The sequence below is a fragment of the Esox lucius genome, chromosome 8 (assembly GCF_011004845.1).
Source record: "Esox lucius isolate fEsoLuc1 chromosome 8, fEsoLuc1.pri, whole genome shotgun sequence".
Lineage (NCBI taxonomy): Eukaryota > Metazoa > Chordata > Actinopteri > Esociformes > Esocidae > Esox > Esox lucius.
This window is the reverse complement of record NC_047576.1, coordinates 32,496,479-32,559,788: the sequence shown is the minus strand read 5'-3', so window position 1 is coordinate 32,559,788 and position 63,310 is coordinate 32,496,479. Positions and strand designations below refer to the sequence as shown.

At 40.1% G+C, this 63,310-nt stretch overlaps 2 protein-coding genes across 3 annotated transcripts; one reads left to right on the top strand and one right to left on the bottom strand.

Moving 5' to 3' along the window:
- Positions 1-11,459: 11,459 nt before the first annotated feature.
- abhd8b (abhydrolase domain containing 8b) lies at positions 11,460-23,870 on the top strand. 2 transcript variants are annotated; one of them, XM_010872574.3, is made up of 5 exons: positions 11,460-11,883; positions 19,779-20,589; positions 20,670-20,840; positions 21,061-21,277; positions 21,357-23,870. In XM_010872574.3, exons 2-5 carry the CDS (start codon positions 19,787-19,789, stop codon positions 21,585-21,587), a joined length of 1,422 nt encoding a protein of 473 aa, XP_010870876.2. In that variant the 5' UTR covers positions 11,460-11,883; positions 19,779-19,786; the 3' UTR covers positions 21,588-23,870. The 2 variants fall into 2 exon arrangements, with proteins under 2 accessions (XP_010870876.2, XP_019904388.2); XM_020048829.2 differs by lacking the exon at positions 11,460-11,883 and having other exon boundaries at positions 18,786-20,589.
- A 5,580-nt stretch (positions 23,871-29,450) lies between these two features.
- ptprc (protein tyrosine phosphatase receptor type C) lies at positions 29,451-58,688 on the bottom strand. Its single transcript, XM_034293869.1, has 22 exons — positions 58,425-58,688; positions 53,607-53,678; positions 51,625-51,651; positions 51,444-51,531; positions 43,815-43,925; positions 43,636-43,670; positions 42,698-42,807; positions 40,415-40,505; positions 40,210-40,286; positions 39,111-39,147; positions 38,910-39,007; positions 38,570-38,695; positions 36,333-36,490; positions 36,029-36,164; positions 35,754-35,903; positions 34,666-34,756; positions 34,358-34,506; positions 34,093-34,227; positions 33,866-33,988; positions 31,618-31,784; positions 30,657-30,792; positions 29,451-30,381 (listed from the first exon to the last, which is right to left on the bottom strand). The coding sequence occupies exons 1-22, from the start codon at positions 58,486-58,488 to the stop codon at positions 30,043-30,045; spliced, it is 2,520 nt and encodes an 839-aa protein (XP_034149760.1). The 5' UTR covers positions 58,489-58,688; the 3' UTR covers positions 29,451-30,042.
- Positions 58,689-63,310: the final 4,622 nt, after the last annotated feature.

Sequence of the window (63,310 nt, the reverse complement as noted above, 5' to 3'; positions counted from 1 at the left end):
GACCGAAACTATACAATGATGCCGAATGAATAATTTAATTAATATTAAAATGTAGGGAACACTTAAATCACACATTCAATGAACGTAATAGATTAAAGATCAAAATCTTTATTGTACATTGTTGTAATTCGTTGAGCACAAAATGACGTAACAACGGTCAGTGGAAACCAAAGTCACCAACCGATTGAGGGCTGGTTTCAAACTCACACCAAAAATCAGTAAACAAGTAAACAATTGAAATCACAGGCTGTTCCAACTAGTGTGAATTTCATCACAGCAACTCATAATGTGACTCGGTGGTGTGTATGGCCTCCACGTGCCTGTATGCACTCCTGACAACGTCTGGGCATGCTCTTGATGAGACTGTCGATGGTGTCCTTGGTGATCTCCTCCCAGACCTGGATCAGGGCATCAGTGACCTCCTGGACAGTCTGCATCCGACGCCCTACTTGGTCTCATTGCATGCACCGATACATAACGTTAAAGAGGTTCTCAATTGGATTCAGGTCTGGGGAACGTGAGGGCCAGTCAATGGCATCCATGCTTTTGTCATCCAGGAACTTCTGGATATACAGATCCATGTAATGCTCATCAGTTTATTAATTTAATTAATATCCTTAAACAGAACATTTATAAAATGGGTTGAAAATTTAAATTTTCAATAATCTTTCTGTCAAAACAATTGAAAATTTGAATTTTGTACTAGTTTTTAAAAGATTTCTAATATTGGTTTATCAACTGAAAGATTTGAGAATGGATTATTGGCCTCAGAGTCAATACTGGATCATGTTCCAGCAACTCCCCCCTTTGTCATATGGTTTAGTCCGACACCTCAGCCCATCTGAGCCTGAAATAAGAACATGATCCAGTTTTGCCTCCGGAGCCAATAATCCAATTAAAAACATCTAAGTTGATAAACCAAAAATCTGAAAATGGAAAACACAAACCCAAAAACCCAATTTTCAATTGATTTGACAGAAAAATTATTGTTTTATTCATGGATATTAATTTGATTAATAAATTGATAAGCGTTACACGGACCATCCAGGACACCAGGGCTTGCACATCCATTGATTCAGGTAAGAGCTTTAGGTTAAGTTGCTTTGTAAAGTGACCATCATTACTTTTGTATTGTATGTACACTCACCTAAAGGATTATTAGGAAAACATACTAATACTGTGTTTGACCCCCTTTCGCCTTCAGAACTGCCTTAATTCTACGTGGCATTGATTCAACAAGGTGCTGAAAACATTATTTAGAAATGTTGGCCCATATTGATAGGATAACATCTTGCAGTTGATGGAGATTTGTGGGATGCACATCCAGGGCACAAAGCTCCCGTTCCACCAAAGATGCTCTATTGGGTTGAGATCTGGTGACTGTGGGGGCCATTTCAGTACAGTGAACTCATTGGCATGTTCAAGAAACCAATTTGAAATGATTCGAGCTTTGTGACATGGTGCATTATCCTGCTGGAAGTAGCCATCAGAGGATGGGTACATGGTGGTCATAAAGGGATGGACATGGTCAGAAACAATGCTCAGGTAGGCCGTGGCATTTAAACGATGCCCAATTGGCACTAAGGGGCCTAAAGTGTGCCAAGAAAACATCCCCCACACCAGTACACCACCACCAGCAGCCTGCACAGTGGTAACAAGGCATGATGGATCCATGTTCTCATTCTGTTTACGCCAAATTCTGACTCTACCATCTGAATGTCTCAACAGAAATCGAGACTCATCAGACCAGGCAACATTCTTCCAGTCTTCAACTGTCCAACTTTGGTGAGCTCGTGCAAATTGTAGCATCTTTTTCCTTTTTGTAGTGGAGATGAGGGGTACCCGGTGGGGTCTTCTGCTGTTGTAGCCCATCCCCCTCAAGGCTGTGCGTGTTGTGGCTTCACAAATGCTTTGCTGCATTCCTCTGTTGTAACAAGTGGTTATTTCAGTCAAAGTTGCTCTTCTATCAGCTTGAATCAGTCGGCCAATTCTCCTCTGACCTCTAGCATCAACAAGGCATTTTCGCCCACAGGACTGCCGCATACTGGATGTTTTTCCCTTTTCACACCATGTTTGCTTATAGCTCCCCAGCTCTGCCGCCATGTGTTGGAGTTTATCCCGGTGAACAAGAGGGTCGTTTCCCTGCGCCTACGGGTCGAGGATAGGTCTCTCACTGTTGTTTGTGCCTACGGGCCGAACGGCAGTGCAGAGTACCCGACCTTCTTGGTGTCTCTGGGAGGGTTGCTGGAATGTGCTCTGACTGGGGACTCTATCGTTCTACTGGGGGACTTCCAACGCCCACGTGGGCAACGACAGTGACACCTGGAGGGGCTTGATTGGGAGGAACGGCCCCCCTGATCTGAACCCGAGTGGTGTTCAGTTATTGGACTTCTGTGCTAGTCACAGTTTGTCCATAACGAACACCATGTTCATGCATAAGGGTGTCCATCAGTGCACGTGGCACCAGGACACCCTAGGCCGCAGGTCGATGATCGACTTTGTTGTCGTCTCATCTGACCTGCGGCCATATGTCTTGGACACTCGGGTGAAGAGAGGGGCGGAACTGTCAACTGATCACCACCTGGTGGTGAGTTGGATCCGATGGCGGGGGAGGAAGCTGGACAGACTCGGCAGGCCCAAGCGTACTGTAAGGGTCTGCTGGGAACGTCTGGCCGAGTCTCCTGTCAGAGAGATCTTTAACTCCCACCTCCGGCAGAGCTTTGACTGGATCCCGAGGGAGGCTGGAGATATTGAGTCCGAGTGGACCATGTTCTCCACCGCCATTGTCGAAGCGGCCGCTCGGAGCTGTGGCCGTAAGGTCTCCGGTGCCTGTCGAGGCGGCAATCCCCGAACCCGGTGGTGGACACCGGAAGTAAGGGATGCCGTCAAGCTGAAGAAGGAGTCCTATCAGGCCTGGTTGGCTTGTGGGACCCCTGAGGCAGCTGACGGGTACCGACAGGCCAAGCGGGCTGCAGCCCGGGTGGTTGTGGCGGCAAAAACTCGGGCCTGGGAGGAGTTCGGTGAGTCCATGGAGAAGGACTATCGGCTGGCCTCGAAGAGATTCTGGCAAACCATCCGGCGCCTCAGGAGAGGGAAACAGTGCCCTACCAACGCTGTTTACAGTAGAGGTGGGCAGCTGTTGACCTCAATTGAGGATGTCGTCGGGCGGTGGAAGGAGTACTTCGAGGATCTCCTCAATCCCGCTGTCACGTCTTCCATTGAGGAAGCAGAGGATGAGGGCTCAGAGGTGGACTTGGATTTGGAGAAGGCATTCGACTGTGTCCCTCGCGGCATCTTGTGGAGGGTGCTTCGGGAATATGGGGTCCTGGGTCCTTTGCTAAGGGCTGTCAGGTCCCTGTACAACCGAAGCAGGAGCTTGGTCCGTATTGCCAGCAGTAAGTCAGACTTGTTCCCAGTGCATTGGACTGGGTTGGACTCCGGCAGGGCTGCCCTTTGTCGCCGGTTCTGTTCGTAATTTTTATGGACAGAATTTCTAGGCGCAGCCAGGGGCCGGAGGGTGTCAGGTTTGGGGACCACACAATTTCATCTCTGCTCTTTGCAGATGATGTTGTTGTGTTGGCCCCTTCTAACCAGGACCTTCAGCATGCACTGGGACGGTTTGCAGCCGAGTGTGAAGTGGTGGGGATGAGAATCAGCACCTCCAAATCCGAGGCCATGGTCCTCAGTCGGAAAAGGGTGGCTTGCCCACTTCAGGTTGGTGGAGAGTGCCTGCCTCAAGTGGAGGAGTTTAAGTATCTAGGGGTCTTGTTCACGAGTGAGGGAAGGATGGAACGAGAGATTGACAGACGGATCGGTGCAGCTTCTGCAGTAATGCAGTCGATGTATCGGTCTGTCGTGGTGAAGAAAGAGCTGAGCCGCAAGGCGAAGCTCTCGATTTACCAGTCAATCTACGTTCCTACTCTCACCTATGGTCATGAGCTTTGGGTCATGACCGAAAGGACAAGATCCCGGATACAGGCGGCCGAAATGAGCTTTCTCCGCAGGGTGGCTGGGCGATCCCTTAGAGATAGGGTGAGAAGCTTGGTCACCCGGGAGGAGCTCAGAGTAGAGCCGCTGCTCCTCCACATCGAGAGGGGTCAGCTGAGGTGGCTTGGGCATCTGTTTCGGATGCCTCCGGAACGCCTTCCTGGGAAGGTGTTCCAGTCCCGTCCCACTGGGAGGAGACCCCGGGGAAGACCTAGGACACGTTGGAGGGACTATGTCTCCCGGCTGGCCTGGGAACGCCTCGGTGTCCCCCCGGAAGAGCTAGAGGAAGTGTCCGGGGAGAGGGAAGTCTGGGCATCCCTGCTTAGACTGCTGCCCCCGCGACCCGGCCCTGGATAAGCGGAAGAAGATGGATGGATGGACACCATTCTTTGTAAACCCCAGAAATGGTTGTGCGTGAAAATCCCAGTAACTGAGCAGATTGTGAAATACTCAGACCGGCCCGCCTGGCACCAACAACCATGCCACGCTCAAAATTGCTTAAATCACCTTTCTTTCCCATTCTGACATTCAGTTTGGAGTTCAGGAGATTTTATTGACCAGGACCACACCCCTAAATGCATTGAAGCAACTGCCATGTGATTGGTTGATTAGATAATTGCATTAATGAGAAATTGAACAGGTGTTCCTAATAATCCTTTAGGTGAGTGTATGTTAGCTATCTAAATGTTTGTTGTATGTAAAACAAATAAACATGCCAACACTGTGTGGACACTAGTGATGGCAAAATGTTACAGTCCTAATGTAGCTACTACTTGTGATTGTAGTTAGCAATTGTTTTTGCTAAATAACAGTACAGTAATCTCATGCCTAATCATTAGTAATAACAAATGCTACCAGTAACGTGCATCTTGTTAATCAAGGTAAACGGGTCCGTAGCTACCAATAAATCATATATTCACTAAATGCAGTCAATAGAGTAGTTGCTTGCAATACTGATATTGCCTAAATAGACTGATTTGCCTTGATTCTTGGTTAGCCAATTGCTTGAATACTGACTAGTTTACAGATTACTCTGTTTTTAAATGCTCACCCCTAGGATATAGATTTACCAGCATAAGTGAAGAAAAAGCTGGATTCTCATTTACCTATAACTGTAGAATATATGATTAGCTGAATATTAGTGAGAATAACAAGCATGGCAAACTGAAGGAGTACTGTCTATATGTCTATGGAAGTTCTCTGCATCTGCTTTTGACTCTGAAGCTAAGCAAGGTCAGGCCTGGTCGGTCCTGGGATGGGAGACAACATGTTGGTTAAATGTCCTGCACAGGGTGCTGTGATTTGGATTGGATGTTAAATGGGTGTCCAGACTGTTTGTGGTCACCACAGGTCCCATGTCACTGTAAGAGAAGGGGTGTTTACCAGTGTGATAGCAAAATGTAATCTCAAAACAGCATGGCCGACTAACCATCCCCAGCTTCCACTTGGTTGATTTTCTCTCCTTTTCCTGTAACCATTTCCCAGGTTGATTCTCTAAATTATTATTTGTTCACAGGCAACTTATGTGGTAAAATAACAGGCTATATAAAATAAAAATCTCACATACTTACCAAAATTTTTTTAATTAATCTGTCTTAATTGCTGTATTTCTCTTTACTGTTTCAGTCCATCCCATCAGTCACCACAATGGTCTTATCTCCGACTACCAAATGACAGGCAAGGACCATTGCAACGGAACTGGGACTGAAAGATCTCTGCTCACATCACCCAGTATTTGGAGGAAACGGGAGAGAGCAGGCTGGGTTTTCTAATTGTTTGCTAGTTAATATTCCCCTGGGTATCATAGTATACATGTCACTGCCTTTAATAAAGTACCTTATCCTAAATACTACTGTAAATTGCTCTGTATAATAGTGTCTGTTAAATTACTCAAATTTAAATACATCTACAGATTAACAATGGGTGGGATGATGAATGCCAAATAAAAGGGCCTTGCTGCTTAAAGAAATTTGGTAATAACCAGACAAACTGTACAGTATCAGTTTTGTTGTCACTCACCTGTCTCATTGTTTGCCCTTCCTCATCTCAACTTCTTTCCAGATTGGCCTGGAGCCCCACCCTCTGTCCTCAATTCTGGCTATCATTGTTCTGGATCATGATGTTTCACTGTAGGCCCTGACTGATGAGAACACTACTGGGCTAAACATCCGCAAAGAAGCATGCCACTTATCCTTCTACTAATACCAAACATGCATCTGTGTATTTAAATATTCCATAACACTACTTGAATACTGCATACCACATAGTCTCCAACCCCCCCCCCCCCCCCGTCTCAGTCCTTAGTTTTTAAGCTGCAATAGTTTGTTCCGGGGGACAAGGGTCAGTTGGAATTCTGAGGTATCCTTTTGGATCTAAGGAATGCTCCTGCTAATAACTGTGGTGTCCTGTTGAATCTTTTTATTTTTTATTATTTTATTTATAGCTTTTCTGTTTAACATACAAGAAAAAGCACAGGAGAACATAACAAATGAACCCATCCATAGACAAGCAAAAACCAGACAACAATAATAGACTAACGATTAGGTAGCTAAATGAAAAAGAAAATATTGTAACAAAGTATGCATCAGACGTGCACAAACCCAGAATCAGATAAAAGAGATAAAGTAAAAAAGGGATAAAAAAAAAAAAGCATTTTAAGACATTCTTGATAGATAAGATAAAAACGGATGCCAGGTTTTGTCAAAGGCTACCGAGTTGAGGGAGACATTATATGGTAATTTCTCCATATGTAGCAAATTGGACATCTCTGCGAGGCAGATCTTAAAAGAGGGGGCATCCTCGCTTTTCCACAATGTCAAAATATTACGTTTGGCAATAATCATGCTGTATTGAATAGTCTTGCGATGTAGGTGGTGCAACATTTTTAGATGACTTGTCATGCCGAAAACCGCAGTGTACGGATCTAGTACAATGTCACAGTCATAAACAATGGAGAGGCAGGCAGAGATATCTGACCAGTACCTGTTAAGCTTAGGTCAAGACCAAAAGAGGTGACCCAGGGTGCCCTCAGCAGACTTACATTTTGGACAGTATGGGGAGACGGAAGGATAGAAAGAATGTAGTTTAGTGGAGGAGTAGTGAATTCTATGGAGCACTTTAAATTGAATTAGCTGGTGTCTAGAATTTATAGAGCATTTGTGAATGTCTTTAAGATAAGAAGACCAGTCTTCATCAGTAATTATCACACCCAGGTCCCTTTCCCATGCTTCCTTCAAATTCTGTGTGAGAGTTGGGTTAAGTGCTGTAAACAGGTCAACAAATTGAGACACACATTTTTTGGAGTCAGGGGGCTGATTCAATAAGGTATAAAGTTCAATGGGGGCTGGCATTAATTCAAAACGTGGTAAATTCGTCCGGATGTAATTTCTAATCTGGAGGTAGCGAAAAAAGTGTGTAGGTGGGAGAGTGAACTTCTCCTTTAGCTGGGTGAAAGTGGCAAAAGCATTGCTGACATATAAGTCTGCTACAGTGACTATGCCTTTATTTTTCCAGATCTTAAAAGCAGCATCAGTGAGCGAAGGGGGGAAGGCATGATTATAGAGAACGGGCGTGGCAGTGGAGGTTTCAGGTGAATTAAATGATTTCCTTATTTGATACCAGATTCTTAAAGAGCTTTTTATCATGAAGTTATTACCCGATATGGTTGAGATAGGTTTGGTTGATGAGAAGAGAAGAGCAGGTAGAGAACTGTTAGAAACATCCTGCTCAATGGCAAGCCATGGCGGGGTAGAGGCAGTAATGTTACCTGGATATGCGTCTTGCCAGTACATTAGTGCTCTAGCGTTTGCAGCCCAGTAGTAATGCCTTAAAACAGGTAAGCTGAGGCCCCTGGCGGATTTGGCCTTAGTCAAATGCTTTTTAAAATACGGTGAGCCTTGAATCCCCAGACAAATGGTAAAATAATTGAATCTTGTTGCTTGAAGAATACTTTAGGTAAAAATATAGGCAAGTTTTTTAAGTTTTTCTAACAGGTTCAAATAGTTCGATTTATAAAGAAGAATAGGATTTTTGGGAATCACAACCCCTAGATATTTAATCTTGTCTTCAGTGATGTGAAAGGGCAGGTTGTTAAGAAAATCAGGGTCTATATCCCCAACAAGAGGCATGAGTTCACTTTTCTCCCAGTTTATGGTGTAGCCAGAAAATCCGCCAAATGTTTCAATAAGTTCTAGCAGTGGGGGTAGGGATTTTTCGGGATGGGACAGGAACAGAACCACGTCGTCCGCGTATAGTGAGATGCGGTGATCGACTTTACCTAAGATTAATGGGGTGATAGAGAGATGACTTCTTATGCTGATGGCAAGGGGTTCCAACGCAATTGCAAACAATAATGGGCTCTAAGGGCAGCCTTGACGACAGGAACGCTGTAGTGGGAAGATGGGGGACCTGTTATAGTTAGTGATGACAGCTGTTGGAGCAGCGTATAACATTTCAACCCAGGAAGCAAAGCCATCACCTAGACCAAACCCCTTTATTACTGCTAGGCTGTATCGCCATTCTATCTGGTCAAAGGCTTTCTGGGTGTCCAGCGCTAAAATAGCAATTTTAGAATCCTTGTCGTGTCTGGAGTACATAATATTCATGAGCTGTCTGACATTAAAAAAAGAAAATCTTCCTGGAATAAAGCCCGTTTGGTCATGGTGGATTATGTTTGCGACACATTTATTAAGTCTGTTTGCGAGTATTTTAGTGAACACCTTAAGATCACAGCCTAATAAGGCGATGGGGCGATATGAGGCAGGATCAGTCTTTTTTCAATATCAGGGAAATGTTAGCAGAATACAAAGATTCAGGTAGATGATGAGTTACAATAGAGTGATTAAACATCCTTAACATAATTGGAGCAACCTTGTCTGAGTATGCTTTATAGAACTCAATGCCAAACCCATCTGGGCCAGGGGTTTTACCATTGGGGAAGGACTGTATTGCTTCTTTGACGTCCTCTAAGGTTATATTAGCATTCAGCTCTCTCTGTGCAGAAGGGGTTATTTTAGGTAGGTGAAGGGCTTGAAGGAAGTCGAAAATTTGGGCAGCGTCAGCTGAGATTTTGGAGGTGTTAAGGTCCTCATAAAACTTACGAAAGGTTTCATTTATTTATTTCGGGCACGTGGAGATGGATCCCGTTTTAGTTTTTATTTTGTGAATCATCCTCCTGGCCTGTAGGCCTTTGAGCTGGCGAGCCAGTAGTTTATCTGGTTTATCAGTGATCTGAAAGTGTTTTTTTTTATCTTTAAAAGCATCAAGCTTACCTGGTTGGAAAGAATAAAATTGTATTTAAATTTTAGTTTCATAATATCATTTAGTTTGGTTGGCGAAGGAGTGATTCTATAATCCTGTTCAAGCTGTGAAAGTTGTGTGGTAATTTCAGATAACATCTTCTTTTTGTCTTTATTCAGTTTGGCCTCATAGGCTATAATATTTCCGTGCATAACAGCCTTGAAGGCTTCCCATATTGTCGAGTCAGTCACTTCCGGGGTGTTGTTGTGAGAAAGATAATCCGTAATTAAGCTGGATGTGTTTTGGAGAAATTGTGTGTCATTTAGGAGTAGTGGATTGAATCGCCAAGTGAATGTGGGCTTCGCATTACCAAACGCGATTTTTAGTTTGACAGGACTGTGATCAGAAATGATGATGTTATGGTATTTAGTAAAGGTTATGTCCGGAGTCAGTCTAGCGTGTCCTGTTGAATCTTAAGAGAACCTGCTCAAAGTCCATCTGGTTGGATTGCAGTGATCACCCCTGTCTTTGTCCACCTGGTTGTGCAGCTGACCTGGATTCTGCCTAAAGACTCAGGGTCATGTTTTCTTATAAACATCACCCCTCAAAGTCTGGCTCCTCTCTAAATTTCTCCCTAGGTCTCATTCCTACTAGTGTTTTCTTCAGTCACTGTGCACCAATAATTTTGTGTATATGCACTTAGTGATAACTGCCAAAGCAAAAAGGGTTTTATAAAATTAATCTGATGAACAGATATCACCAGTGGGTGAGTAGAACAACTTATAACCCACCAAACATGTGGTCTTTATTCCAGTAATAAATCCTCTTGCTCTTATTTGTATTGAATACTGATACAAACTTTTTGAGACTAACTTCGCAAACATGAGGTTACTGTACTGTTATTTAGTAAAAACAATCGCTAAATCAACACACACAAGTAGCTACATTAGGACTGTAGATAGCTACTGTATCTAAAATTTTGTCATCACTAGTGTCCACACAGTGTAGTCATGTTAATCTTGTTTACATACAACCAACATAGCTAGCAAACATAAAATACAGAAATAATTATGTTCACTTTACAAAGCAAATTTACCTAAATCTCTTCCCTGAATCAAATGGAGCCAGGCTGTCCTGGATGAGTCCATCGAGGCGGTTGGCAGCCTCTCTCAATAATTCTGAGAAGCTTTTTTGGGATATCACACGCATCTGAACAACGTGCAACAAAGTTTTTTTTGTAGCCTACTGTCCTTTCACCCGCCAGAAATGTGCGCACCCTTCTAGTATAGTCAAATTCAGTGATTCATTTGCTGCTGTTGCTTTGGTCTGAAACTTGAGATAACCACGCCCCATTCATTTGAATATGTCAAATGGAAATGTATCATTGTGAAATACAAGTCCCTTTAAATCAGGGGTGTCCAAACTATTCCACGGAGCGCCATGTGTCTGCAGGTTTTCGCTCTCTCCTTGTACATGATTGACTAATTAGGTTACTAATTGGTTAGTTTCTACCCTCACCTGGTTGTTTAGGTGTGAACTGGGAACCGATTTATAGGAAAAACCAAAAACCTGCAGACACTAGGCCCTCCGTGGAATGGTTTGGACACCCCTGCTTTAAATAAATAACTGTGGCATTATGAAATTAAAGTTCTTTGAAATATATAAAAGTAGTTATTTGAAAAACATACTTTCTTTTCATTTATATATTTATATCCTCATTTCAGGATTTATTTCATAGCCATATTTATTCATTTAATATTGACTTAAATGGCATCCCATATATGTGAACCTTCCATAGAACCCTTCGTTCGTTGTTCCGTTTTCTTAACGTTAATAACGAGTTTCTTCTTTCGAGATGACTGTTACTTTCGCTATCTTAGTTTTTTAGCCTTGATCCCCGAATCATCCAACTCACAGCTAGCCAATTCGGTACTTCTGCGACTTGCTTCTTTCTTTACGTGTCTCCTCTTTCAGTCGACCGCTTCCTAACACCATGTTGGGTAGTTGTCATATCACTGGTTATATCATTACAGTGAGATCTGTTGACTGTGTTGGCACTGGACAAAATGTGTGCTATATTACAAGGAAATAGACTTAAATATGATGTGTCCCTTAATTTCCGTTTCTTTCCCCATGGTGTCCGCTATAAAAAGATTTCTGACGGAGGGTCATGTGACCAGAGTGCGTCTTTATTGGTCTACCTTGGTTTAGTGGCAGGTCTCAATGGCGTGTTGTTGGTAGGCTAGGCTGGTGGTGGCACTGTTACCTCTCGCGCCTCAGTCAAGCTGCGTCGGAGTAGCTCCATGATGACGATGAGACTGTACAACGAGGCCGGTTTAAAGCGTAAACCGTGCGCTTAATGAATAAAACCCTAGCTGAAGTAGGCATGTATATCTGGTGCGCGTGTACACAGTATGTGCTCACCTGTATATCCAAAATGCAGTTGAATCGATAACGAAAGTTCATTTTAATTAGGTTTATAACATTAAAACTACGGGTGAGAATGTTGAGGCTGAGAACAGTGCTGCTGATTCCAATTAGATCAGATTATTGGATTGGTTACAACAGATTATAGCGCGTCTGTTTCCAAGACGCTATATACAGAGAAAGCAGAGTTTATCTGACAAATTTACTCCTGTGGACGTCGCCATTATTAAGGTAAGGTTATGCTTGATAAAGTATCTGATTTATACGCTTTAACTAAAGCTTTAGATATTATTATAATGTTATTGTAGGCCATTGGATGTCAACGGACAACAAAAAGAGCACACTGGACACATGCAATTGCGGAACACATTCTCAAATAGCTTTGATCACATTTGTTTTTTAAACTGATGAACAAAAGGCGAAAAACTTTCTGGCATTTTCAGCGTATTTGCTGCGTCTGACATTCGTTCACGCATTGTTGTTTTCCATTCTGTGGAATAGGGACCAATAGCGAGCTGCCTGATATGCAAAAAACGATATTATTGTATCCAGCTAATAATTCATTGCATTAATTTGTAAAATTATTGACATGTGATTGTGAGAACACAGGCAAAATGGCCCTTTGCAACGACCACTGAGCATATTTCCTTCGATGATACTCATAGTACGTTTAAGTTTTCGAAATGAGCTTGGAGTATAGCGGATCATCAAAAAAAAGAAATAGACTAAATTATCAATTACTTGACGATAATGTTCCAGACCTCAGGTTATCTATAATGTAAAAACATCGATTTTGTGATTAGATTCTCTCCCATAAGAAGCTCCTGTATGGTTTGTTTGCAAGATGTTTACCAGTGACAGGTCATGTGATGCTTTGTATAAGCGTGCCTCTCGAAAGGAGAGGGATTATTGTTCGTGTTTGTTGACTCTTAGGCCTTAGACTGTTATCACTTTCAGGCCATAGTGTGTTCTAATCCATCAGATGCTGTCTGCTCTTTTCTGGGCACCAATCCCTACGAAGGGATGAATACAATTTAGTCTGGGTTTATGTAACACTGTCTTAACTACGCCAGTGGCAGGCACTATGTATGTGTTGAGACTGCTAGCCTTACAGATATTTGGATTGTTGACTTCTGAAGAAAGTTTTCACATTTGTTCCTGAGGTAGTGACAAGGTTAATAATGGAATCTGGATGTGTGTGAGGTTTGAGTGGGATTTCTGCTTTGTGGCCAGTCTTGTCATGATGCTTATCACCAAGGCTTTATTTGATAGTGGGTTGCAGATTCTTTGATTATTTTTATTTTTTTAAAGGTTTATTATTTAGGTAAAACCTAACATTTGCTAATTTATATAAATTTAGAACATATTCAATATTGGATTATGAATGGTTTATAACCCTTTTGTACCACACCACAAATTAGTCTGCAGTTGTAGTAGTTGAAGTCCCAGTCAGGGATCTTTGGGTGTTTTCTTTATAATGGATGTCACCCTTGAATACAGATTCATAAATTTGATGTCTCACAGAATGGATGTATGCAATTTAAATTAAATGTTTGTGTGTGTTAATAGTGCCTCTGGGGGTGGGGGTACACCCCAAAAAGTGAATATTGACTGTTAGAGAATGCATTATAGGTGTTACATGAAATACACAAAGTTTATGGGATGACAAAATTTGAGCAAATTTCTGTGGGTTTGTAGGTATTAGGTCAAAACACAGATTGCCCCTTTAAAGATTTTCTTTTTGCATAACACACGTATATATTAGAAGATAATTTACCTTTGCGGATGTTACACATGCCATTATGGATGTTGTAGTCTGATAGATGTTAAGATGTACTGTGCTAAACTATGCTTGATCAGAAGGCATAGTACATCAATCTGAGTACCAGTCATGTTAGCTCAAAGCTCCTAAATTCCCAGAGTACTGCTAGTTGTCTGTTCTAGTTGTCTCAGGGAAGCTCATCTGTATGCTCGTCATTCTCATCGGGGTCTCGACCTGACTGCAGTTCGTCATCGTAAATAACTTGAGTAGGTAAATGCTCACATTGGATGGCATCTGGCACTTTGGAGAGGTGTTCTCCTCATGGATGAATCCCGGTTTTCACTGTACAGGGCAGATGGCAGACAGTGTGTATGGTGTTGTGTGGGTGAACAGTGCGCTGATGTCAACGTTGTGGATCAAGTGGCCCATGGTGGCGGTGGGGTTATGGTATGGTCAGGAAGGTTTTATGGACAACGAACACAGGTGCATTTTATTGATGGCATTTTTAATGCACAGCGATACCGTGACGGGATCCTGAGGCCCATTGTTGTGCCATTCATCCACAACCATCACCTCATGTTGCAGCATGATAATGCACGGCCCCATGTTGCAAGGATCTGTACACAATTCCTGGAAGCTGAAAACATCCCAATTCTTGCATGGCCAGCATACTCACCGGACATGTCACCCATTGAGCATGTTTGGGATGCTCTGGATCGGCGTATACGACAGCGTGTTCCAGATCCTGCCAATATCCAGCAACTTCGCACAGCCATTGAAGAGGAGTGGACCAACATTCCACAGGCCACAATCAACAACCTGATCAACCCTATGCGAAGGAGATGTGTTGCATTGCTTGAGGCAAATGGTGGTCACACCAGATACTGACTGGTTTTTGGACCCCCCCAATACAGTGAAACTGCACATTTTAGAGTGGCCTTTTATTGTGGCCAGTTTAAGGTAAACCTGTGCAATAAACATGGTGTCTAATCAGCATTTTAATATGCCACACCTGTGAAGTGGATGGATTATCTAGGCAAAGGAGAAGAGCTCACTAACACAGATTTAGACAGACTTGTGAACAATATTTGAGAAAAATAGGCCTTTTATGTACATTGAGAAAGTCTAAGATCTTTGAGTTCAGCTCATGATAAATGGGGGCAAAAACAAGTGTTGCATTTATAATTTTGTTCAGTGTAATTACTCATTCATTATGTACCTGACATAAAACCCTAATACAGTGCATTATTGAAGCTTATCAAACAAAACCACATGTTACTGGAAACCAGTAAATATACCCATGGTTACACTCTAGCCTGCTCTAACTCACCCTTTCTGTTAAAACTTGTAAGGCCTTGCAAGTGGAAGATGGCTCACTGAAAAGCCTATTTAGAATCAGTGTTTGAAGATTTTGTGACAGACTGCATCTTGGTAAGTTTTGCCCAATTGCACATTTAATTTTACTATTGTAATACTATTACTGTTACATTATTACCTAGCAACCTGTTCTGAAATGTAACAATTTTCATAAGTTTCATGATTTTTAATTGTAGAGGATGGGGCTGGGGAAGAATGAAGGATACAGACTGTCAGGTTGATTCAAAGCTCAAGGTTCAAAGCTTTTTCTGAAGACATCCTCTGTTTTTTCATATCGCAATATTTATCGCAGAAAAACAAAATATTGCAATGTAAGTTCCAATATCGTGCAACCCTAATATAGTCGTGGCCAAAGGTATTAGCATGGTTGCTCTTCTACTGACTCACATCTCAAAAATTATGTTGAAATTGACCAAAATATTTGGTCTCAACAATTCCTTTCTTTGCAGTTAATATTATAGTAACTTTTGTTTTTGATTCAGAACCTAATGTATCCTTATGCAGTTGTGCTCATAAGGTTGCGTACTGTGGCAGAAATGTTGAAATTTTGGCATTTAATTTGAAAATACGACTGATCATGCAAAAAAAAGTATTTTATTTAAGGATAGTGATCATATAAAGCTATTTATTATCGCATAGTTGTTTGGTTCCTTTGGTTCCCAAAGGTTCCCAAAGGTTTACATACCCTTGAATGTTTGGCCTTGTTACAGACACACAAGGTGACACACACAGGTAGTGATGGCCAAATGAGGCTTCATTACCGTTCTTCTAGCCGCATGATATTATACTAGCAGCTCTAACTCAAATAGTATTTTTCTAAATAAAAGCCATCCTTGAAATTTACAAGGAAATATAGTTAATCTAGTCTGTACATTTTAATGTTTAATGTCTGTTCCAATATTGTTCTTGTCTGTTCTAGTTTATAGACTGGATTGTTAACTATATTGCCTCATAAATTTCAATTGTGTTTTATTTGGCAAAGAAAATCTGAGTTCTGCCAGCATAATATCCTGCTGCTAAAATAACGCTAATGAAGCCTTGTTTGGCCATCATTACACACAGGTGAAAAAGGCAATTAAAGGTGAATTTTCCACACCTGTGGCTTTTTAAATTGCAGTGACTGTCTGTGTATAAATAGTCAATGAGTTTGTTAGCTCTCATGTGGATGCACTGAGCAGGCTAGGTACTGAGCTATGGGAAGCAGAAAAGAACTGTCAAAACACCTGCACAACAAGGTAATGGAATTTCATAAAAATGTTAAAGGATATAAAAAGATATCCAGAGCCTTGCAAATGCCAGTCATCATTGTTTATTCCCTTATTGAAGTGGAAAATTCAGGGATCTCTTGATACCAAGCCAAGGTCAGGTAGACCAAGAAAGATTTCAACCAAAACTGCCAAAAGAATTGTTTGGGATACAAAGAAAAACCCACAGGTAACCTCAGGAGAAATACAGGCTGCTCCGGAAAAATACGGTGTGGTTGTTTCAAGGAGCACAATACAAAGATACTTGAATGATACAAAAATTAGCTGCATGGTCGAGTTGCCAGAAAGAAGCCTTTATTGCACCAATGCCACAAAAAAGCCCGGTTACAATAACCGAAAACAACTTGACATGCTTTTGAGCTTCTGGCACGCTGTAATTTGGAGTGATGAGACCAAAATAGAGCTTAATGGTCACAACCATAAGCGTTGTGTTTCGAGAGGGGTCAACAAGGCCTATAGTGAACAGAATACCATCCCCACTGTGAAGCATGGTGGTGGCTCACTGATGTTTTGGGGGGCTGTGAGCTCTGAAGGCACAGGGAATCTTGTGAAAATTGATGGCAAGATGAATGCTACATGTTATCAGAAAATACTGGTAGACAATTTGCATTCTTCTGTATGAAATCTGCACATGGGATGCTCTTAGACTTTCCAGCACGACAATGACCCTAAGCACAAGGCCAAGCTGACCATCCTGTGGTTACAGCAGAAAAAGGTGAAGGTTCTGGAGTACCCATCACAGTCTCCTGACCTTAATATCATCAAGTCACTCTGGGATCTCAAATGTGTGGTTCATGTAAGACGACCAAAGACGTTGCATGACCTGGAGGCATTTTGCTAAGACAAATGGGCAGCTATACCACCTGCAAGAATTTGGGGCCTCATAGACAACTATTACAAAATGCACCCTGTCATTGATGCTAAAGGGGGCAATACATAGTATTAAGAACTAAGGGTATGCAGACTTTTGAACCAGTGTCAGTTCATATTTTTCTTTGTTGCTATGTTTTGTTTTATGATTGTGCCATTCTGTTATGACCTACAGTTGAATGTGAATCCCATAAGACAGGGCTAATCAAATCCGGTCCTAGACGGCCAAAACACTTATGGTTTTGGGTTCTACCTGCTAGTTGATTGCCTTCACCTGGCATCTCAGGTCTGAATCAGTCCCATATTATTAGTAGAGGATAAAGCCAGAAATGTTTTGGCTCCCCAGGACCAGAATTGAATAGCCCTACCATAAGTAATAAAAGAAACGTTTTGCCTGTTCACTACTGTTTTCTTTACAAATGGTACATATAGAGGTGCTGGTTTCATTCAAGAAGTGAAACTTCTTATTATATTCATTCATTACACACAGACTGATATATTTCAAATGTTTATTTCTTTTAATTGTGATGATAACAATTGTGATATAACTGCCAACTAATGAAAATCCCAAATTCAGTATCTCAGAAAATTTGAATATTACTTAAGACCAATACAAAAAAAATATTTTTAGAAATGTTGGCCAACTGAAAAGAATGAACATGAAATGTATGAGCATGTACAGCACTCAATACTTAGTTGGGGCTCCTTTTGCCTGAATTACTGCAGCAAAGCGGCGTGGCATGGAGTCGATCAGTCTGTGGCACTGCTCAGGTGTTATGAGAGGCCAGGTTGCTCTGATAGTGGCCTTCAGCTTTTCTGTATTGTTGGGTCTGGCGTATCGCATCTTCCTCTTCACAATACCCCATAGATTTTCTAAGGTCAGGCGAGTTTGCTGGATAATTAAGAACATGGATACCATGGTCCTTAAACCAGGTACTGGTAGCTTTGGCACTGTGTGCAGGTGCCAAGTCCTGTTGGAAAATGAAATCTGCATCTCCATAAAGTTGGTCAGCAGCAGGAAGCATGAAGTGCTCTAAAACTTCCTGGAAGATGGCTGCGTTGACCTTGGACCTCAGAAAACACAGTGGACCAACACCAGCAGATGACATGGCACCCCAAACCATCACTGACTGTGGAAACTTTACACTGGACTTCAAGCAACGTAGATTCTGTGCCTCACCTCTCTTCCTACAGACTCTGGGACCTTGATTTCAAAAGGAAATGCAAAATGTACTTTCATCAAAGAACTCGGCAGCGGTCCAGTCCTTTTTGTCTTTAGCCCAGGCGAGACGCTTCTGACGCTGTGTCTTGTTCAAGAGTGGCTTGACACAAGGAATGCGACAGCTGAAACCCATGTCTTGCATACGTCTGTGCGTGGTGGTTCTTGAAGCACTGACTCCAGCTGTAGTCCACACTTTGTGAATCTACCCCACATTGTTTAATGGGTTTTGTTTCACAATCCTCTCCAGGGTGCGGTTATCCCTATTGCTTGTACACTTTTTTTTCCTACCACATATTTCCCTTCCCTTCGCCTCTCTATTAATGTGCTTGGACACAGAGCTCTGTGAACAGCCAGCCTCTTTAGCAATGACCTTTAATGTCTTGCCCTCCTTGTGCAAGGTGTCAATGGTCGTCTTTTGGACAGCTGTCAAGTCAGCAGTCTTCCCCATGATTGTGTAGCCTACAGAACTACACTGAGAGACCATTTAAAGGCCTTTGCAGGTGTTTTGAGTTAATTAGCTGATTAGCGTGTGGCACTAGGTGTATTCAATATTGAACCTTTTCACAATATTCTGATTTTCTGAGATACAGAATTTGGGGTTTTCATTAGTTGTCAGCTATAATTTTTTTTGATGATATTCTAATTTATGACCAGCACCTGTATTACCAATTCTCCAAGGGTATTCTCATTTTTGAGTACAACTGCATTACCATGGACGAGCTTCCTTAAACCATTCTTGTAAGCTTTTTGAAATGTGTTTGGGTAATTGTTCTTAAAGACTCAAGACCTTTGACGGAGATCCAGTCTTTTGACACTGGGTTCAACATTGCACAAAAATGCCTTGGTGTTTTCCTGATTTCATGATGCAGTCAGCGTGTTCAAGGCATCCAGTACCAGAGACTGCAAGGCAATCCCAAAACATAACTGAGCATCCTACATGTTTGACTCTGGGGAAGGGCGTTCTTTTCAATTGAGGCTTTATCAATATTCTCTTACTGGTTGAACCGGTTGATTGATTTTTATATTGAGGCAACTGAAACTAAGGTACCAATAATATTGCATGGATTTTTGTATTTCTTTAGAAATACCAACATGTTTCCTACCCTCTGCTCCAAGAAATGTTAGTGTGAAAAAAGTGAGATGAAGGAAATCTGCTTGTTTCGAAAAAAGAAATCACTGCTTGGTCCCCAATGGTTGAACGACTAAGTTCTTTGCATTCCAGGAATGGGAAGCTGTGGTTGTTGACCATGGCGGAGAATTCTTGATGTAGCGCAGGCAACAGAAGCAGCTTTTTTGTAAAGGTTGAGTTTCAGGTGTTAGGCAGATAACCAAGGAATTAACATTGGAAAAGCGTATTCGGGGTGAAATTGTATTTATTAAGATCCCTGTTAGCCCCTACCTTGGCAGCTGCTACTCTTCCTGCGGTCCTACTGCAGCACAATACAGGTCAATATGAATATTAATACATATACCATGTATTGAGTTCTGCCCTCTTAGCTTCACTAATATATTCAGAAAACAATGGGCGGTAGCTTAACTTCTTTGGTTAGTTGGGTTTATCTTGAGTAAGTTAGTTGAATGAGTCCTAGTTAATCAATTACTTCATGTTTTATTGTCTGTGTGTCTCCAGAGGCAGCCATGCTGACCACCTTAATAGATGGCTTTCTCTGTTGCCTGTCTGGGAAGTCAGGGAATGCTGTGGTTCCCATAGAAACATCGGAACCCGCCGACGGCTACGAGTTTGTGGAGGTCAAACCAGGTCGCGTCCTGAGGGTCCGACACATCATCCCGGAGCGAGCGGTAGTGGAAGAGCCGAGCGGGCCGGGTGGGAGTGTCCACTGCAAGAGGAAGATCACTGTGTATCGTAATGGACAGCTACTGATAGAGAACCTGGGGAACGCGGCGAGACCGGACCGGTTACAAGCTCAGAACGGAGAAACGGAAGCCAACTGTACGGTAGAGGTGGAGCTAGCAGACCCACCTTCCAATCCGAGTCCCACTCCCGACACCAATGTGGAGAGGACCGGGTCACTGGTTGGTGCAGGGGGGACTAGGTCTGGGGGAGTGTCGACAGCTCCGGCACTGTCCCTGGGATCGACCCCGGATCCGAGCCAGCAGCCCCGGAAGCGGCGGCGGAAGCCCAAACGCACGGTGGTGATCGACAGTGAGAGGAAGATCACGTCATGTAAGGGGACACATGCGGACGTGGCTCTGTTTTTCATTCACGGTGTAGGGGGCTCACTGGACATCTGGGGAAGCCAGTTGGACTTCTTCTCCCATCTGGGATACGAGGTCATCGCGCCTGACCTTGTGGGTCACGGGGCAAGCTCGGCGCCCCAGATTGCAGCAGCGTACACGTTCTATGCTCTGGCTGAGGACATGAGGGCCATCTTTAAGAGATACACACGGAAAAGGAACATCCTCATCGGACACTCTTACGGGTAAGTTCTTCGATGTTGCGATTGCTTCCTCGCTCACTATCACTCTGTCACTCTTTAACTATATCTCACTCTCGCTGCAGTGTGTCATTCTGTACATTCCTGGCCCATGAGTACCCGGACCAGGTCCACAAGGTGGTGATGATTAATGGGGGAGGACCCACAGCGCTGGAGCCTAGCCTCTGTTCGATTTTCAACCTGCCAACCTGTGTCCTGCACTGTCTCTCCCCCTGCCTTTCCTGGAGCTTCCTCAAGTAAGAGAGGTGTGTGTGTGTTGGTGTGTGTGTGTCTGTGTGTGCTTTGTTCATGAGGTCCACATATTCTCACAATTATACAAACCCATGGCAAGACTAATAAAGACAAGGTTTGGAATTGGGAATTTTAATGGAAATCTATTGTGTGTTTATTTGAAAGACAGAGCGCGTGGAGTGTGTGTGAGAACATAGTAACTCTGTCTTTTTTGCCCTTGGTCAGGGCTGGGTTTGCCCATCAGGGTGCAAAGGAAAAGCAGCTGTTGAAAGACAGAAACGCGTTCAATGTGTCATCTTTCGTTCTACGTGCCATGATGAGTGGCCAGTACTGGCCAGAGGGCGACGAGGTGTACCACGCGGAGATTACAGTGCCCATCCTGCTGGTGCACGGAATGCACGACAAATTTGTGCCTGTGGAGGAAGACCAACGCATGGCAGAGGTGAGAACACCCTAACACTGACTAACTCTTATTCTAATTTTATACCTGAACCTAATCAAACCTCTCCGTCGCCTCTCAGATCCTCCTGCTGGCTTTCCTGAAGATCATCAATGAGGGAAGTCACATGGTGATGATGGAGTGTCCTGAGAGTGTCAACACCCTCCTGCATGAGTTTTTCCTCTGGGAGCCGGACTCTCCTCCCAAATCCAAGCAACGCACTGAAATCACAGCCAAGAGACCCGAAACCGCCAAGGACCCCACCACATCCAATGGGGAAGCAACGTCTGAAAGCAACACCAAGAGCAAGTAACCAGAAGATGGATGGACGTGTGTTATGGACTTCAATCAGATGACACATTTAGTGGTGTGTATCGTCTACCATGGCTGAGTGTACTAGGAGTGTCTCCTCAGGTGCATGTAGCTGGATTGAGCCTGTTTGAACTAGATTGGGCTGGCTGAAACTGGTTTGGGATCTAGTTTAAGTCCCAAGACACTTCACCGAATGGGAAGGAGGTGTTAGAGGGACAAGACCGATGGACATGAATGAGGATGACCTTCAGGGTCAGTTGTCTTGTTCCTGGTCAGCTGTTCTGGTTAAGTGACTGGTCCGTCAGTGTGATGACGACATGTGGTAGAGAAAAAACATTTGTGAAGAGGAGCACTTTTCTGGTTATTGTGGACCTGGTTATGTTATTGGTTTGGTGTGTGGTACAAAGACCATTATATTCACTAAGTTTGTATTCACTGGTCCTGATTGCCAGTTCCACTACAAGATGTTAGAGAATGTAGTGATGAAGTCACAGAGGAAAACAACTAGCCAGAACTCAAGCCATGGGTTATCAAATGGTTGTGAAAAGCAGGAAAGAAACCCCAGAATGTTTTATTCTTGATGGATACAATGGGATATTTGGGAAAAAAAGGTTTTTAGGCAATGTTCATAATATACCTGCAGGAATGATGGTGTCACACTATTACCACCCAGTATTGTGATTAGCAGCGAGATTCACTTATTTCCTCCCTAGCAATGTTGACAAAATGGCAATGCTGCTTTGACTTTGCGGCTGGATCCAGTAGAAATCACTGTTGCTCCATTTGTGTTGATGTAAAACAAGTTTACTATATACTGCAGGGAATCATTTTACAATCTACACAAAATAACAAAATATATAGTGTTATATATATATATAGTGTTTACAGATTTTTTAAAAACTTTTGGATAAAAGTGCTAATTCAAGCAGAACCCTACTAGTGTATGGGATAATTAATCTGAATGGAGCATAATGTTCTTAGAATTCACCTGTCTTCCACATGAGTAATATGCCATGTGTAGCACTTCAATATTTGAAACTTTTCACCATTGTGGGTGAAGTTCAATAAGAAATGTGAAATGTTTGACAATCAATGCTGCTTATTTTAAAGAATATAACTAAGTTCCTCAGGATAAGAGTGTCTGTTAAATTAATGTAATACAGACTTAAATCACACACGTCAAAATCAATGCAACGGACAAAGTATTGATGTTGATAAAGATTTGCTTTATCTAAAGATATAGTGAAAATTATTTGCTAAAGAATATAATCTGACTGGTCAAAAGAGCTGCTTGTATAACTGCTGCACTCATATATTTTATTTTTGGTAAAAACTTAAAAGTACACAAACACTACAGCCCCGAATCATGGTTCGAAGACATTATTTTTATATCGTAGGTGGTCTTTCCTTGCATCTGTCAATTAATTTCAGAGTGGATACATTTCTCTTACAACATCCTCACTGTTTTACAGAAACAGATTTGTTGGGGTTTTAACTTGATTCCAGCTTTAACTGGGTAGCACACTGATCATGTGTTTTCTGCCTTTTTAAGAAAGAGCTTTATAATAGACACCTGTTCATATTACCTGCTCCAACTATGCTGAACAAATGATTGTTTGGCTGGTTTTCAGGGATAAAAAGATGTAAGCAATGAACGTTTGAATATAACCACGTAAGCTTTCTGGTATGTGACTATGGTTACTTGGGGGATGAACATGTAATTTGAAGATATCCTGTTTTGTCTAAGTGTCCTCATGCAAAGATAGCATTGAATAACATCAATGTATTACATAATGTATGCTTTAGTCTCTGGCTAGGTATTCACTCAGAATTACGTCCTGTGTACCACAGGACAGGGAGTGTCAGGATAATCTCCTGTTCATTACTATTGTTATTCTGAAACCTTATGGTTAAACTCTGGTGTTAGCACTGCAGTAGTCGAGTTATTTGAAAAGATCACTATGCCATTTAAATTTTTCAAACACTATTTTAATCGTGGAAGGTGCTGTATAACTATTTGTTTTTGAACAGTATGGTCAACCACAAAATGAGAAATGTATTTTGAAAACCTCTGCTCTTGCAGAATAAATGAACAGTCGTCATGGCGATAAAGATCTCATTAGCGGTTTCATACTATGAACAGTATTCAAATGTGTTTGACTGTTAGTACGAATTCATACTTTTTATACAATATGAAACATTTATTTGCAAATGGTGATGATTAAATAGGTCCTGGTGCCGAATGCACGATTGAATTAATACCTTTTAGAATTGGGTTCTTGTGTATGAAATGTGTATCATCACAAAGTCGTGAATAGCTCTGAATTTGCGTAAACAGTTGGCCTATCACATTTGTGCACTTGTATGTCTTATGTTTGTTCATGTGTTTGCCTTTATTGATTTCAGAAATAGACTTTGAAAGAAATGTTAGTTCACCTAATTAAATCTGATAAAGATTACATTGTGTACCCTGTAATCTTTAAAAATGTGTTGGCCATTGTCATGGAAGTCACTAAATGTGAAAGGCACAGACACTGTAGATTATTTTCACAGGTAAAGCTCTATTCAAGATTTAGCCCATGGTGTCCCCCTCCCATGCATGTTGTTGCAAAATTTGGCAGCAACATAGGATGTCTACAGCCCTTTAGAGGGCTGTAACCAAAGCTATCTTGAGAGGTTAGCCTTACTAAATTACTGGATTGTACTTAGCAATATGATTTCATTGTACTATGGAATAACAAAGTTTCTACCATGTACTCTGTGCCAACTCTAGCCTTTTGGGGGCACTAAGTACGATTTGTTTTGGGGCCCCCTCTCCCCTAGTGTTCGGGGCCCTAAGCAACCACGTACCAAGTTGAACCAGCCCTGCATGTACTGTACAGTACATACAACTCTTGAAAAGATTTAGACCACTGCACCTTTTTCTTTCCTTTCCAAAAAAGTAGAAAGGGATGGTTTTTGAGTGAGGAATAGAAGGGTAAAATTAAGAGACCACTGCAAACTGAACGCATCTTTTCCTCACTCAAAACTTTCCTTTTCAACTTTTTTGAAAGGAAAGAAAAGAGTGCCGTGGTCTTAACATTTTTTCCGGAGCTGTACATGAGGCACATGCAATGTCATGCTGCAAGTTCTGGATATTTGATAAGCTCCAAGTAATGTGCATTTGCATTATATACTCTGCCATTGCACACTGAAATGCATGTAGAGATTATCTGAACTTGTCACGGAACATACAGTAGGGCGAACAAGTATTTGATACACTGCCGATTTTGCAGGTTTTCCCACTTATACCCACTTACAAAGCATGTAGAGGTCTGTAATTTTTATTATAGGTACTCTTCAACTGTGAGTGACGGAATCTAAAACAAAAATCCAGAAAATCACATTGTATAATTTTTAAGTAATTAATTTGCTTTTTATTGCATGACATAAGTATTTGATACATCAGAAAAGCAGAACTTAATGTTTGGTACAGAAACCTTTGTTTGCAATTACAGAGATCATACGTTTCCTGTAGTTCTTGACCAGGTTCGTCCACTCCTCCATACAGACCTCCAGATCCTTCAGGAGGTGGAAACATCATCCCCAAAGAATTATGTTTCCACCTCCATGCTTCACGGTTGGGATGGTGTTCTTGGGGTTGTACTCATCCTTCTTCTTCCTCCAAACACGACGAGTGGGGAGACCACATGAGCTTCTCCCATTCGTCCTCTGGATATAAAGGTATAAATCTGTAAACAGTCTTTTGGACATACATCTCTAAAGGTGGTACAACAGGCTAATGAACAGTTAATATAAGCAATTGACAACTACATTAGATCGTTGGCTGAATTGTTAAGTAATCACCAAGTGGTGATTATCACCTCCATTAACAAAAGGAATAACGGATCTAAATTGAAGGCTATTCAGCAATTAGGAATGTGGCCAATGGTATGGGTGGAGTAAAAATCATATTGTATTGTAGCGTTGGCTATCCAAAATATTGCGAACAGTGTGAATGTATATTCGCGTAATTTCGGATAGCCAACGCTAGCATCACCCAGATCAGCTCAAAGATGCTTTGTGCAACTGTCAACAACCTTGACGATATTCAGAAATTTTATAGGCTCTGTGCACAAGCGTATGGACAAACTTCCACTTTAGCCAGATGTCGGCATATAATTTTCCGGTTTACTTAAGTCGATCACCCGCGTCGCCCCAAAATGTCAGTTTTTAGTAGATGTCTCCAAGACCTGCCTACAATAAGCATTAGTGATGTCCTTCGAATTGTTGATGCCTGGTCTCCTGCTCCAACAAGCAAGCAGAACAAGGGAGTCAAACTCTACGTATTGAGTTATCTGCACAACTACAAGGGTAAGTATGCCGGCCGGCAGATAGTTAGCGACGTGTTTTTTGTGTAGTATTAGGCAGGACAATAGAACGCATTAAAATTCACCCTAGTCTCATAAATGACAAAAGAACGCTGGCTGAGCTGGAACGCTAGCGCGTCCCCATAGCTAGTGAATTGAAACAAACCTTTGTTCAGCCTCTTCTAACTTAAATGAAGCTTAAAATAACATACCCTCAAAAAAGCACCAAAACAGGTCTCCTCTTTTATTTTAATACTGTAACCTCTTTTCACAACGAAACTGAAAAATAACAACTGGCAAGTAAACATCTGGTCCTATATGGTATTAATTGCGCTTAAACCTGCGTTACGTGGAAGTATATAAAAAAGCGCCTTTTCTGACTATTTCTAGTCTAGCGTTTGAAGTCATTGAATGGCGCAAGCCATATTTTATTAAAAAGAGGACATTTCTATCTGTGCAAGGCAGCGGGCGCGCCGGAATAATGGACGGATCGGTGCAGCTTCTGCAGTAATGCGGTCGATGTATCGGTCTGTCGTGGTGAAGAAGGAGCTGAGCCGCAAGGCGAAGCTCTCGATTTACTGGTCAATCTACGTTCCTACTCTCACCTATGGTCATGAGCTTTGGGTCATGACCGAAAGGACAAGATCCCGGATACAGGCGGCCGAAATGAGCTTTCTCCGCAGGGGAAACAGTCGGTGTCCCCCCGGAAGAGCTGGAGGAAGTTTCTGGGGAGAGGGAAGTCTGGGCATCTCTGCTTAGACTGCTGCCCCCGCGACCCGGCTCCGGATAAGTGGAATATGATGGATGGATGGAGTTGTTGATTTATATGGCAGCAGCATAGAAATTTGTTTCCTGCTAGCATAGTGCTCATTATAATGTATGTTTTTATTTTGCCCATGAGTGAGAAAAATATTTTGGTTGGCTTCATGTTAACTTAAAAGTTCACCAAGGGATGTCAACACCAAACCCCCCACGCCCCCCCCCCCACCCGAAAAAACAATCACCCATATAGTGGATGCGCCCATAAGCAGCCACCTGGGGCAAAGCACTGTGTTTGTAGGCTAATTCACGCAGGAACAGGGGACATGCACCGTAAGAGATGGCTGTAGTGTGGCTCCTACGTTATTATGCTCATTAGATTAGATTTTACTTTGTCATTGAACAAAGTGCAGTACAACGAAATGCAGTTTGCATCTAACCAGAAGGACAAATAGAGGAGTGCAGAAAAATGTACAAGTACAAGAATATGTATATACGCAACCTGGTCTCAGGAACCTACGGCAACTATTGGACGAGAAGGCAGTTGACTTACCCCCTGCCCCACAATAGACATGGGGAGTTAGGATGAGTAACAGCAATAGCAAGGTCGCTAGAATATGTTATAAAAGCATTTTATCGTTAACGTTATGTTAACGTTAGGCATCACAGCACTGCGGTTGGGGTTAAGGTTAGATCTCACAGCACCGGGGTTAAGGTTAGGGTTAAGGTTTGCGCTACGGTTAGGAAACAAAAAAGGTTAGGTTAAGGTTTGGTTAGGGTTACGTCTCACAGCTCTGGGGTTCAGGTTAGGGTTTGGGTTAAAGTTAGGTACCACAGCACTGGGGTTAAAGTTAGGGTTATGGTTTGGGTTAGGATTACAAAGAAAATCTCTTCAAACATATTTATGTTGTGACAACACCACTCGCCAAGACTGGTTACAGGTTCCTCCCTAGAGGAGTGGGTAGCGCGCCTGTCTAGGATCCGCACTAAATGTGCATTGAGGGCAGGGTTAAGGTGCAAGTTTAAGATGCAAGTCGGCATGCGTAAAATACAGGAATAGCAGCAATGTGAACATGTGAACTAAAACAAAAAAATCTTTTACACTAGTCCGGTAGTGAAGAGGGTGGGCATAGTTAGTGATGGGAAGTCACAGCGTTCAGCAGGGTTACAGCAGATGGAAAGAAACTGTTCCTGAGCCTGCTGGTTCGAGGCACTTGACCTCCTCTTTGTAGGCTGACTCGTCATTGTCACTGGCCTATCACTGTGATGTTGTCTGCAAACTTGATGATGGTGTTTGAACTGTGTAAATAAGCGCAGTCGTGGGTGAAGAGGATGTACAGGAGAAGGCTCAGCGTGGCCTTGTGGAACACCAGTATTCAGGATCAGGATGGAGAAGGTAAAGTTGTCTGAACTGACAGACTGGGATCTGTTGGTTAGGAAGTCCAGAGTCCAGTTCCAGAGAGAAGGGCTGATCCCCAGGTCATGGAGTTTGACCAGCCTAGAGGGGATGACCATGTTGAATGCTGAGCTAAAGTCTATGAACAGCATTCTAAAATAGGTGTTGGTTTTGTCCAGGTGGGTCAGGGAAGAGTGTAAAGCTATGGAGATGGCGTCCTCTGTAGACCTGTTCAAATGGGAGGCAGACAGGTAGGGATCCAGTGTTGGGGAGAGGCAAGACTTGAGGTGGGCCAGAATTAGTCTTTTGAAGCACTTTATGATCATGGGGGTGAGTGCGACAGGTCGAAAGTCATTCAGGCTAGATGCAGAAGACTGCTTCAGCACTGGCACAATGGTTGCAGTCTTGAAGCATGTGTGGACCGCTGCCTGGGCCAGTGAAAATGCCAGTGAAGACCTCAGCAAGCCGACCAGCACATGTTCTGAGCAAACGCCGAGGACTCCATCAGGACCAGCAGCCTTGCATGCATTCACCCTGCTCAGTGTAGACCACACCTCTGCAGTGGATAGTCTGGGGGGTGCATCCAGGGGGTGTTCAGCTTCGATGGCTGGCTCTTTATTGACCTGTCAATTTGAGCGTAAAACCTGTTTAACTTGTTGGTGATGGAGACGTCGCTGGTTGTGGGGGTAGGGTTATTTGGCCGGTAGTCATCTGGGCACCTTTGCACGCACATGCACTTATACAAACCCATGCACACACAGACATATGTGTAAATATGTAAACACTCTACTTTTACTAGTGCTGGCATTCAGTTGTGTTCTGTTGTTACATTTCTCATTCTTAATATTATTGTTTTCTGACTTCGTTATCATTTACCTTAATATTTTTGTATTGTGGAGCAGAAACAGGCAGAAACCAGCAAAGAAGAAATTGGTTGTGTTGTTGGCCTAGCGTAGCTTTCATATGCATTTGACCATGCGTAGTGGATGTAGTAGGCTTATCCAAAGAAGTGTCCTGTTCTTGGACGACACCATGTGTTCACTTGGAGTACAACAGTTTAAAATTATTATTAACTGTAATACTGAAAAGTGTAGTGAAATATTTAGAATGATTTGGTATATATCTATCTATATACACCTCTCTCTCTCTCATATATAATATATCTCATTCAGGCTAGTTACTTAGACCTTGTCTAGAATTAATTACTGTCAGGTCTCTGCAATCTTCGCAGTTTCAAAACATTGGAGGCCAACTTCATTTTGTGTTTCTCAGTAAGAGGAAGGAAGTGGTAAGTAACAAGCACGATAAAATAGAGGGGCAGTAGCTTCATCTATCTGTAGAAGATATTTCATTCTCTGTGAAAATGTTTTGCACTCCTTTATTTAAAAACACAAGTGTTGCTTAATCTAAATTAATATACAGGCTTGAGTTGCGCTTATGATGTTACATACAATGACGTAATACATTTGCAGCACTAATAACCATTTTTCATACATCATAAAAGATTTTAAATTATGAATCTGTATTGTAGTTTGAAAACAGCAGTGTAGTGCAAAGTTAACCACGTACTTTGCTTGCCAAAATAACATTTGCAATTTCCAACCTTATGTAGTTTGTAAGAAAAACAATATAACTTCATAATTTTACAGAAATAAGGCTACAAAAACTTTTAGGAAATGTTTAAAAATCCATTTAAAAAAGCATGTTGACTTAAAGCTTTACATGTATAATACATTCAATATGTAAATAAAACAATATTAAATGTTTTTGAGATTCTCTATTTTTATTCTATATTAGCATGTTCCAAACTCCTGAGCAAAATAATTTGAAAGTTGTCTTTTTAATGTATTTTCAGCATCCTTTGCTCGGTGGGAATGGTCTATTGATCACAGGCACTGTAAAAGGCACCGAGCTACCTATATATCATTTGATTGTCTTTAGAAAGTATTCTGTCACACGTCCACAGTGATGACAGGGCCGTTACTACCTTCCCCCAGAGGGGTCTTCTCTGTGGGACTTCCTGGATCTTTAAGATCATCCTCCTTTCCCTCAGCAACAGCACCAGTGTCTTTCCCTGCCTCAGCCACTAGTGGTGTGCTCTCTTCTGCCTCCTCTACCACCAGTGCCTGTTGCTCGGTGCCTATGGTAGCGCTGGCAGGCTGCTCTGGCTTGTTCTCGTTGATGACCTGGACAGAGTCAGCTCCAGAAGGTGTGGTGGCTGCATGCTTCACTTCCCCGTTCTGAACAGGAAACGCCCCCTCCACTGCGTCGTACAGGAACTGGTACTGCTCCTGATAGGGTGACACAAAGAGACAGACAAAAGTGAGATTGGTCTATTCATGCAAACTGACAAAAGTGAGATAGGTCTTTTCATGCAAACATCTTTTGATTGATGTCCAAAATTAGGATAATCCCAAGTGGCAGATAAAACTCCCAGAGAAAGCCTAATTCTGGACGCACTTATCAGGCAAAGGTAGTTAACCTAATTCAGGTTTGTGCAACTCATCCCTAATTATTGAAGATACAGGTTTTTTTAGGGGTCTTCTGTCTTTATGTCAATACATACCAGACTATTGATCATGCCCTGCCTCTCCTTGCGCAGGGCTTTTGCCACTTGAAACACGTCCACCAGTTTCTCCGTCTCAGCACTGTCCATGAGGTTCCACAAGGCACAGAAGATGCCCGAGCGAGACGAGCCGTCACTGACAGAGAATAATAGAAGGGAGGAAATAGGGTTGCAAAGGGAGGGTATATTACTGGAAATGTTCTAATCTGTTAAACATTCTACTAAATATAAATCATCAACTTTTAATTAATTGAGGGGTCTCAGCATGAAATATGTTATATATTTTTATACATTTGACTACAACAAGGTGTCAATTGTTGAAAGTGTTGCAGTGTTAAATTAACGCAATTGTTTATTAGATGCTTTTTTCCCTATAATCTTGCTATTATTTTCTTTAACTAAATGATTTCTACTAGAAACACATGGACAAATAGGACAGGTATTAATGTAATACAACTGTATGTATGAATAGATTTGTTAAAACTATTAGAATAAAATTACCTTGATTCCTTACTGGTAAATAACATGTAGCTATGCCACCCTATGAGACCCTCAGAGAAAAATAAGATGATGACTATAATAAACCAGTCACATCCTCATCCACTGTGTGCAGTAGTATAGGGAGGAAGATATACTCTCTAAAAACATGTTCCTGGAAGATCTTTTAGGGGTTCTTCAACTTAAAGCTGCGGGAGAACCCATAAAAAGAATCTGTTCATAATGGTTCCTCAAAGAACCTTTTCATGAACCCTTTGGGGTTAACTGTTGAGGGTAGTCCCTTATTCAAAACGTTTTTTGAGGAACATTCAAAGGAGAAATATCTGTTCATGTTTTCCACTTGAAAAACATATCCATGCATATTTCAAAAAGTCCTTTTCTTATTACAGTGCACAACCAAACAATACAAATTCAGTTTTTTCCTCTTTTACTTTGAGTTAAAACATTTGTCCCTGTGACTCACTTGCAGTGGACCACTGCAGGCAGGATCTTCTCTGGCCTGCCGTTGCCATAGCCACAGGTCTGCTTGATGTTTTTGATCATATCCATGAAATCCTGGGGCTTCTCTGGAAGTTCCCGTCCCGCCCACTTCAGGAAATGGTACTGTTTCATCTGACGTGACTCTTTCCTCTGTAGGTCAATGCCAGGTTAACTTTCTTTTAATTAAAATGTGTATTTTACTGCATACAGTACCATTCAGAAGTTTGGGGTCACTTAGAAATGTCCTTGTTTTCGAAAGAAAAGCAAATTTCTTGTCCATTAAAACAACATCAAATTTATCAGAAATACAGTGTAGACATTGTTAATGATGTAAAAGACTTGTAGCTGGAACCAGTTGATTTTTAACGGAATATCTACTTAGGCATACTGAGGTACATTACCAGCAACCAGGAGTCCTGTGTTCCAGTGGCACATTGTGTTTGCTAATACAAGTTATTCATTTTAAAAGGCTAATTGGTCATTAGAAACCCTTTTGCAATTATGTTTGCACCGCTGAAAACCATTAACTAAAGAGGAAATAAACCTGGCCTCCTTTAGACTAGTTCAGTACCTTCAGCCTTAGCATTTTGTTGTTTTGATAGGTTCGATTACAGGCTCAAAATGGCCAGAAACAAATAACTTTCTTCTGAAACTCATCAGTTGATTCTTGTTCTGAGAAATGAAGACTGCCAAGATACTGTGAGATACTGCCAAGAAACTGAAGATCTAAGTTTTGTACTACTCCCTTCACAGAACAGCAGATCAGCACGAACTGACTCTAACCAGAATAGAAAGAGGTGTGGGAGGCCGCAGTGCACAACTGAGCAAGAGGACAAAAACTTTAGTGTCTAGTTTAAGAAACAGACGCCTCACAGGTCGTCAACGTTCAGCTTCATTAAATAGGACCCACCAAACACCAGTCTCAACGTCAACAGTGAAGAGGCGACTCCGGGATGCTGGGGTTCTAGGCAGAGTTACAAAGATGAAGCTATTATCTCAGACTGGCCAATAAAAAGAAAGGATTAAGATGGGCAAAAGAACACAGATACTGGGCAGAGAATAAAAAAAGTCCAGGATCCTCTTCACTGTTGATGTTGAGACTGGTGTTTTGTGGGTACTATTTAATGAAGCTGAAAGTTTAGGACCTGTGAGGCGTCTGTTCTTTAAACTAGCCACTCACATTTATTTGTCGTCTTGCTCAGTTGCGCACTGGGTCCTCCCACACCTCTATTGTGGTTAAAGCCAGTTTGCGCTGTTTGTGAAGAGAGATCTTCAGAGGCAAATAAAAAACTGGAAATGCTAAAATACTGAACCTGGTGGAATATCACTCAACTAATTAGGTCAATTGGGAACAGGTCAGTAATATGATTGGATATTAAAAGATCATTCCAGAGAGAATGGGTCTGTCAGAAGGATTGGGAGGGGTTCACCACTCTGAAAGACTGCCCTGACAAATAGCGTAACAATTCAAGAATTACGTTTCTCAACGTAAATCTCATCATTTAATATAGGGATAAATGATTTTTACATCATTGCATTCTGTTTTTTAGTTGCATTTTACGCAGTGTCTCAACTTTTTGGGAAACAGAGTTGTACTATTTTCAATAAAAATACAGCGATAAATGATTTGTACATTGCATTCTGTTTTTATTTTCATTTTATGCACCATCCCAACTGTATTTTTTATTCAGCCCTGTTTCATCCCAACAACCCCCAGCTGTTTTAGGTGACTTGATTTATGGGGCAGTTCTTCCTAATAGGAATCCAAGTGACCCCCCCACAGTTCTCTTCCAACCAGGAAGTCACGTCAGCATGCACATGGGCATGCTCACTCCCTTGATGACATCGACCCATCCCTGGCAATGCTGGCCAATTTGCATCACCAACTTTGACTGCTGTGTCACATGGAAACCCAGTGTCTTTATTTGAAGGTAACCTCAAGTTCCAGTTCCAGAAGCCCTCGGAAATAAAACTAACCCTAAAGTTAAATGTCGGCTGACATTATTTCTGGACACGTGTAGACATGCTGTCTTTTCTTGTAGGAAATGCAACGACTTCCACTGACTTTTTAATGTGTAAGTTTGATTAGTGATACATTGAAATGGCCACATGAATAACGAGCTTAATGGAATGTATACAGCAACAGCCAGATGTCAGCTCTGAAAACAGAGGAGGGGAAACCCATTTCTCAGTAAGAATCAGACATTCTGTACTCGTGAGTAATCAGTTACCTTGGCGTGACGGATTTGAATACTGCGAGTGGTGTAAGCTGGGAGAGTTTCTGTGGCTGTCACTTCCACCTCGATGTCCCCAAAGGTTCTCTTCTCGTCACCCCAGTAGGCTGAACAGAACTCCTACACAAACACAGAAAAAACACTTGAACAATGCAATTCACACAATGCATTATAGAAATATTGTGTAGTAGATATTTAGTCCCTCCCCTGGTTGTGAAACCCACCTGTTCTCCTTCTTGGCACTCTGTGAGCATCACTATGGTCTTGATCTTTTTCTGGAAGACCATCTGCCAGAAGTCCCCAATGGTGTCGGGTAGAGGACCCTGGGTTGCTATCAGACTCTTCTGACACCAGTAACCCTAAGAAGGCAAACAGGCTTCATTATGTTTAAACTGTCATTTTAATGTATATCAAATACATAATGACATTAAAAAGCGTTCTTTCAAATCATTAATTTAATATTCATCAAACGTAAATGATGGTATGTACGTCTATGTGGGTGGCGTTGATGTATTTGGTGGACTCTTCCTCTTCATCCGAAGACTCATCGTTGTCATAGTCGTTATCATAGTCGTTATCATCATCCTGGTCACGGCTGCACTCATCCTCTAGCTTCACCAGAACTCTGTTGTAGTCATCTGATTGGAAACGATTCGCAAAGCAGTCCGTCAGAAATGTAAGTGAGGACTTCTTCAACTAGTAGATCTTAAACAGAATGGAACGGTTGTACATTTTCTTTTTTATTCCCAATACTATGATGCTTTGCTTAGTTCTGTTTGGGTGGATACAGTGCTCACATGGAATAACAGAAGAATAACGATTCTTCTTCTTGTTGTCCTCATTGACCCCAGTGTTAAATGTCCGCCAGTTCTTGTACCATGGAAGTCTCTGATAGAAACAAGGTCAGACAGATGGTTTAATTAGGTGTCAGGCAAGCTAGTAAGATGAACTAACACATTTGGTGTGTATTGTATTTATCGGGTTTGGGAGTTGCTAGGGTAAAAGCATTCATATTTAATTTCATTATCACCACAGCTTTAATCAGAGTTTAAAAATAATTTAATGAGAGGAGACGCTGTATTTTCAAGTCTGTTGTATTCCAGGTAGATGGAGCATAGTACTTGAACAGGGAAAATGTGAGCTGGCTAAGTAGAATTATGAATGAAAACAATTGCTCCATTCAAAACAAGTGTTTCATGGATAATTCTTCATGGAGCCAAGGAAGATCAATTCACTCGCAAACGCAGTATAATGTGCAATGATATGGTAATGCTTTGGAGTTTGTTGCTAACCTCAGCCATAAGAAATTGAATGGTCACTTGTTCTAATCCATGTTATGAAATAAAAAAAAATAAAAAATGTTGCCCAGTGGTGAAACACTGTACAGTTGCTCCTGTACAGTAAGTCATTATGGACAAGAATGTATGCTAAATGACAAAAATGTATGTAAAATACACTTTCCAAGAGTTTTTTGACACCCAATTTGGAGTTTTAAAGTGAGCCACTCAGAAAAACAAAACAGGTGAAAAACCTCTTGTCTTGCATGGTGACAATACATGCACCTGTACATGGAATATTCTGCATTACACAGCAACACATGTTTTACCACATTTATTAAACAGGAAGACATTTCAAAACAGCTACTACAAAGATGGGAATGGGAATCAGTGGAAAGGCAGTAACAAAGTTTTATAACTGTAATTCCGTTTTATATTAATTTTAGGATTAGGATAATAACTTGAAGTTAGGATTAATATTGATATGTTTAATAATTAATAAAGAATGGAAGTGGGACAGAATGGAGGGAAGTACGATCAGCAATAAATTGTTTGTCCTACAGTAAGAAAGGAGTGGCAAAATGAATGACTGAACCAAGCAGACTGACCTGGAACTCCACCTCCAGTAGAGTGGGTTCGCTGGCCTGTTCTTTCTGTTTGAGCGTGCTCAGTGTGGAATGGAACTCAGCCAGGGGAATCTCAGTCTCTCCAAACTGGTTATGTTCTATCAGGGCCTGGTGGATCAGGATGTACTGGGCCTGAACAAACACAAAATAATAAATGTTATACCCACAAATGTTATGTTTGCAGTTATCACTGTATACACACATATATGTAAGCAATAGACACCTATATCTTAAAGTCTAACATAAGGATGAGTTACCTCCACTTGAACCATGAGACATCTCTGGCGCCGGAGCCTGACCACATATCCATAGATGTCCACTCTGCCCTCAGCCTCCAGACCTTCCATCATGGCATCAATGCCCATATAAGTGCCTGTTCTGCCAACACCAGCACTGCACAAAATAGTATGGTACATGTTTGTTTACAGTCACTTTAAAGCAAATATTACATTCTCTGGACACAAAACTACCTGAAGTGTAGCAAAACGGCATAAAAAAATATTACATTTGCTTTAGATTAAGTACAACAAACTCAAAGTACAGTTGCTGTCTGGTTTCTACCTGCAATGGATGACTATGGGTCCACTGAAGAAGTTCTTGAAGGAGTTGACACGTCGCCTCAGCTTCAGGAGGAGGTGTGGTTCTCCTGGCACACCATGGTCTGGCCAGCTGGTGAACTGGATATGGGTCACCTCCCTCTCTGCGCACCTTTCCCTCTTCTATAATGGCCCCCACACACAAAACATACACACAGTCACATAAACACACACATATAGATGAGCAGACATCTTAATAGAATCCTAATCAAACATTGGTGTATCAGTTTAGTTTAGGCCAATGTGATTGTTACGCATGCCGGTACCCTGTATGTGTATTTTTGTTTTTCCCCTCCTTCTGCCCTAAACACAGGTGTCCTTTATGTTCCTGATTGTTGTCGTTGGTGTGTCCCATCTGGCAGTCATCAGTGCATTTTCTGACTGCTGAAGTGTGGACACTCCTCCTGATTGCACCACCTGTTCCTTTTATCCATTACCCAATCATGTCACACATCCCCTGGTTTAAAAACCCAGTCAGTTGTTTCTCCCAGTTACTTTTTTTTGCTTTATCGCACATGAGGATATATACAGGTGCTAAAATTAGAATATCATCAAAAAGTTGATTTATTTCAGTAATTCCATTCAAAAAGTGAAACTTGTATGTTATATGCATTCATTCCACACATACTGATATATTTCAAGTGTTTATTTCTTTTAATTTTGATGATTATAACTGACAACTAATGAAAAACCCAAATTCAGTATCTCAGAAAATTTGAATATTGTGAAAAGGTTCAATATTGAAGACACCTGGTGCCACACTCTAATCAGCTAATTAACCCAAAACACCTGCAAAGGCCTTTAAATGGTCTCTCAGTCTAGTTCTGTAGGCAACACAATCATGGGGAAGACTGCTTACTTGACCGCTGTCCAAAAGACGACCATTGACACCTTGCACAAGGAGGGCAAGACACAAAAGGTCATAGCAAAAGAGGCTGGCTGTTCACAGAGCTCTGTGTCCAAGCACATTAATAGAGAGGCAAAGGGAAGGAAAAGATGTGGTAGAAAAAAGTGTACAAGCAATAGGGATAACCGCACCCTGGAGAGGATTGTGAAACAAAACCCATTCAAAAATGTGGGGGAGATTCACAAAGAGTGGCCTGCAGCTGGAGTCAGTGCTTCAAGAACCACCACGCACAGACGTATGCAAGACATGGGTTTCAGCTGTCGCATTCCTTGTGTCAAGCCACTCTTGAACAAGACACAGCGTCAGAAGCGTCTCTTCTGGGCTAAAGACAAAAAGGACTGGACTGCTGCTGAGTTATGTTCTCTAATGAAAGTAAATTTTGCATTTCCTTTGGAAATCAAGGTCCCAGAGTCTGGAGGAAGAGAGGAGAGGCACAGAATCCACATTGCTTGAAGTCCAGTGTAAAGTTTCCACAGTCAGTGATGTTTTAGGGTGCCATGTCATCTGCTGGTGTTGGTCCACTGTGTTTTCTGAGGTCCAAGGTCATTAGTTGTCAGTTATAATCATCAAAATTAAAAGAAATATATCAGTCTGTGTGGAATGAATGTATACATTATACAAGTTTCACTTTTTGAATGGAATTACTGAAATAAATCAACTTTTTGATGATATTCTAATTTTATGACCAGCACCTGTATAGACAAACTCTTTATACAGACCTTTTTAACAGACAGACACTTTTGTTCATTCATACACCACAGTCTGAGTGCATACATCTCACTTTGTCCTGTTTCATGTATGTATTGTTATGTTGTCTTGTTTGCTGTCGTCTAGTCACTTGTTTGCTGTTTAGTTCCTGTTTAACCTGTGCTGTTTGTTTGTACCTGGGAAAAGTGTACAAACAATCAACCCTTGGGCATACACAACTCGTAGGAAAACTTTGTTTAAAAACACTAGTTAGATCAGAGTGGACCACACACTGTATTTATGTATAGTTTAGTAGTGAGCGAAGTGGTTCTTGAGGCAGGCAAGATCAGTTTAGGGGTGTTTGACTCAGTTCAGCCCCTTTCCCCAAACCATTTACTGTGTGTTTATAATGAACGTTTTGTTTGATGGTAGCTTTGGTTGTGTTTTTTGTTTTCACTGTTCCTTTACACTATTACACTTTGCATGAGATTTGGGACAGGCCTCTTTCCCATCCACCCTAGACTGCTAGAGCCATGTGGTTCGTAACAGTGACCAAAAACGTTTGTGTTTGTTGATATACAAATGTATTGACACTAAGATCAACTCACGTTTGCCAAGCTGAGGTGGCGGATGGTGTAATCCGGGCAGTGATTTTCTCCATTCAGCTTCACAATAAACTCCTCAAAGATCTCTGCCTCTCTTTCTGGGGATGGCCAATACTGGGCACACTTGACCTACAGGAGAAAAACACCAGACATTCACAGTAGAATGTCATTAATCAGTCGCAAAACCATAGACAAACTCTGAGTGTGAAAAATGTAATCTGAGGATGCGTTGTCAGTTGGTCTTTTCCTGTGTTGTGGTTTGAGCTGTGGGTGTAATTAAAGGAAGCTCTGCTTTGCAAAAGTAACATGCACTTATGTGGACAAACAAGTGTTATCAGCTTACTCGGTTTCCCTCCTCACAACGTGTCACCATGACAATGATGGAGGACTGTTGTTCCCAGACCATCCTCCAGAAATCAGCCACAGTCTCATCCTTGGGACCTAAGACGCACATCATTAAATAAAAACCGAATACCAAGTTGGCTCATTGACACAAATATTGTTGAAATAATATCATCCTCAACAATCAGAAAGGGAAAATCACCTTGAGCAGCAATGTACTTCTTGGACTCCTTAAAACCCTGAAATGAAAGAGACATACTTTGGCCGCACATACAATCTAACTCATTATTCTCACAATGTAAGGTCTAGAGTTATTATTGTGTGACTACAATGTAGTGTCAACACTTATGATGTAACTAATATGTAGGGTCTACCGTTGTCATTATGTAAATACAATGTAGTGTCTACACTTATGATGTAACTAATATGTAGGGTCTACCATTGTCATTATGTAAATACAATGTAGTGTCTACACTTATGATGTAACTAATATGTAGGGTCAACCGTTGTCATTGTGTAAATACAATGTAGTGTCTACACTTATGATGTAACTAATATGTGGGGTCTACAGTTGTCATTGTGTAAATACAATGTAGTGTCTACACTTATGATGTAACTAATATGTAGGGTCTACCGTTGTCATTATGTAAATACAATGTAGTGTCTACACTTATGATGTAACTAATATGTAGGGTCTACCATTGTCATTGTGTAAATACAATGTAGCGTCTACACTTATGATGTAACTAATATGTAGGGTCTACAGTTGTCATTGTGTAAATACAATGTAGTGTCTACACTTATGATGTAACTAATATGTAGGGTCTACCGTTGTCATTGTGTAAATACAATGTAGTGTCTACACTTATGATGTAACTAATATGTAGGGTCTACCGTTGTCATTGTGTAAATACAATGTAGTGTCTACACTTATGATGTAACTAATATGTAGGGTCTACCGTTGTCATTGTGTAAATACAATGTAGTGTCTACACTTATGATGTAACTAATATGTAGGGTCTACTGTTTCATTGTGTAAATACAATGTTGTATCTACACTTAAGATGTAACTGCTATGTAGTGTCCACACTTATGTAACTACTATGTAGGGTCTATATTATTGCTTAGTAAGTACTTATGTGGCGCCAACAGTTATTACTTTGTAGTTACTATATAGGTCCACACTAATTAGTGTATAGTTACTATGATGTAGGGACTACAATTTCTACTGTTTAGCTAAAAAATTTACCATGTAAATCAATTATGAGATTACTAGAAAAAAATATCCAAGCATGTCTTACATCAATGAAGCTGGCATTGATGTAGTCACAGCCAGCCTCTCCATTTCCAGTGGTCAGTTGGACACGGTTGTAATCATCTGATTGGAAAGAAATAAACAGGATCAAGTACAAGAAAATGTGGACAACACATAAGATCATGACGATGCAGCAGCACAGATGTTCTTCCTTGGGACAGCAGGCTTCATTAGGATAAAGATCCCCTTACATGGGAGGATGTCCACATAGCGGTTCTTGGGCTGGTTGCAGGACTTCTTGGCCTCTCTGATAGGGTTGCGACTAAAGATCCTAGGGATGCTCTGTAAAAAGAGAGGGGTTTGTGAGCTGAAGGGAGGAAGCACTGTTGTTGGGAGCTACACATCAACAACCCATAGCTTAAACATATGAAAAGACAACAGCAACAAATCCCTGGGTCATTACTATGTGGTGCCTCAAAATAAATTTTAATAAATATTTTAAATGGGTTCTTATCAGAAAAACAACATGTTTCACTGTCAGAAAAACATATTGGTCAAACCCAAGCACTTAAATCCTAATAAATGAAGACAGACTGAAATGTATTAGAGACATTTCCTCCATGTTAGGGATATAGTTGTGTAAAATGTTTTAGTTTCAGAACAAGCACTTTATTTGAACAATATATTTCCTAAAAAGGGAATAACAATAGAATTTGGTCAACATTTGTATATGTTCAACCATTCAGTCTGTAAAAGTTAACACAAAAAATGCATATCATAATGTGTTTGATGGTATTCTTATATTACGATTTGAAAAGACCTGCCTAAAAGGGTAGAAAGAAGCATAGCAGAGTGGAAAGTTGAATGTAAATGTGTCTAAACATAAATAAAACATCAGTATTATGTAATTACAATACAAACTGACACTAGTCATTTACAGGTCATATGTTTTCATACCATGGCAGAAATTGTGAAATCTTGGCATTGATTTAAAAAATATGACGGATCATGAAAAATATAAAAATATATATTTAAAGATAGTGATCATATGAAGCCATTTATTATCACATAGTTGTTTGGTTCCTTTTTAAATCATAATGATAACAGAAAAATGGCCCTGATCAAAAGTTTACATACCCCTGAATGTTTGGCCTTGTTTCAGACACACAAGGTGACACACACAGGTGAAAATGGCAATTAAAGGTGAATTTCCCACACCTGTGGCTTTTTAAATTGCAATTAGTGTCTGTGTATAAATAGTCAATGAGTTTGTTAGCTCTCACGTGGATGCACTGAGCAGGCTAGATACTGAGACATGGGGAGCAGAAAAGATCTGTCAAAAGACCTGCTAAACAAGGTAATGGAACTTTATAAAGATGGAAAAGGATATCAAAAGATATCCAAAGCCTTGCAAATGCAAGTCAGTAACGTTCAATCACTTATTAAGAAATTGAAAATTTGGGTATCTCTTGATACCAAGCCAAGGTCAGGTAGACCAAGAAAGATTTCAGACAAAACAGGCTGCTCTGGAAAAAGACGGGGTGGTTGTTTCAAGGACTACAATAGGACGATACAAAAATGAGCTGCATGGTGGAGTTGCCAGAAAGAAGCCTTTAATGCACCAATGTCACAAAACAGCTATACCACCTGCAAGAATCCAGAGCCTCATAGACTGCACGCTGTCATTGATGCTAAAGGGGGCAATACACAGTATTAGGAACTAAGGGTATGCAGACTTTTGAACAGGGGTCAGTTAATTTTTGTCTTTGTTGCCATGTTTTGTTTTATGATTGTGCAATTCTGTTAGGACCTTCAGTTGAATGTGAATCCCATAAGAAATAAACTACGTGTTTTGCCTGGTCACTCATGTTTTCTTTACAAATGGTACATATATTACCAATTCTCCAAGGGTATGCAACATTTTGAGCACAACTGTATGTAAGGTAAGAGAAATACAGACTAACATCATGAAACATTGAAAAACAGATTGAACCAGGATATATTTACATAGCTTGAAGCTGTTATTTTCCCAGCATAAAATTTTATAAACTCTCCAAATGTGATGTCATTGTGGCCACGGACTGAAATTAAACGTGGTCAACAGAGTCAAAAATGATTCTAGTGACACACATAACATTGTCATATATAATAAGTGTATTCATGGGAAAATTGTTCTTCATTTAGAAAGATTTTAACTAGGACCTCAACCTTTTGTATTTTATGTAAATCCTTATAAACTTGTGTTTTAAAGGTTAAGGACACTTGCCCTCATAATTATAATTTTTTTTATCATTTTAAACAAGAGTAATAATTTTAAACTAGAGGTGATATTTTCTTGGTGAAAGATTTCTCTGCATAGCAGTTTATTTCATTTGTTTTAGTTCTAATGTTCCTATGTTTGTGTCATCTTCTTAGTGAATAAACATTGTTGATTGGACTTCAGTGGTAGAACTTAAGAGGCAGAAATAAAAATGTAGAATTGAAGGGGCAGAACTGAAGGGGGTAAAACAGAAGGGGAAGAGGGATTGTAACACCTGGAACTCCTGAAGAAAAAGGCGTCCCTCATCAGCAATCTTTCTCTTGTAGGCATCCAAGAGCACCTCAGATCCAATTGGCTCCACATTCAGCAGGCTATTCTCATCATCTAAATGAAACCACAACAAGGTTAAGGGTATGACAATGTTTAATTTCAGAATAGATCATTACATTTGAGTGCCTCAGTGTGATCAATGGAATATACTGTGCCTTCAGACAGTGTTAAGACCATTTAACTTTCTTCACCTTTTGTAATAGACTTATAGATGAAATATGTGATTCTTAGCCTTTGGTTGTGAAAGTGGTGCTAACAAGCCAAAAAGGATCCCCAAAGTTATGTACTGTGTCATTTTATACCAATTTGTGCCCAATGTCAGATTAGTTGTATTTTTGTTGTGGTTCCAAACTTTTTCCATTTCACAATGATGAAGCCCACTGTGCTTTAAGTATTCTTTAATAACCTTCCCCAGATCTATGCCTTGCTAAAAATCTCAGAGGTCTTTGAAAAGGTCCTTGGACTTCGTGGCTTGGTTTCTGCTCTGACATGCGCTCTGAAGTGTGGGATTTTATATAAATAGGTGTGCTTTTCTCAATCATGTCCAATCAAATACAATTTGCAACAGGGGGACTCCAATCAAGTTCTAAAGACTCATGTCCTTTGATGGATTATCAATGATCAAAGGACACAGTATGATGGATGATCAAAGGACACAGTATGCATCTGAGCTCAATTTGGAGTGCCATGGCAAAGGCTTTGGTAAAGTTTTCACTTTGTCATTATGGGGTATTGTATGCAAATTGATGACAAAAATATGAATATGTACATTTGTTATACACTAAAATTTTGAATATTGCATATAACCCAAAATCTAAAATGACGTAAAGGGGTCAGATGACCTTTCAAAGGCACCATACATTGAAATAGATATTCCCTTACTTAGCTGATCCATCGGCATCGGCCCACCATTGTTTCTGTGGAGTAAAAAATAACAAGAACATCTATTAATAATCTTTCCTTGTTTCACAAGTGTATAAACATTTTAGTGATCCAAGCTACTACTATAAATACAATCTAAACACAATCCACACGCAGGACAGGACCAACTTAATACTAACGTGGACTTCCTGCGCAGAATGTAGATCTTATAGAGAACGAAAAGGAGAGCCAGAGATGTCAAGATGATGAGGAAGACGAGGAACCCAATCAAAGCATTATCGTTGTCTGAAAACAAGAACAATTTGGTATAGACCATTTACTCAAACATTTTCTGTCAATACGGAATGCTGTATACTTTACCAATTATGTAAAAAGGAATTTCTAAGTTATTTGGTCGTATACTGCTTGAAATTATGTGAACCGTAAAGGGGTTGTCATTATTTATGTATAAGATAAATGTATTATATTCTTATCTAAACCAAAATTTGTCATGAAGACATTTTACATAAAGGATACAAAGAAAAATATAACATTTGTGGCACCTCCATTATTGGCAATAACTTGAAGTCTCCTATAACCTCTATCTGTCTCTGACATCTTTCGAGGGATTTTTGTCCAGTCATCCAGACAGAAGTCTGCCTATTGAGTGAGGTTTGAGAGGGTTCTGGCATGCACTTGCCCAATTCAAAACACAAATCTTCCTGGGCCATTCATTGGTAGATTATCTTGAATAGTTTGGGTGTTTGTCTTGTCATTCCGGTTTTAGCTTCTGACTGGATGGCCTGACATTCTGTTCAAGAAGCTCAGGGTATACCTCAGAATTCATGGTTCCCCTTGATGATGTGCAGTTGACCAGGTCTTGAAAAGCAGCACCAGGTCTTGACATTCCCAGCATCATCCTTGACTGTTGGGACAAGGTCTTTTTGTGGTTTGCAGTGTTAGATTTACACCAAACATAGCGGTTTTGATTCTTACCTAAAAGGTAAATTTAGAAACCTTCAGGTTTGTCCACATGGTCTCTGACAAAGTTAAGATGAGCGGTTCTTTTTTTGACAGCAAGGCTTCTTCCTAGCAACCCTCCTGTGACTGCCATATCGTGATCTTATTGTTATTGAACAGTAACCTGAGGTGCAGCAAGGGAGGTCTGTAAATCTCTGGATTTGGGATATTTTGGAAGGGCGCCCACTTCTAGGCTGAGTTGATGTAATGTTAAATGCTCTCCATTTGTACATGATTTGCCTTACAGTGGACCAACTGATATCAAATATTTTTATGGTGGCTGCATAGCCTTCAGCAGACTGATGCGATTTCACTTTCATGTTCCTGATGTCTTCTGAGATAACCTTTCTTCTTGGCATGGTGTGTTTTGCATTCACCTGTATCGGTAACACCAGTCCAGCTCAAACTCGTTCCTACAGATATGTCTTTTGATTGGAGTGGTCTCATAAATTTTTCCGGCGCTGTATGTGTTATGTACGGAGCCCTCGAGGTGACATATGTTAAATATAAAACGTGCTGTCGTTTTCTGAAAACGTGCTCTTGTTTTTCTGGAAACGTGCTCTCGTTTTTCTGGAAACGTGCATTTCTAAAAGAACGAGAATATGTTTTATAAAAAAAATAATAATAATAATTGTCACCTCCAGGGCTCCATAGTTATATCATGAAAATATGAATTATAAATAAAGATTTCATAGTGAACACAAAAAATCTGTAATTGCAGAAGGGGTTCACATACTTTCAAGCAGCATAGTAGGTGCTAGATTCTATATCTTAAATGCTATAATCAAATTGTTGCAACAAATTGCAAATGCATGAAATGCAAACGTAGTGTATTCAATGTTTAAAAAAGGCTTTTAATAATTATAATTTTCATGTGATGTTCAGACTTTATTTGTTGAAAACATACTATATGTATGAACAAACAATACTACTGCAGTATTATTTTCATACTGATTTGAAACTTGCTCAAATATAGATAAAGAGTCTCAACATTTTCAATGCCAAATTATTTTCTTAATAGCAGTCAGGGAAGCCAGCTTTCAACAAAAGCACGTCATTTTATTCAGACTGGCTTCTCCATATGATTCTGGAAATGTAGAACAACTTACATTTAGTAGAAAATGTTTCTTCTCTTGGAGCACTTGCGTATTCTTCATTCTTAGCAAAGACCTAAAAAATATGACAGTCATCTATTATTCAATCACTGCATTTACCCAATCTCAAAACCACTAAGTTTACTACAAAACTAAATACAAAATGAAATGGTTTCCTTCATCTCTAAGGTATAGATTTTCTTGTAATATTTTCATAAATACTTTCATAGCATTTTGGCCAAGATCTCATTAGGGTCTCAATAACCCATTTTTGTGCTTCAAACTCCGATGATCTATATTAAATGGTTTGCTACATTATCCATTTGGAATACTTTTGGGTGATTTGGTAGCAGAAGAAAAATAAATCTGGCAAGGCCTTTCAAAAACTAAAAAACATTTCTGGATTTATATTTCTATAAATACCAAATGGCCCCTGGTCATTTCTATGAATTTAAGATCTGGACTTCCTATAGATAATATTTGAATATGCTATGATCTATGTATATATATATATATATATATATATATATATATATATATATATATATATATATAGATGTGTTTACTGTCTAGCAGTTAAAATAATAGATATCTCTAAATCCCTGAAACATGTCATGGCAAATCAACATCGGTTTTCAATGAAGCATTTGACAAATAAAAAGTGATTAGATGTCATCATAATCATCATCAGCCAGACAATCCAATTTGCTCTTGTAGTTTCTAGAATTTACACAAATGATTTACAGTAATATGGCTTAGTGCGGGAATCAATAGGTTCAGTTTTGAGTATGGTTTTGGATTTTTTTATGTTTAAAATTCTAAAAACTTACCTCAACTCTGTAGGTTGTTAAATAGTTGAGGTCATTAAATTTAAAATGGCAGCTTTTTGGGTTTTCTTTGGGCTTGTGGTGGGGCGGAATGATCCTTGCATGGTATGTAAGTTTACTTCCCCTCCAATCATTTTCTTTTAATGTACCACAGGTAATGCTAATAGCATTATTCTCAAATAAATGTATTTGTATTGGTTCCACCAGAGCAGGCACTGTGTGAGACACAAATATAAGCATATAAAATTAGAAAAATATTTGGACATTGTAGAATCTGAGCATTAACAATTACAATATGAATGTACGTTTCATTGGAAGTGAATGTGCCTAGATAATGAGAACAACAGAAACCTCTCTGTTTAGATTCTCTCAGTAGGTAGCGCTCTAATGACAGGAATGTTTACGATGGCCATATGGCATGGGGGTTGACTCCTAAAAAGTTAGAAACGCCCTTAATGTATAAGCTAGCTGGTAACCAACATTACAGTGAGAAGAGATTGACTGAGATGAGATTGAGGTTGTGTAAGGAAGACCAGGTCCGTAACCTCATGAACAAGACTTTCTAATGCTGCAATAAATATACTTTCTCTCTCCCTTGACAAACGGGTATGCTAATTATTACAACCACTATACGAAACGGCCGATTTCTAACAACATGGACAATCTTTAGTTAAAGTGCAGGCTTCATCATTATTTTAAGTATGTTCTACCTTTTAGCGATAATATCATATTCAATAAGTCAAAATCTTGTGAGTACAAACTTGATGTATGCATATTCAGTTTGTTTTGAATATTTCGTCTACATGAATTTGGAAGCTACTACGACTGTGGATAATCCTGAATGTTTGAGGATGACAGAGTTACAAAGGACACCCCCAAGACACTAGGTTAGAGGCACAAAGTTCTCCCCCCAAGACATGCTAACCTCTCACCAGTTTAGAGGCACAAAGAACACCCCCATAGACATGCTAACCTCTCACCAGGTTAGAAGCACATAGGACACCCCCCATCATTCTTCACAATTCAAAAATGATTTTTTACAATCATGTTAACATTCACATTGATGTAAAAGTGTTCAACAAGAAACATTAACTTTATTAGAACAACATGTACTCCAAACCATAACCTGATAGTGTCTTTTTGAAATCAAAGAGCTCTTGTACAATGCCGAAACAACTAGAAATAATTCACTGTCCAAATACTTTTGAACACAACTGTAGTTGATCATCTGTCTACGTCAGAGTATGATGTTTGTATGATGTACCTACCTCCGATAGCAGTTTTTACTGTTATCTGTTTTCCATTGTTGTTGATAGGTTTGTCCTTGTACTTTACTGGCTTTACAAAGCAGTTATAGTCTGTGAATGCTTCCAGGTTATGGATGTTACATTGCTTTTTCACAATGTTGTTGCATTTATTCCAACCTGAAAAGGAGATGTGAGCCACAATAAAGACCTTAAGTAGTTCTACTTCTTAAAAGGATGACACAAGTACACAGCACATTTCTGACTCCTACACTGACAGTATGATCTTGGCAAGAGCTCTCAATCTGTAAATAACACTCTCTCTATATTACTTTATATAGGCCATTTTGTTGCTTAGGGCTTAAGATGTACAGGTTATGTACTGTGCTTATAGTTTGACTAAAATGTTGTCTTTATTTCTTTCATATATTGTACAGAATTAGATTTTCTGTATTTGTTTTGCATACGCACCCATTTTATTTGTACAACAACATTCATATGCGATGTTCGAAAGCACTGTGTTTGGACATTTCTTGACTTCAGGGGACCAATTCAGGCTGATAGATTCATTTGACCATGAGATGTTCTGAAGGTCAAGAACATTCAAATCTGTGGTAGACAACAGCAGGTATAACAAAGCATTAATGAACCAATAGAAAACTTTTTTATTTTAAATTGCTTATTAAAAAACATCCTACGTTTCGGTACACTAAGTACTGAAACATAGTGTTCCCTGCTGAACTTACCACAGTCAATTTTTAAATTAGCGGTCTTTTCAAAGCTTTTATTGCTGCCATAAATACGGCTGGTACAATTGTATGCTGTAAAGGGTTCCATCTCAGGCAAAACAGTATCGTTGTCTTTTATCATTGCAGAGAAAAACTCATTTTTGTTGTCCCCTGACAGAGGGAAATAAGAAATGTGATATTTTGTTGAAGGTAACAGTCAGGTAACAGTCAATCTTTCTTTGTCCATAGTCTGTCTATTATACAGATACGTAAAATGTGATTTCTATTTATATAAAAGTGATTATATTCCAAAGCACTAATCTGTTGAACAGGATGGTTTTGTCAGTTTACTGCTTACCCCGACAGGTGTAATTAAAGGTGAGTTTGCTCAAACAATGTACTGGCTTATTAGTCCACTTTAATATTGCAGGGAGAACTTGTGGGTGTGTCAAATCAACTTTTTTCTCATCCATGAAAAGTTCTGTTAAAGAAAGCAAACAATGACATTTAATAACATGAAAGTATTGACTTAATTACATAAAACATTTATTTAAACATTATATGTTGTATTGTATCAAATATGATGCAATGTCAAATTTTTCACTCTTGGCACCACATTTTATTGCCGGGCCTAAATAAGAAATGTACAAAATGCACCTACCAACTGGGATGGACGTTATTATGGTAAAGGTGGAATTGGGGTTATCACAAGTTTTTTGCTCAAATGTTGTATTGACGTTTGAGCAATAGTCATTCGGTTCAAACTTAAAACACAGGTTCCTGGATGTGTCTTTAGTGAACTTAGGATCCTGAATTGCTTCACTGATATCCCAGAGACTTGAATAGCATATTTCACCACGCATAATTTTTGTATTTGTCGTAATGTCATCTTGTTCTGAAAATGGCAGATGACCAAACAACATCAGATACGTAATTGTAACAGATCTGATCTCACCCACTGTGAGTCACATGGCAAACAACCAAAGAGTCTAGCATTAACCAAGGTACAAGAGATATCTTCCTGATTTCAAGACACAAATTGTCATCCTTTCTCATGATCGATAAAATTCTTGAATTTAAGGAGTGTAATTTTCCAGCTGTTATTATATATTCAAAGCATGGCATCAGGGAATTTCCAAGATACAGTTGTGCTCATAAGTTTGCATATTCTGGCAGAAATTGTGAAATTTTTGCATTAATTTTGAAAATGTGACTGATCATGCAAAAAATATTTTATTTAAGGATAGTGATCATATGAAGCCATTTATTATCACATAGTTGTTTGGCTGCTTTTAAAATCATAATGATTACAGAAAACACCCAAATGGCCTTGATCAAAAGTTTACATACCCCGGAATGTTTGGCCTTACACAAGATACACAAGATACACAAGGGACACATGTGAAAATGGCAATTAAAGGTTAATTCCCCACACCTGTGCCTTTTTATAAATAGTCAATGAGTTTGTTAGCTCTCACGTGGATGCACTGAGCAGGCTAGATATTGAGACATTTGGAGCAAAAAAGATCTGTCAAAAGACTTAACAAGGTAATGGAACTTTATAAAATGGAAAAGGATATAAAAAGCCTTGCAAATGCCAGTCAGTACTGTTCAATCACTTTTTAAGAAGTGGAAAATTTGAGGATCTCTTGATACCAAGCCAAGGTCAGGTAGACCAAGAATGATTTCAGGCAAAACTGCCAGAAGAACTTTTCGGGATACAAAGAAAAACCCACAAGTAACCTCAGGAGAAATACAGGCTGCTCTGGAAAAAGACTGTGTGGTTGTTTAAAGGAGCACAATACAATGATACTTGAACAAAAATGTGCTGCATGGTCCAGTTGCCAGAAAGAAGCCTTTACTGCGCCAATGCCACAGAAAAGCCTGGTTACATTATGCCAGACAACACCTTGACAAGCCTCACAGCTTCTGGCACACTGTAATTTTGAGTGACGAGACCAAAATGGAGCTTTATGGTCAAAACCATAAGCGTTACTGAATATTTGGAGAGGGCCTATAGTGGCCTATAGTGAACAGAATATCAGCACAAATGTTTTGGGGGTTTGTGAGGCACAGGGAATCTTGTAAAAATGTGTGCCAAGATGAATGCAGCATGTTATCAGAAAATACTGGCAGACAATTTGCATTCTTCAGCATGAATGCTGCGCATGGGACGCACTTGGACTTTCCAGCACGACAATTACACTAAGCACAAGGCCAAGTTGACCCTCCACTGGTTACAGCAGAAAAAGGGGCAGGGTCTGGAGAGGCCATCAGTCTCCTGGCCTTAATATCATCAAACCACTCTGGGGAGATCTCAAAGGCACGGTTTATATAAGACAAACAAAAACTTTGCATGACCTGGAGACATTTTGCCTAGACGAAAGTGCAGCTATACCACCTGCAAGAATTTGGGGCCTCGTAGACAACTATTAGGAAAGATGATATAAGGGGACAATACACAGTATTAAGAACTAAGGGTCTGCAGACTTTTGAACAGGTGTCAGTTAATTTTTCTCTTTGTTGCCATGTTTTGTTTTATGATTGTGCCATTCTGTCTATTATTGTGCCATTCTTTCATGACCTACAGCTGAATGTGGATCCCATAAAAAAAAGAATACATCTTTTGCCTGCTCCCTCATGTTCTCTCTACAAATGGTTCAAATATGACCAATTCTCCAAGGGTATGCAAACCTTTGAGCACAACTATAACTCCTGACATACAGTAGACTTATGCTAAATGTGTTAAACATACCGATTTTCCAAGTTGTCAGATTGTTGCTTCCTTGAATATCACAATCGTGTTCTCTAATTGTGACTGTGTAGATTGTGCACGGTTTCAATGATGTCACGTTATGAATTGTGGAATTTTGTGAATGATTAAAAGTCATATTCTGAATCTTTCCATCATTTTGCTCCTTGTAGGATATAGTGACGTTGGTTGGGGGTAAGTTGCTGATACTGATACGAAGGCCGAATTTAGTTGCAATAACCTTGTAGGAACCTGTATAAGAAGAAATATTTGAATGTATTACTTATTTGGATGAAGAAAAGTGTTTTTGCAGCATTCACCTTAAGAAAATTAATTGAAACTCACACTTTGGTGTTGTTGTGTTGAAGTTGCCTGAAAGATGGAACAAACAGGTGAAAAACCACTACAACAAAATTCTATTTTAACGTCAACAACATTAAGATCTACTATCTATGGACACAACAAAGCAACTCTTTAATAAGTTGCAACCTGTGGTGATAGATGTGGTGAGGGTTGGGGTGCTTGCAGGTAAGTTTTGATTCTGGGTGGTTGGAGTGCTTGTAGACCAAGACTCGGTTTGAAAGGTTGAGTGATTCGAATGCATGGAGAGGGAGGTGCTTGCAGGGTCAGATGTTTGGGTTTGGTTGTCTGTTTCGCTTGCAGAAGTGTTTGTGCTTAAGTCGCTATTTGCTGTAAAATAGAAGATGGCACAAATTTGATGTGAGACAGAGACAATCACATTCCCATAATATATATCAACCTACGATAGAACTGGAAGAACTATATGAATTACTATTGTAGAATGTTGTTTAGCAAGATACCTGACTGACAGTGTTTAAAGTGGTGGACTGAGTGAAGGTGTGTAGCAACTGATAATAGTGTAATACATTTCCAACAGTGAAATAAATATGCTGACTTTATATCCTAAATGGGAATAATGTAATAATTAGTTTAAACATTGATTATTACATTGTAAAGTGATTAAAAAAATATTAATAGATTAGATTCAACATTATTGTCATTGAACAAGTACAAGTAAAGTACAATGAAATGCAGTTTATTAACTTAAAACAGTAATGTAATAACAACATTAACCACATTTTTCCTGGTATTCTATCAACAACATCTTTTGTTGATAGAATACCAAGAAAAAGGGAACATATTTTGATCAAATATGACATTTAGAGGTTAATACTGCAAAAGGTTATGACTTAATAGCCCTAGTGATGTGAACACGTAGGTATGTTGTTTTAGGCTGTGCTCCATTCCTACCCATAGCTAGACCTGTTCAAACAATGAGAGTGCCAAATCCTCCATTCGTTAGACACGTATGATAGTTTTGTGATAAACAAAAAGTGTATTGATCACTGTTTGATAGAATAACTAGTTCAACAAACTTGTTGAAATGGGACTTTGACACTACATATATGTTTGAAACAAACAGTGCGTGATGATTTTTATGGATATTATAATGGATTTTAGTTAATTCATCCCGGGACATCTTGTCTACAATATTAAATACTCTTACATAGTAGCACAATATTCAATATTCAGTGTGAGCCATTTCTTTTCCTACAAATTCAATACAAATTCAATACATTTTATAAAGTTATTATAGTACTAGACAGACCTATTTGTATTCACTTAATCTTGAAATTATCAAAGAATTACAAGTTTTTGTGAAATTATTTTTATATGCGCTGAAAATTATTTAGTAAGTCACTTTATTGTGACATGAAATATGTGTTCTAATTCAGGAGGTAGTTCCAGAGACACCACCAAGGATGTTTTCAGGAAACTCTTGGGATGTAATGTCATGGTCTACCAGAGGACTTTGTCATGTTCCCAGATGTCCCAAACCATAAAGTAATGAAACTGTATGGAGTTCTAAAGAAATACAGTATTCACACGTCCACCCCGGGCAGCATTGAGACAATTTGTTCTGGTCCCTAGGTATTGTTTGTATGTCCTTGGGTGGACTGGAGATTATTGGCAGATTATTAAATTATTAGTCACTTTTGACAGGAGACTAGGTTTGGATCTGCAGTGGATATAAGATTGATTGTTTCAAGGCGAGTCAGAGGACAGTGAAGACAGGAGGGAGGTGACTGGTAGGTTTTTGGTTGATTAGTTGGTTGAATGAAAATACATTATTCCAAAGTGGATCCGATTCTAAATTAAACATTTTAACCTTTTTTCCAAGATATAAATAATGATTGGTTTATCACATCTGTCATCTCACAATAACCACCTTGACAACGCCTCAAAGAGAGTCCCCTGTATAAACGCAGGTACCCCAGACAAAACTGTTCTGTGTAGTATTTTACCTCCGTCCGAGGGTGTGGGGGCAGTGCTTGTAGGTTTGGGGGTGAGAGATACTGATGTTGCTGGCGTGGTATCTGTGGAGGCATGGATGAGAGAGTGAGAGTGAGCATGGAGAGATTGAGATGAGTAAATTGCCCAATATAACAGAAAGTAGAACCAAAGGATCTGTAAGATGTTGGCCAACTTCAGGATTTTGTCACGTTCCCAGGTGTCCAAACCCATTAAGTAATAAATCAGTATCTGGTTTTGGCTAAAGTATAAGGAAAGTTAAATTACAACACCACACATCCACCCAGGGCATTGAGACAATTTATTCTGGTCCTCGGGTACTGTTGGTATCTCCTTGTGTCAAAGGGTTTACCTTTTGAGATTGAGTGTGTGGTGGCAGTGCTTGTGGGTTTGGGGGTCAGAGATACTGTTGTTGCTGGCGTGGTAGCTGTGGAAGCATGGAAGAGAGAGTGAGTGAGCATGGAGAGATTGAGATGAGTGAACTGCCCAATATAACAGAAAGTAGAACCAAAGAATCTGTAAGATGTTGGCCAACTTCAGGATTTTGTCATGTTCCCAGATGTCCAAACCCATTAAGTAATGAAACAGTATAGGGTTTTGGCGAAAATATAAAGAAAGTTAAATTACAACAGCACACATCCACCCAAGACATTGAGACAATTTATTCTGGTCCTCGGGTACTGTTGGTATCTCCTTGTGTCAAAGGGTTTACCTTTTGAGATTGAGTGTGTGGTGGCAGTGCTTGTGGGTTTGGGGGTCAGAGATACTGTTGTTGCTGGTGTGGTTGCTGTGGAAGCATGGATGAGAGAGTGAGAGTGAGCATGGAGAGATTGAGATGAGTGAACTGCCCAATATAACAGAAAGTAGAACCAAAGGATCTGTAAGATTTTGGCCAACTTCAGGATTTTGTCACGTTCCCAGATGTCCAAACCCATTAAGTAATGAAACAGTATAGGGTTTTGGCGAAAATATAAAGAAAGTTAAATTACAACAGCACACATCCACCCAAGACATTGAGACAATTTATTCTGGTCCTCGGGTACTGTTGGTATCTCCTTGTGTCAAAGGGTTTACCTTTTGAGATTGAGTGTGTGGTGGCAGTGCTTGTGGGTTTGGGGGTCAGAGATACTGTTGTTGCTGGCGTGGTTGCTGTGGAAGCATGGATGAGAGAGTGAGAGTGAGCATGGAGAGATTGAGATGAGTGAACTGCCCAATATAACAGAAAGTAGAACCAAAGGATCTGTAAGATGTTGGCCAACTTCAGGATTTTGTCACGTTCCCAGGTGTCCAAACCCATTAAGTAATGAAACAGTATAGGGTTTTGGCGAAAATATAAAGAAAGTTAAATTACAACAGCACACATCCACCCAAGACATTGAGACAATTTATTCTGGTCCTCGGGTACTGTTGGTATCTCCTTGTGTCAAAGGGTTTACCTTTTGAGATTGAGTGTGTGGTGGCAGTGCTTGTGGGTTTGGGGGTCAGAGATACTGTTGTTGCTGGCGTGGTAGCTGTGGAAGCATGGAAGAGAGAGTGAGTGAGCATGGAGAGATTGAGATGAGTGAACTGCCCAATATAACAGAAAGTAGAACCAAAGGATCTGTAAGATGTTGGCCTAACTCAGACCTGTAAACCATTTTTCTTTTCTGCTTGAATGAATAGCATGAACAATCATACAATGTCTATCTGGTAATCAAAATGTATTCATAAAATAAAGATCAACTGACCTGAAGGTTGTATACAACTGTGTTAGAGATATGCAACATATAAAAAACTAACATCAAGAATGACCCATATTGTGTGATAAAGTACAATGCACTTATACCTGCACATCCAAACTCACACAGTAACTCACAAGCTTCCTAATGCCTGAGAAAAGGCCTTTATCTCTCCCTCACTCTACCTCCATCTTTTTATATCACCCTCCCCCACTTATCCCCTCGCTCTCAATCTAATTTTCATTTACTGAGATGCTGTTTTAATCATACAGCAATATGTAAATTTCAAACCAACTTCTTCATTTAGAGGCTTCAGTTTTCGCAACTAATTTTCTTAACCTCCATCTCAGTACCAGGAAGTGCAAACCAAGTGATCTGTAAGATGTTGGCCAAACTCATTTTGCTTCTTCTGAGTGAATGAATAGTATGAACAATCACACAATGACTATCTGGTAATCGAAATGTATTCATAAAATAAAGATCAACAGACCTGATGGTTGAGCTTTCTCACCTGAAAAATTTGGAGAAATTACATGGTTGTTACTATGAGCCATCATCAAGGACCAATAAACTGAATAAACACCTGAATAATTATTGTAAATTATGTAAATTGAACTGCTTTCGTTTATGATGTGCATGGCATTTGGCCTGCAACTAACTTCCTCCAAGTCATAACCCTGTAACCTTACTAAGCGTTAGCTGCTAGCTGGGGAGGAAAGGGTGTTGTTAGCATTGGTGGTTTTCAGAAGAACTTCTACATGTCTGAGTGTGGCATAACCTGGTTGCCATGGTAACTAGGAGCAGAGCAAAAACAATTTCAGCACCCCAACCACAAGTTTCCTGCTTCGCGTCAAGCTCAGAGCTGAGAACTCCTTCACTTACTTCTAAAAACAGTAGTTTTTCAGCTTAAGTTCTGTCACAGCTGCACATTGTTTTAGGTTTGTGTTGTCCTACTGAATATTGTACATAGGTGTGAAAGCATCAAAGGCCTTTTTCTTTTCACAACACGATTCAGGTGTGAAATGTCAGACCCATATTTAAGCCTTGTTTACTCTGAAAAAGAAAATAACTGTAAAAAGGTGAAAAATAGCTCAAATATTTTAGACTAACTTAGTTTAGTTGTATAGATTGACTACACCTCTAGACAAAATGCCTACTGTATTTTCACAAGGTTGTCTAAATGTATACACAATGTAAGTAAAGAACTGCATTTGGTAACAAAACTGACTAACTGTAATATTAGTCAGTTTCACTCACCGCAGTATCTGCCATATTATTAATAGATTAACCACTGTGTTTTCCCTCCTTTTTTACACAGAGACGTAAAACAGAAAGGAGACTGTGACAGAGGGGGATCTATAACAATAATTAGACTTCAGGGTGTGGTTTTTGCTCCACTCAGGTTTCAGTGTTTTCATGCACCCTTCACTGACATACAAGTCCGCCACCCCATTCAGTCTAGTCCACCCAGCATTATGGTTGGGAACTCTATTTGTAAATGTTTATGACTTTAACAACATCTCCTTAGCACTGCAAAATTTTACTCTCAGATTGTGAATGTGTACTTAGTAGTGGGTAAACTGATGACCATCGTCCATTACCACATATTTGAGTGTAAAAACAAAATGCCTTGGCAGATCCAGTGAAGGTTTTATACAACTGTGTTTGAGATATGCAACATAAAGAACTAACATCAAGAATGACCCACATTGTGTGATAAAGTACAATGCACTTACACCTGCACATCCAAACTCACACAGTAACTCACAAGCTTCCTAATGCCTGAGAAAAGGCCTTTATCTCTCCCTCACTCTCCCTCCATCTTTTTATATCACCCTCCCCCACTTATCCCCTCGCTCTCAATCTAATTTTCTGAGGTGCTCTTTTAATCATACAGCAATATGTAAATTTCAAACCAACTTCTTCATTTAGAGGCTTCAGTTTTCTCAACTAATTTTCTTAACTTCCATCTCAGTACCAGGAAGTGCAAACAGGCAAAAAATGGAACACGGAAGTGGTTAAGCTGTGATCTGTCTAAAGAGAACCGAGCATCTATGTTCACTGTCTTACAGACCTGAATAAAGTACATTCAGAATGGTCACATGAACATTACATGTAGATTCAAACTTACACATAACACAGAATGTTGCCCTTTACACAGTGAGAGCTTTGGATGTCGGTGTGGCATTAGTTGTATTGTGAAAGAATAGTATTAGATCCAGATTGTCACCTGGATGTGAGGCCTCTGATCTACCGATATATCTTATGACTGAAGGGATTTTAGTGTGAGTGTGCTGTTTAAATAATGACATCAATAATCAAATTGATCCTTTAAAGGGAACATCTGGGCACAAACCCATTGACACCATCTCCTCTTGGTAGTCCTCCAGATAACACTTACCCAAATATAGTTTTGAAATACTTGACCATGTAAAAGTAATTTCTTTTAGTTTTAAATGAAACTGTGCATTACAACTCTGAATAGTGTTTGCATTTTGAGCAAGATAATGTATTAAAAAATGTACGCTATATTTCCCGCCTCAACCTCACAGTTCACCACATAAAACACACTGAATTATTCTGAGCTCATCTCAATTAGGCATCAAACTTTAAATAATATCAAACATACTACTGTAATGGGCCAGAATAAATGGCTAATCAACACATTCCTGTACCTATGCATCTTTTTAGTGTTTCAGTCTAGGTTGACCGCATCAGGACACATTTTCAAACAGAAATTATACATCTTAAAGGTGAATGAAGTCCCCAATAACACATCTTAAAGGTGAATGTAGTCCCCAATAATACACCTTAAAGGTGAATGTAGTCCCCAATAATACATCTTAAAGGTGAATGTAGTCCCCAATAATACATCTTAAAGGTTAATGTAGTCCCCAATAATACATCTTAAAGGTGAATGTAGTCCCCAATAATACATCTTAAAGGTTAATGTAGTCCCCAATAATACATCTTAAAGGTGAATGTAGTCCCCAATAAGACACTTTAAAGGTGAATGTAGTCCCCACAGCCCCGTCCCCATTGAAAGAGATACCAACCAGCGGTCCTAACCCCTGGGTATGATACTGTACTCACATATGGCCAATTCAATGAGCCCAGCCCACAGCAGCAGGATCTTCAATCCATAGAGACCTGCCATATCCAGGAGAGGTGACCAATCTACCCAGACACCATACGTCCTAAAGGAAACGCAAACCTGAACAATTAATCAGTCTTAAGGTTAAATAAATAATAAAAATAAGTAGAAATGTGTCTATTCTAGTTAACGTATGTTTTCTCCCTAGTCTTATCAGTGGACACAGCTTCCTGAATGTGTTCCCCTAGCCTCTAGTCCCTCAGCACGACACGACAAGTGATGTCACAGCTAGCTGAGACTCTTGTACCTCACCTTATTTTACAGGAAGTCTTATTTCATCTACGCCACACATCTCCTTTCCTCCACTTAAGCTATTTCTTCTTAGATACACAACATAAATTAAATGCAAAGTGCATGTGATGAGTTTGTCAGTGCAGTAAACCTTTTTTAGGTTGACGTTTCAGTCATCTAAAGAGATGGAATGGGCCAGAATTGTCTGGGTTTCACAGTCAGACATGGCTGATGTGTTGCTAAACACATTTCCTAGGGTCCCAATAAAGCATGACATCCATTTAACCTTGAATATGTTAAGTAAGATGGCTGGACCAACATTGAGATTTGTGTGTTGGATTCCCACTGTGACAACCCATTGTAAATGGACAGTATGCAGACATGAATTAGTGACTTTGGATGAAAGAATGTAATTGGTGAAGATAGTAAATACTAGTTTGTCCTATTTCAGCACAAAAACAATAATAAAAGACACAGAATATTTAGACTTCTGAACTATGTTGAAATAATGTAAATGTGCTCTAAACCTTTTGTTTCCGACAGACAGTCGTCTATACTTAACATGTAGGTAGTTATAGACTGGGTCTGTGACATGATCTGAAACCTGCTGTGGTTTCAGCCTTTTCCCTCTTCTTCTGACTCCTCCCCACTAGTATAGGCTCTATTTGAAGATGTGCACGCCAAATAAGACATCTTGCATAGGTGTAGGTACATAACATATTCAGTTAAGTAATGTGCAAATCTTATTTGCACCATGCAGATGATTTCTTCGCTCATTATTTTCAAAATCTTCCCCACCCACCTCTCTCTGTCTCTCTCTCTTTGTGACTCTCTCTCGTTACCACTTCGATTTTTATCTTTTAGTTCATCTCTTCCTTTTTCTCTGAAAAGTACTTATCAGTGTATTGGAACTATTCACTCTACTATGTTATATCTGAAACCAAGAAAATTATTCATTTTCTTGCAATACAAATACTGTAATTAATATAGAGACATTTTCTCTCTGTCTCAGAACACAAAGAAATTGTGATTTGGGGATTTCCACAAAGCATCACAGCAAATATTGTAGTCCATTAAATAAGGAAGTCTCTCTTGCTCAGTGAAAATTTACGTTTTGAGAACTGTCATGGGAAAGTGCAAAATCGAACCAAAGCAAAAGTGAGGCAATTAGACCCATTCTAGTGATAACTGTATGTTCCTGATTATAACCAGTCAATCACACTGTATTTACAATGCCCATAAGTAATGGGAAAGTAAATTCTAAATGTATATTTTTGCTGTACACTCTCAGAAAATGAAAAACTAATAAAAGAAGATGAAGAGGGATGAGCAAAATGTCACCTTTATTTATATGTTTTACCAAGTAAGAATTACAGCACTGTCAGTGTTCCATTCCCCCAATTTATGTGAACATACAATGTGGGAAAAAAGTATTTGATCCCCTGCTGATTTTGTACATTTGCCCACTGACAAAGAAATGATCAGTCTATACTTTTAATGGTAGGTTTATTTGAACAGTGAGAGACAGAATAAGAACAACAAAAATCCAGAAAAACGCATGTCAAAAATCTTATTAATTGATTTGCATTTTAATGAGTGAAATAAGTATTTGATCCTGTCTCAATCAGAAAGATTTCTGGCTCCCAGGTGTCTTTTATACAAGTAATGAGCTGAGATTAGGAGCACACTCTTAAAGGGAGTGCTCATAATCTCAGTTTGTTACCTGTATAAAAGAGACTTGTCCACAGAAGCAATCAATCAGATTCCAGACTCTCCACCTTGGCCAAGACCAAAGAGCTGTCCAAGAATGTCAGGGACAAGATTGTAGAAATACACAAGGGTAGAACGGGGTACAAGACCATAGCCAAGCAACTTGGGGAGAAGGTGACAACAGTTGATTAGTCGCAAATGGAAGAAACACATAGGAACACTACGCCGTGAAGGACTGAAATCCTGCAGCACCCACAAGGTCACCCTGCTCAGGAAAGCACATGTACAGGCTCGTCTGAAGTTTGCCAATGAACATCTGAAAGACCTCTTTGGCATTGGCATTGGAGACGGTGGGAATCCGGCAACACTGTGGCCCTACCTGGGGGAGGCCCCAGACAGGGCCCAACAGGCAGGATATCAATCCACCCACATTGCCAAGCATCAACCAAAGGGATACCCACCAACCGCAACCACCCTGAATGAGGGCCGAGTATTGCCAGCATTGTCAACAATTCAGTTCAATGAAACAGGCACCTGCACTATGCTGGGTCGCCTTTACGACCTGGTGAAAAGTTGGACCCTCCCAGTTGTCACTGTATAATTTGCACTCTGACTACACTGCAAGATGTAAACTTCTGGGGGAAGACAACATGTGACTTCCCAGGTAGTTCCCAGGTAGTTCCCAGGACATGTGATAGAACAAAGGGAATGTGTTTTATTGACCTAGGACGGATGGGCAACAACTTTCCACACCCCTTTTTGTCTGTAATATATACGGATTGTACATGATTGGAGTCAGAGACTCCTCGGACGATTATGTTTGTAAGCGTTTGACACGTCTCTCTTATATCTGTACTGCTCCTTTCATCTATCCTGACCAGTCTCCCAGTCCCTGCTGCTGAAAAACATCTCCACAGCATTATACTGTCGCCACCATGTTTCTTCATAGGGATAGTATTGGTCAGGTGATGAGTTTTCTCCAGACGTGACACTTGGCATTCATGACACAGAGTTCAATCTTGGTTGCATCAGACCAGAGAATCTTGTTTCTTGTGGTTTGAGAGTCCTTTAGGTGACTTTTTGCAAACTTCAAGCAGGCTGTAATGTGCCTTTTACTGAAGAGTAGCTTCTATCTGGTTATTCTACCATAAAGGGCTGAGTTGTAGAGTGCTGCAGAGATGATTGTCCTTTTGGAAGGTTTCCCCACAGGAACTCCAGAGTTCTGTCAGAATTGCCATTGAGTTGTTGGTCACATCCCTGACCAATGCCCTTCTCCACCAATTGCTCAGTGTGCCTCGGCAGCCTGCTCTAGGAAGAGTGTTGGTAGTTCCAAACATCTTCCACTTAAGAATGATGGATGTCACTGTGTTCTTGGGAATCTTTAATGCTGCAGAAGATATTTGGTACCTATTTGTACCTTGAGACAATCCTGTCTCAGAGCTCTGAAGACAATTCCTTGGACCTCATGTTTTGGCCTTGACATGCATTGTAAACTGTTGTTTAAAAATACTCTCAATGGCAACAGTAACATTTGTTTGACCAATCGAAGGACAGTTGATTTTGGTTGGTGTAGACAGTGCTATCCCTCAGTGGGTGGAGTAAACACAGTTCTCAGTCTGTTGAAAGTGTTGAAACCATTGCAATTACATCCCAGCTACAATGACATCAAGGTTTCATATCTGCATGGGTTTATTGTGTTGTCATGTATTCTATCCATATCTGCATTGGTGAGTGAAGACAGAGGCCCTTACCGTGTGTTCTCACCCTTGTAATGAACATACGCAAATTACAGTGGTCAGTTATCACATTGTGTTAACACATTGTGATACAAGTGTGTGTGTGCGCAGGGGTACAGAAGCAGATGTACTGTGTGTTAAAACCAAAAATAATGACGGATGGACATCACGCCCTCAGTCTCACTTCCCCATTCTGCTTTCCTGCTCAGAACTCTGTGTAAGGACTCCTCAGCCTCTGTTGGGCAATACATTGACATATGTTTCAGAAACATTTCAATTATGGTTCAGAATGTGAACAATAAATTGACCAATATATTAACAATAGATTGGAGTGTTTTGCTTACAGCTGGAAGATTGAGATCTGCCAAGCACTAAAGTCAAAAGTGCATTCTCTTTCTTATAGAAAATATTATGATAAGGAGTGTAGGCTGTTCCTATGTGTGTTTATAAGCCAGTGTACATTCTGTTGAAACACCCAGACCCTTGTTATCGACGATACAGTACCATCTCTGGCCACTGGATGGGAGTGTGCATCAGAGCAACAAAATCATTATGAATCTGATTATATATTTGAGCTCCCACAATGTAGCCCTGACTTAAGCCTCTACAATTCAATGTAGCGAATGACAGCTACAAAGTTTTAACTGTGACGTGGACTTGGTTTAGAGTTCCAATTTGATAATTAAGAATACTAACACTAGGAAATTTTTGCTGCCACGGAACTGTTATAAATAGTTACAGATAGTATTTAGCGACATTCCTGTGGTATAATGTTGAGATGTTTCAGTCTGCATACTAAATGCCACCAACCTATTACGTGGAGTAGCCAAGATAATGCATGTGAAGGCCCACAGAGCAGCTCTGGTAAAAAGTAGGGCCTCTATAGGGAGTGGGGTGCTTTATGAGATTCAGATACCTCACTCTTTTGGAATATCTATGCATGAAGAAGTGATCAGGCTAAATGTCCTTGATTATTTAGGTCTCACTTTGCTGACCATCCTCTAGACCAAGGGTGGGCATTATTTTTCACTGGGGGGCCACACTAAAAATGACAGAGAACATCGTGGGCCAGATTACTTTTTTAAACAACATGCCTAAAATCACACAACATAGCTAACTCTGTTAACGTGCATATTATATTTATGCAT

What these genes read in the sequence shown, in the direction of transcription:
- abhd8b (XM_010872574.3), top strand. Translation starts at nt 19,787, where the DNA reads ATGCTGACCACCTTAATAGATGGCTTTCTCTGTTGCCTGTCTGGGAAG. An exon ending in CTCATCGGACACTCTTACGG is followed by an intron (nt 20,590 to 20,669) that starts GTAAGTTCTTCG and finishes CTCTCGCTGCAG; the next exon opens with TGTGTCATTCTGTACATTCC. An exon ending in AAGACCAACGCATGGCAGAG is followed by an intron (nt 21,278 to 21,356) that starts GTGAGAACACCC and finishes GTCGCCTCTCAG; the next exon opens with ATCCTCCTGCTGGCTTTCCT.
- ptprc (XM_034293869.1), bottom strand. Translation starts at nt 58,488, where the DNA reads ATGGCAGGTCTCTATGGATTGAAGATCCTGCTGCTGTGGGCTGGGCTC. An exon ending in CAACACAACAACACCAAAGT is followed by an intron (nt 51,532 to 51,624) that starts GTGAGTTTCAAT and finishes CTTCTTATACAG; the next exon opens with GTTCCTACAAGGTTATTGCA. An exon ending in AGGGCATGATCAATAGTCTG is followed by an intron (nt 30,382 to 30,656) that starts GTATGTATTGAC and finishes TCACCCTATCAG; the next exon opens with GAGCAGTACCAGTTCCTGTA.